Raw genomic sequence first — 61,767 nt, forward strand, 5'->3', positions numbered from 1 at the left:
ACAAACAATTACCTGATGTGATAATCTGCAAAAAGAAAGTGAATGCATTTACTATGAAGTTCCTAGTATGAGTGAAGTTATCAAATGAAAAATCAAGATGACACAGAGAAAGTGAAATATGTATAATACTGTTCATGCACTTCTAAGGCTCAAGCAACATACTATTCCAATGAAAATTCACAACTGTTTTCTTCCTTTATTTTAGTTGTTTAATTTTATATTGTTCCCTGCCTAATAAAACTCAATTGGCCCATACCTGTCACTTAAAAAATATGAATGGAGAGAGAGAAATCTCTCTTACTGGCTTCAGTCCATATGCATTCAATGACTACCTTAGACAGAACCAGGTCAGCTGGAAGGAACCACTGGAAAACACACCAACACCCTACTTAGTGTAAGTCTATTCAGATCCAAATGCTGAAGGCAGTGGCCAGTCAAGACTGGTTAGTCTCCTTAGGTGGAGATTCCACAACTTATACAGGCAACCTGTTGCAGTATTTAACCACTCAGGGCAAAGGTTTTCCCCTTGCACTGGGATGAGTTTCCAACGTTTCAGTGTTCAAACTTCTGGTTACAGGCTCTTGTCCTCCCACTGTGCTGCTCTGAGAAGAGTCTAGCTCTGTCTTCTCAACACTCTCTGTTGAGGGAGGCATTTAGTGCATTAGCCTTCTCTACTTAGGACAGAAAAAACACATCTCTCCTTGTACACCATTTTCTATAGCCCCCTAAACATCAAAATGGCTCTCTGATGCACTTCCTCCACTATGTCAGTATCTCTTCTGTGTTAGGGAGCCCAAAACTGGACACAGCACTAGAGATGTGGTCCCACAAGTGCTAGATAAAGGGAAAGAGCCACTATTTCTCTTCAGTTGTGGCTACCCTCCTCCTAGCACAGCCCATGATGCAGCTGCCCTTCTTTGCCAGAAGTGACCCTCCCAGACTACATGGCACAGAGGATATATCAGCAAAGAACGTTTATCAGAGATGAGAGGTGGCCAGAGTACACAGAAAGCAGTTCTATGGCAACTATTTCTGACTGGTGCAAACTAGAAAATAAAAATCCAGAAATCTGGGAAGCCAAAACCAGTTAGTTGCCTGCTGGCCTTGCATTTTCTTCTGAAATTTTGTTGGGAAACTTCTCTTTCCCTAAAGCTTCTGCTCATTGTAAACATGATGACCTCTAAAGTTAAAAAAAAAAAAAAAAAAAAAAAGGTCAAGATTTTAATTTTCTCTGTCAGTTGCAGCAAGTTCTCATGCAAATGCAACAACACTTGAAGCTCCAAAGTGCATGATTTAGAGTATATGTCCTTCTTACTCATTACCTGAAGCAAACAGATTTCTTCTCTAAAATACACAAAGCTTGTTAAAAATTTTGGCATACTAAGCCACACAATGATTTTTCTTTTCAATGTCATATGAAAAATGTTCCAAGCCAAAAACGTTTCTCTGTCGTCATGTGAGTCATCATAGCACTGACTTACATCCACATCTCCTGATGAGTCCTGAGTTTTGCTCTCAGCTGCACTGTTACAGAATGAAGCAGTCATAAAAAGACGAAAGTCACACTAACTGTACTTAGGTGATGCTGCTGAAAGTATACTAATGCTGAGTGCTTATGAAGATTTTTAAAGCAAAAAAAAAAAAAAAATTAGTGAGGCAATAGGAGAGGCGAATGCATTTTGAAACTGATCCATATGTACTTCATGTAATGCTAAGTTTTGTGAAACACTACACTAGGATGTACCATATGTCAAACTGCAGAACAGGCTCTGACACTACCAGTTTCATACAATTTAATAACAAGCATTTAAACTTCAACCATTTCTAGTGACTCAAATGACAAGATGCTTGAATATCAGACTGTCTCATCTGTTTTCCACAGCCTGCCATCTTAAGATGAGAGTTGCCATAATACTTTATATTTGTCTGCTGATTATTTTTCTTATTAAAACGTTAGCAGCAGGAGTCCCACTGCTCAGTCCCACTGTTGTGCTGAATGAGCAGTTTTCTTTTTAGCCTTAATTTTCAGGTTTCTAAAACATGCAATACCCAAAGCTACTTAGTATATTTCAAAGAGGCAGGAAGGAAGCAAGCAAGAAGAGAAGACCACTTCTTAGGAGGCTCAGGATTTTCTGGAATTGTTGGTTCTACAAAACTGAATTTGTACAAAACAAGGAAACTTGCTTATTTCCATCTAGTGGCAAAATTAAAAATAAAATAAAATAAAAATCTAATACTTGCAGTGATGGTCTGTAGGGACTATGAATAATTCCAATCATTTTATTTCAGGAATAGAAGGTTTTAAATAACAAACAAAAGTAACAAAACAATTTTTTTAAAAAACAAACAAATGTAGGAAATGCTCCTATTTATCTACACAATTTTTAACTGAAAGAGGAATGCCGTATTGAGGATATGTTCCTAATTAATCTAGACAGTTCTGGATCACAATTTTCTCTTGAAGCTTTGATGTCTATCAATTGCTGCTTAGAATGACAGGAGAAAGGTTGTTAGAGTTTACTAGTATTTATTCTTCTGTTTGTTTTTTTTTTTTAATCAAAGAATGAGAAGAAAACAAAAATATCAGCATAATATTTTTTGAGGGGGGAGGGGGAGAAATTTTAAAAACAACAAAACAAACCAAAAAAACCAACCCAAAGCCTAACACAGTTTATATGTTCTAGAATAAAAGTTGTCAGTAAAAATGGCAACAGTATGTAAAATGGAGACAAGTCATGGTTGTTTTGGGAAACTGTAAATTTGAATCCTTCACTTTGTGTGTTCCAAAACAGATGTTCAGCTGCTATAAATCAGCAAAACTCCCTGACCCTTAATTTCTTAACCACAGGAATATGCTGAGGATTTTTTCCACTGACTTTAGTTCAGCTAAGTAGTAATACTCTTGCTATTCTAAGAACTACTACACCCTCTATTGGGCAAAGAATTTTCATTCAAATACAGAAAATCAGTTAATTTAAATGATCCAAAGCAACCACTGGTTGCATTCTTCCAAAGGCTGAGCTTGAGTGTGTGATGCACACACACAGACTCTATACTAATAAGTTATATATAAATGTAATGATGCATAAAATCCTATGATTTATTTTGGTGTGATGATAACATTTTATACAGAGAAAGTAGGCATTTATCTTTTGATGAAGGAAAAGACCATCTTAACTCAATAATGAACCTCCTTCCCCTGAATTTTCTCATTTGATGGGCGCTTTTCTCAGTACTGCCCAGCATCTCCTCTGAACAAATCAGTGTTCCCAATATGGGTGCTCCTTTTGAATTTGACCTTTGCCTTCTTCCTTAAGTATTCTTATAATGCAATAAATATGTGATACTTTTTAAGGTTGCACTGCAGACACGTGGCACAGGCCCAAAGAACTCATAGTTTCTTGCACAGAGAGCATAATATGCAAGTAGATGAGATTTTCAGCTGCCTCTGTGAAAAGCGATGAATTTTCATCACCAATCAGAAGGACATCACATCATACAGGAAGAAATAAATTGTTGCAAGGATAAAAAAGCAGCAACATTTAGATTAATACTTAAGAGACAACTGGTTTAGGATGGAAAATTTATTAAAAAGGCAAGCATTATTAAAGAGAAGTATTGAAGGGGAGATGAGAACCAGTGTATCAAGCTTTTTAAAAAGAGGAGTTTGAAACAGAAAACTGTAAAATAAGAAAAATAATTTAGAGAGCAAGACTAAAATGGGCAAATGGTTTTGATTGCCACACCTAGAGAAGGAGGTGCCTATCCCTTTAGTACAGACCACTTTGAGTAGCTTTGTTTTCTTCTATAAGTTGTCTGCACCACCTCTTCATTCTGCAATTCTTCCAACATATCACCTGCTTGGAAACAAAACTTTCCAAGATAAAAAGTAAAGCTAGTCTAAACATGTTGATGGCATCTTCTGCTGGAAACAAGTCCTTTTAAAAGTCTGGAACTTTCCTGTTTAGTTTTGACTAAATAATGCATATTTAATTCTTTTAACATTTCAGTGCAATTAATATATTTCAATTCAGTGTTTTTTTTAAATATAAAATTCCCTCATATCAAATAACTTTTTAGTTTTAAATGCAAGTCACATTACTAAATTTGATTACTCTAAATACCTTTTATCTTTCCTTTTGTGCATTGTCACTGATAGGTAAACTCTGCAATTAACCAGGGGATACTGACTGCACAGCAGGTTATTAATCCACTGCATAATTGGGCTTTAAGCTTGCCTGAGCCACTTGTAACTAATAATATCAGAGATATAGTATTAGTATCACTGTGTTGGAACTTGACATCCTTAATTTAATTATACTAATAGTCTTATTAATTGCAGACTTTTTTCCTCTCCAATTAGATGCCAAAATGTAATTTATTTTTCTTTTTCTCCAAAAAAAATTGAAGTCTATAATCCAAACCATTTGCTGAGAGCTACACAGTGAGTGACCACCTATGGATAATGGATGTTTAAATTTACCTGTCCCTGTAGGATCATTTTATCTGAAAATAATAGAGAACCTCAAGATGCTCTGGGAGGGAAAAGATGACTCTTGTCTTTAAACAATATGAAAATGCCATGGTAACTTGCAAAAAAATGAATAAATGGCTTTTTCTGAAACAGTCCATTTTCTTCTTCCATGCACATATGAATTCTAAATGAAATGCAACACTGAGTAGAATGGTTAAGTCCTGTAATGGTTAAGTAGACTGTATTAGGAGTACAGGGATATTCACTCACTGGTGTTTCTGCAAATGATGGAGTTTCAGCTCCAGCAGTTTTAAACAGCTTACCTGAGACTAATCTATTGTCTATAGTGTCAAGACTATATATATATATAGTCTTGAGAAATAGTCTAGAGAAATAACTCTTTTTTACCTTGCTATTGAAGAAAGTTGTGATTCTCCAGAAACTCCTTCCCATTCCACAAAGATGTCAATCCCAAGGATTCATGTGCATAGGATAATCACTGGTTTGTTTAGTCTCATCAACAGATTCTGAGGCAAATACCTACTATGAAATCGCCCTTTTGCTATCTTCTATAATTTCAGGAGTCAGTAAAATACGAAATTTTTCCACCTAACACTAATTCTTCATTTCAAAAGAGAAAATAAGAAACATAAGAGCTTTCCATTTCTTAGACTAGGATTCTATCCTCTCAGAGAATCTGATCCTGACACATACAAAATAAAAGTTTTATTCTCTTCTCAAAGCAAAGAGGCCTAAGGAAATACAAAAGCGACCATGAAAGTGCCAGGGCCAGAGGATGTCCCTTCACACCTGAAGAATTTAAATGCTGGGTCCCAATTTTCCTCCCAGTCTTTCTCCTGGCAGAAAGCACCTTACTCTGCTGTAGATCAAGGACCTTTTCCTCAGCCAGACAAAACCCCATTTGGCCACCTCAGCTCATGATGGGTACACTGGGCACATAAGCATGAATGTCTCTTCCATATAGTGTCCCACTGTTTGACCTCAGCACAAAACAAGGATCAGCATCTCTTTCCACCACCACTTTGCCATCACTGCTACTACAATTACCTTTACCTCTTCACCAAGAATTAGTTGGAAGAACCAATGTCAGTCGTAATCCAAAACTTGTCTCTGCTACAAGGGACAGCATTTTGTAAGTTGGTGACATTCATCATTCCTCAGACATAAATGTGCACACAATGAAATTTTGAGCATGACTTCTGATATTAAAATTTCTTCTCAGAGATCACCCTGAGAGACAATAGCTATATAGCAGTTCCTGTTGCACTATAAACAAAGTCCAGATACATTCTCACCAGCCAGAAGTAGGCATCCAAACCCAAGAAGAAGAAAGCTAAACATTTTCATTATTTGGTTCAACAGCATTTTCTAGCCTACCAATGTTTCAACTTCTTTATAACATTTTGTTCTATACAGATTTAATTGATAGATTGATTTTTGTTTTGTTGGGTTGAGAGTGCAGAAGGATAGGGTGAAGTAATTAAAAGATGGGAGTAAATAGAAAAGTGAACCATAGAAAACTTTAATACTCATTTCTACCTTCTCAGAACCATTTAGTAATACAATAGCATTGCAATACCATTTGGATCTGTATGGACTAAGCAACCTGCCATTAATTAATGTATTTATTTTTCCTACCACCCAAGCCAGCTTTTTTAAAGAAAAGTAAGGCAGAACTATCTCAGTGTAGATGAACTCTACTGAGATTTGTCTGGCAAAAACCTACAATGTCTGTACCTTGTACTGCTGTCTGTCAACTGTTCACAGCAGTGAACCTATAAAGTCATAATTAATTCCAAAAGTTTCATAAAGAGATTTAATTCTTAAAATATATATTAAGCAAACCAAATGGGATTGCGCACTTAGAGACTATATGCTTATGTTACCTACTCCTTCTATCTAGGGGAGAACTGTTCTAAAATGTCACATACTGCAATCAACAGAATCAACCTAATGTAAGTGAGTTTGGATTAGAGATTAGAAGGGAGAGAATAGTATCTGCTATGTTTTCCTAGAACCCCAAACCCACCACACCAGCCTGCAGAGAGAATTAGCTGCATTGCTCAAAGAAAAAATAAAGATGTGCACTTTAAGTCACCAAACCAACCACATGATGGCAGTCCAGCATTACAAAAGGAGAAAAAAAAATTAGGAGAAACTATTTGAAAAAGTAGTTGAAAATATATGTGTATTATTCATAATATAACCAAACAATGCTGCAGAGCAGTAATTTTCATATTTTTCTGTTTGCACACCTCTAGATACTTTAAGGACATAAAGTCCCAAAATGCAGATAAATCTGCTGTTTACCTTCCATGAAGCCCAGACTTCATAGTACAGTTTTGACATCCCAGAGTCCACATAAAAAGGATTTAAATACCAGTTTCATAATTTTAGAAAATACTATTTTGATGCAGCAGTATGCAGATTTGTACTTTGTTCAGAGTTCTGACTTCTATCCACCCACACTTATTTCTGAAATCCAATGTAGCTGTCAATGTGCTGTTGTATGACTGAGCTTCTCCTAACCATCCTTTTTGGTTTCCTCCTCACTAAGTGAAACTCAACTACCTACATAAATTCACACCCAAAGCTTCCTGTCCAAATCTTTGGTAGGCATAGGCAACATACCATTATCTTATGAATGTCCAATACTTATAAGAAACTGATGACATCCAGATTCCCATTTGCTTGGATTCAGTGTTGTTTGCTATAGCTGATATACAGTTTAATTTTTACCATTTGTATTAGTGAGACTAATGATTTCAGCGATATTTCATGGTATTTCCAAAATAATTTCCCAATGCTTTTCCTACCCAGCATAACAGATTGTTCCAGTTGGCACATATCCCCAGAATTGCTCCCTTGTTCCTAGATGAATTAATTTTTATTTGTCTATATTGAATTCTGTGTGCTGTATGCCAACCAAATCAAGATGGGTCAAATCACTTAACATCTTGTGTCGCTCATTACTGTCTTTGCTTTTGCCAGTATTGTGAGTAACTCTAAAAATGTGTTTTCCCATATCACATTATACAGATCAGATTAGCAGAATCAGAGTTCACATCAGTTTATGGTGAGAGCATTTTTAAACAACACAAAGCTGCAAACCAGTCACAGCAACACAAAAATATTGCTACTGCACCAAAATGTGGCAATTTGTCATTCTAACTCAGATTGGAAATACAGATTTAGTTTTATATTGTGAGGTTACAGGAGACAGAAGCTGCTAGGTCACCTGCAGGTCTGTAATCACAGATTTGAAGCTGATAAGCATTCTTCTACTCCATGGTGACAAAGCAAATTTATTGCATCTGAATTTAGAGCGTATCAAATGGTGGAACCTCGTCTGGCTCACAGCTCTCCAGGTTGTGACTCAGCTTTTCCTCACATGTGGAAAAGTTTCATTGTGAAAACCTGTTTGTACCTATGAAATCAAAGGGCATGCACATTAACTTGCTCATTCACAATCACCACAGTCATAAAATCATTTAGGCTAGAAAAGACCTTCAATATGAAGTCCCACCTTTGACCATCACCTTGTAAACTAGGGCATGGCACTGAGTGACATATCCAGAGTTTTTTGAACAACTCTAGGGATGTCTCCACTTTCAGGTAGCTGTAGAGAGTGATAAGGCCCATCCTGAGCCTCCTCCAGGCTAAACAATCCCAGCTCCCTCAGCCACTCTTCATGACTCATTCTCTAAACCTTTTGCCAGCTTCATTGCCCTTTTGTGGAGACACACAGCATTTTTCTTGAAGTGATGACCCAGGACACCAGAGATAGAAGTGGGACAGGAGATTTTTCAGCCTTTTGGCACTTCTAGATGCTGACATGCAACTCCTCTGCCATACAGCAGTGTCCATCACATCATTGCAGGTTCAGCATCCTTGTTTTACAGTGCCCTCTTCCCTCTCTCTAATGAATTGGTTTTCAGATTGCACACTGGGTTTCCATGACAATATAAATTTTATTCCCTACAACAAGCCCAGGAACCTGAAGAGCTGGCCTAACACTTGCACTTCTTTCCTCTCCCTTGTAAAGCCTTCCTATTAATGGATATTCTGAAATTTGTTGAACTGACTTAAGACTTGCACCATGGCACCATTTTGATAATTACTTTTCTGAAATACTTCACATGTATACAGAACACATTTTAAAATAAATGTACTTTGGTATTTTCCTCCTGCTCATGCTATGCTTACAATTTCAAGTCTGGTATACCTTGTATTAAATGCAAATTACTACAACAAAATTTGCTTTTTGCTGCACTATTGATTCAAAAGACACAAAATGTAGCAATATGATGGCCTTTGTTATAGTATGTACAGAACTTGATTTTGTTGTCATGATGCCTTTAATTCTAATTAAATTCCTTATCATTGTTTGAAGTTCTTTCTTTATGCTAAAAATCAAAAAGTGTTCATTACAATTGCATTATTTATTCCCAGAATCGATTCTGTTAATCCATATTGAAGGAAATTGATGGGTTGTCAGTAATTAGTCAGAAAAATGCTTAACTGTGCATTTACTTGAGAATGTTTAAAAATCAGAAGTACAACCACCCCATCTTCTGATCAATTTGTGGTATCACATGTCAGAAAACTCAGAATCATGCTTGGTATTGGCTATTTTTATATTTAATTCAGAACAACTGCACATGTAACAGCCTCATTATGTGCTCAATCTTTGTAAAAGCACTAAGTGTATGATGAAAGTCAAGGAAATACTGGAGGGGGTGTAGTGATGGGCCACACAAATGATTAATGGACTGGAGCATCTCTCGTACAAGGAGGGACTGCTGGAACTGGGCCTTTTCAGGCTAGAGAAGATTGAAAGGGAATTTCATCAATGCATATAAATACCTCAAAGGTGGGCGCCAAGAGGGTGGTGCCAAGCTCTTTTCAGGGGTATGCAACAACAAGGTGAGGAGTAATGGCCATAAACTAAAACACAAAAAGTTCCACTTTGGAACCTTGGAGAGGCTGATCAGGAGATCATCGAAGGGGAGATTCAGATCTGATTATTAGACAAATCTTTTTCACAGTTACGGTGGTCAGGCACTGAACAGGCTGCCCAGGGAGGTGCTGCAGACACCGAAGTGTTTAAGATCATCTGGACCTGGCGCTTAGTGATGTGGTTTAGGGGCTACAGTGGCAGGGCTGGGTGATGGTTGGACTTGATGCTCGTAAAGGTTCCTTCCAACACAGATGATCCTATGATTTCATAATTCCATCTCCAGCACTCCCAACGCTACCGATACAGTAATTCTTTAAGAAAGTGGGCACAGCACCGCATCTCCATTTCGGCTGCACACGACAGGAAGGATCCCCAGCGCGAGCACACACCAGTCGGAGCGGGGGAACGCTCAGGCGCACAGGCTGACCCCCGGGCACAGCCCGCGGCCGCCTGCCAGAGCACTGCCCACCCCTCACGGCCGCGGAAGCAGCAGGGCCTGCTGGGGCAGCGGAAGGGCCCCGGCCCCGCCCGCCCGGCCCCGCCCCGCCCGCGCGGCCCCGCCCCTCCCGCCTGCGCAGGCGCCGCCGCAGCCACCGCAGCCGCCGCGCCCGCCCGGCGCCGGGGCCGCCGCCGCCCCGCCATGTCCGAGGCGGGCCAGGAGCTCGTCCACCTGGTGTGGGGCAAGAAGGCCGGGCCCCGCGGGCTGGCCGACACCATCTTCTGCCGCTGGGCGCAAGGTACCTGCGTGCGCCGTGCCCCGCCGGCCCTTCCCGCCCGCCGCCCGGCCCGCCCGCCGGGCACCCGCGGCTCCCCCGCCGCCCCCGGGTCCGCGCGCCTGAGGGAGGGCGCCGTGCCCTGGGCACCGCTCGCCGCCTGGGCCAGCGGGAAAATGAGGCGGCAGCTTCCCTTGCTAAATAATTATCTCGGTTTTTTGCAGCATGGTCGTGTTTAGCCACACATCTCCACAGGGACTTAAAATTTTGTAGAAAAGGGTCTGAATTTATTAAATATAACAGCAGTGTCTCGTCATGATTTTACATAGCTTGTAAAAACGAACATGAGTTGTGCTTTGGTTTTGGGGTTTTTTTGGTAAAGAATATGTGAGTCACCAATAGACTTAGCAAAAGCGGGGCCAGGCTTGGGACAGAGACGCACAGATTTGTTTTTTAAGCTGGTTATTTGGCTACGGGAGCAGGTACATGCCATTATTAGGACACGTGGAGAGATAAAGCAGCAGTAGCGCTGCAACTTGTGGTATTTGCAAAGTGTTGAAAGTTGCTTGAAACAGAATTTTCTTAGTGTTCTCTGTTCCTTGCCTTTTTTTTTTTTTTTTTTTTTTTTTTTTTTTGACAAAGGTGTTGTCATTTACATGGCTCAGTAGATTTGGGGACTGTATAACTGCTCCCTATTACTGGGCACCATGCATTACCAGACTCATATCTTTTCCCTTAGGTTTATCTGTCTTCAGATAATTCAGTGATAAATAAGGAAAATGCCAAATTCCCTCTAAGATCTAGAATTTAAGCAGGCACAGCAAAGCCATTGCTTTTCCTAAAAAAATTGGTTATTGAAATATAATTACTTTCTGAAATGTCTCTTTAAGTTTTGGTAATATGGTTTCAGTGCAAGGTGTGTGCCAAGTCAGAAAAGAAAAATTGGTGTTAAAAGGCTTAATTATTTCTTTAACTGGTAATGTTAGATTGCCACAGTTGAAGTTTTAAAGATAGTTTGTATGAGAAATTTCAGCAGTTTCAAAATTTATTGAAATTTGTGTTAAAATGCACTGTACTTGTGAATGAGTGAGAGCTTAATGGCAAAGATCTCTGGGGTTCTTGGTGGCTTCTGCAATGGAGCTGCTATTTCCCATCTGTCTTTAGGGAAAGTCCTGTTATTAGAATGTGTCGTGCTTCTGTTCTCTTCTCTGTATTCTTCTCAGTATAGTCAATTTTGTGTAGTGAAACCCCATGGCATTAAGTTACACTGTTTGGAGGTCTTGTGCTGACAATCAAAACAGTCAATTCCAGTCACTTACCTTGAGTAGCTGCATAATACTTTCACCCAGCTTTCAGTTTCTATTTTGTTGAAAAAAGTTCTGATTTATTTACTTGTGTTTACTTGCTGCAAAGGAGGCCCGTCAACACTGACTCATCAAAACTTAAAAGAAAAATAAACCAAACAAATATATCAAGCTTTATTATTTCCAAGGACTTGGAATTTTAAAAGATAGATCCTGTTCCTCATAAAAAGTGCTGAAAGCATCAAACAGCTAGTTTAGTGTTGGATTTTTTTTGTGTTTGTTGTATTTGTTTTGATTGTAGTGCCAGCACTGGCATTTATTTTGGATACTTGCTGAACGTTGTCTGTCCTTTCTCAAACCCTTTGGAAATTGGCAGCTATGATTTTCATTTGGAAAGAAAAGTAGGCAAGACTGATAGTTGTCAGTTTCTCAGTGAAGACAGCTCATTCCAGGAATCCTGGTACACACCAAAATCATTGACCACCATACTCATTTGAAGATGGGCTGATTTGCAAGCACTTTAGGGAACTGACCTGGCTCATATGGGTGTGCTGCTAGAAGTTAGTGGCAGTAATTCCCTCAAGTTTCTGCATTGGCAGCTTTAAATATATTGATTTTATTCTGGACTTAACGAGGGCATGGCAAAGTTGTTGTGAAAGTTTTAGTGTGGAGTTCTTTACCGGATTTTTTTCTTTATGATTGCAGCAGAATTTGCAGTTTGAACCTTGTGGATTCCATTTACCAGAATCCTCAGAACAGACACAGGAATGTAGTGCAGAGCTTCAGTTTGCTCTTCGATGTTTACTGGCATAGTTATGAGGACTTGGGAAGGAGCTGAGAAAATGACTGAACCATAAAGGAACATACCTATGTTAGGAGTAAATTTCTCCATTGATCCAAGGGACATATTTCATGCATAAAGCTGCTCTTCAGATCATCACCAAGGCATGAGGCATCATGTCTGTCCAGTATAAATGTCTGGCAGGCTTGTGTACAGGATCCTTTTCAGAATTACATAAGCTGTGTTCTCACTGGTCTTTGGAAAGAGAGATAGGGAATGGTCTTCTCAAACAAGTATTTAACTGCAATGGGAAGTACAATTTATGTGTATATGGATAACATACAGTGTAAAAAGGTCAGTTTTGTCTGGATTATTTTCCAGCTTCCAGTTGCCCAATTTAGTGGTAGCCTACTGGGTAGTTTGTATACATTCCTCAATCTCTTACAGGACTTCCTGTCTCTTTATCCACAGCCCATTCATTGAAGTTTGGTTGTGATATTGGTGTGGTAAATGTTTCCTCCTTTATGTGAGCAGGAAAATGTTTTTTGTTTGTTGGGGGTTTTTCTCTCCATGTAAAATTTCATAAGCTCCATTTTGCTTAAAGATACGCTTGGAGAACCCACAGCCACAAGCAGAATGTGTATCTTTCTATTCCCTGTGCTAGAGAAGGAATGAAACATTGTGTTGTAAACCTCATGCTTGGGTAATAATGTGTTATTCTAGTGTTTCTGCCAGGCAGTTCATGTATCCCAAAAGGGAAAAAGAAGTGCATTTCCACAGTGAGAGGTGGCTGAAGTCACTTGGTTTGTTCAGCTTGGAGGAGACTGAAGGGAGACCTCATTGTGGTCTTCAACATCCACAGGAGGGGAAGTAAAGGTGCAGGAGCTAATCTCTTCACTCTTGTGAGCAGTGACAGGACTTGAGAAAACAGTGTGAAGCTGAGTCAGAAGAGGCTTAGGTTTGGTGTAAGGAAAAAGTTTGAAAAAGCCAGAGGGTGATTGAGCATTGGGAACAGGCTCCCCAGGTATGTAGTCACAGCATCAAGCCTGACAGAGTTAAGGAGCCTTTGGATAATGCCCTCAGGCTCATGGTGTGACTTCTTGGGGTGCCATGTGCAGAGATAGGAGTTGGATTTGATGATCCTTGTTGGTCTCTTCCAACTCTACATATTCTGTGATTCTGGGGCAAAAAGTGAGTAGCGCAGCATCTTTAAAGCTAGGTTGGACCAGCAAGGGTTTTTCTAACCTGGTTAGTGTTGTATGCTCTTTGCTAATTTTCTTGTCTCTTTCATTCAGTTAGAATTGGGTTTTGTACAGAGTGAAAATACTGAAGAGACACAGATCCTTTGGGAAATGACAGTTATGTCTATGGTATTTTGGATGGAAAAAATATTTTTTAGAAATAGGCTAGTAATAAAAAGATGCAGGAAAGTGATGGAGTAGTCATAATAGAAGAATGAATGGGTTTTGTACTACTTTGGACCTTGATGTGGCATATTGGATGAAGAACCACAGTGGATCATACACTAATTGTGGCAACCTGTACGTAGAAGAACTAAGAATTAGATGCAAGAAAGAAGCATGGACCTTCATAAATACCAAATGAGGAAATAAGGAGGATAAAACTTTGTGTTCTGTGATTATAGTGGACAAAGAATATAAAAACAGATTTCTCAGTGTCATTACTTAAAATATTGGGGAATGCACTGGCTATCAGCAGCAATCTAGATCCATTCCCTCTCCTTGCCACATTGCCTCAAAAGTTAAAGCAGCAGAACAGCAGTGATGTTGAAAAAATTAGGTCAATACACCTTTAATAGAGTTATAGATGACATAGAAGATATATGGTAATGACATTATTTTATGTTTCTTGCAGGAAAAGGATGATAATTATATTCATGGATAAAAGGCAGACAGATTAATTTTTTAAAAATACTATTTTGGCTGCATTGCATCTTATTTCTTTTTGAAATTTTATCTTGAGTGAAAAGACCTGTATGATAGATACGAATGGTTAACAGAGAGAATAAGCAGAAGTTACTCTGGATTGGTGATGCTCATCTTGATAGCTTAAAGAGTGGTCAGACCATTCTTACCAATTATAAGGAAGGATTTATGAATGTTACAAATGCTGCCCAAAGTATGACTCTTGTGGAGAGTTTAAAAGGTAAGTAGATGTGGTAGGTTTTAGGCTGAGGTAAACTTGAGCCCAGATGGAGTTCGGAATACTGATTTCTGAAATTTTACCCAAGCTGAAAAAGAGCAAGACCATACTGCCTGAAACCCATTTTTTGCTTAACAGCTTTTAGAATCTTAGTATTTATTAAGCATTAAGCAGCACTTAAGTGATATGAAGTGTTTCCTCAGGTATTTTATATGTGTTTTACCTGTGGTTGTAGTCTGTGAAATTCTGTGTGATATCGACTTTACATTGTCTGTCTCAAATTTATATTCAATCTGGTGGATCATTCGATCTTTTTTGTTTTTAGGAAGCAGTTTTGAAAAACAGGGCAGGGTTAAGCTGAGACAGTTCATGCCTTCTCTAAGAAGCCTGAAGAATATGAAGCAAATTCAAGATTTCTTAAGTGTGGTTTAGTGATACCACATTCAAGTATGTTGTTTTTTTGCAGAAACAAATCATTAAAACAACTAAAAAAGCTCTCTTGTTGAAGTGTGCTTAGATGGCATGCAGTAATGCTTCAAAGCAGAGGAGGACTTACCTTTTAATATTCTAAGCCTGCACAAACCAATTCAGAAAGTTGAAAGGACTGATGATATTTCAGGGAAGTGAAGTGGCATTACTGCAAACTTTGGTTCAAGTATGAATTAATGGAGCTTCATTGCTACATCAGGTGATGCCAGATATAAGTACATTGGCTTGACATAGGCACCTAGGTTTTGGATATAAAATACATCTTTGTAATGCACATTTGCACATGTGGTTAAAAATAAACCTGGAGCCTTTAGTGAGATACAGTGGAAACCCCATGGCTACCCTGATCCTTTTTAAAACAAAAAATTCACATTGTGGTGGAACAACTACTATTCAGTGATGAAGTATGGAATACAAAACATGGAATTGTCCTATCTCTTGTTGCTTGGGATGATGTACTTGCCATGCTGTAGTGTGGAGGGTGCATTTCCTCAGTTCAAGTTCACATCTGGGGCTTAGAGATGCTTTTGTTATGGCAGCATGTAATCCTGCAGAATTGGGAAGAGGAGAAATTGTGGGAAAGTCAGACTGAACCTTCTGCTCAGACTTTCATTGTAAATCTGTGACAGGATGCATGTGTATCCCCTTTCTGCCTGCCCCCACTTGCTTGTGTTTGCTGGCTACTTGCTGACTACAGTTGCATGGTTTCTAGATGACAATGAACTAGAATGAGTTTGGCACAATCTTATCATTACTTAAAAGGATAGAGCAAGTGGTGTTTTGCACTAAGTTGCTGTGTGTCACCTTTGTCAAGGTAATTGCATGTGCATTTATCCATGAGAAATGAAAGCTATGAATCACCTTACCTTAAAGACAACTTTAAGGGCAAGGCAGTAATGAAACAATTTTGCTGTAATTGCTCCAGTATTTGCTTTATTATGTGACTGTAAGATAATTCTGAAATACAGATGCATTGAAGCTAGAGTGGGAAAATAGGTGATGTTGCATCTCAGTCACTGTAGTGTACCTTCTGTGAAAGAACACCATTAAGAGGTTTGATTCAGAGGTTGCAAGTGGATATTTAAGCTACTCAGCATATTTCAGTCTTAGTAGTATGCACTGATAGGTCAAAAATGAGATCAGTGGGAGGCATACTGTGCCATCCTTCAGGAATAGAAGTGTATTATATATGGTCAGTGAAGGTTCCAAGATGTATTTTTGTTATATTTATAGACAAAATAATACGCAAATTTTAATTTATTGGTAGAAACAAACTATCATAAAATAAAACCTATTATTTTAGAAATTCTTTTGCTTGAAGTCCTAGCTGTTGAATGTTAGTGGTCATGATTTAATTGCAAATATAAATAATTAATTTCTGTCCTTTCATCTGTACTCATGTACTTTTTTGCTTCAGATAGTTTAACCATATGCAGTTACATTATCAAGGAAACAAAAACCTAGTTTTACAAGGTGAATAAATCAGGTGTAATTTCTGTTAGGGAAGGAGTATACATATTTAGTTACATATTTCATTTTAAAAAATCCTTTTTAATTTGACAGGATTTGTCTTTAGTGACTCTGAATCAACTGCATTAGAACAATTTGAAGGTGGTCCTTGTGCAGTGATAGCACCTGTGCAGGTAAGATGCCTTTATTATAGGAATTGTTTAAAACCAGTGAGCCCAGAATTTGTTCTTTATATATTTGTAGCTAAAATAAAAAAATTGCAGATCAGTTGTATTTTGATTTCATAACTAAAATGTGAAGGAGGCAGAATCTTTGTAAAAAGGCAGGGATTGACATGGGCTGATTTTGAACTGTAATTTTTCAGAAGGGCATTTGTTTGAGGAAATGCAGCAGGCTGATCCAAGCAGAAATAACTTCAAAATCAGAAATACATTGTAAAGGGGAGGAGGAAAAGATCAGATATAAATTTAATCCTAATCCTTTCACATCTCTTGAATTCCCTGCTCCTAATGGTAATATCTGTGCCACGATGTCTGCTTTTTTTTTTTTTTTTGGTAATTCTGTATTAGAAATATTTTAAGTAGTTGATTTTTGCATCTTACAGGGTTTGCTGTGTACTAAAAGGGGAAAAAATATTATTACAAAGTAACTAGAAAACCCAAAACTCTGCTTCAGGAAGTTTCTTCTTTATTGTTCCTTCTCTGTAACTTAGAGCATGTATCTTTTTTTAATTGCAGCATTAGCATTGATGATAAAACAAAGCAGGGATATGGAGATGCATAGAATTTCTTTAACCTGGTCTGCAGGTTATTTGCAATGGTTAAAAGAGGTGGGCTTGTTAACTACCAAAGGGGTTTGTGTTAGTGACTAGAGATGTCTTGTGCTACTGATCAGTTATACTGAAAATATTTATGCTTCCATTCCTGCAGTCCTGTGAGTCTGGAGGTATATATGCTGATATGCACTTTTTTTATTTGAAGTGTTCTTGAGGTTCAAACTCGGTGGTGTTGAATGTACTTATGAGGCCACCTTTGCAGCTTGTTTGATGGGGAAAGGTCAGTAAACAGGGCAAGGTTAGAATCTTGTTCTGAATGGAAAGCAGCTTGAGACTCTTATAAAAACATGCAAAAATGCTTTGGTATAGAGGTTGTGACAAAATGTAAAAGGTGGTGTTGTCGTGTATTTGAACAGTATTTTATTCTTTTATAACAAAGGCATTCCTTTTGAAGAGGCTTTTTACCAGTGAAAAGTCTACTTGGAGAGTCTGTCCAGGTACTGAAACCGCTATTTTCCCCCTCATTATTTTTCCATTTTATTTATTTGTAAAGCATGTCTTTGTTAAAAAAATTTTTGAGTATTTCACACTTTTTTGTTTGTGTGCTTCCATACCATATGTGTACTACGTGCTTCAGAACTCCTATTTTTGATGTCTGTGCTGGTCCTTAATACTTCTGTGTTTTATAAATATTTAATTGAAATCCATTATTAAGAAAGGGAATGGGGTAAAAATCCTATAAAACCACATTTTTCTAAAGACAGCTTTATAATCTTTGGTCCAGTATAGTCAAAGAGCAATTAACATAAGTAATTACTGACATGAAAGTAATAATTATTTAGATAACATGTATTAAAAAAGATACTAGTAGCTATATATGACAATGGTTCTCAGCAATCAGACTCATGTACATTTCTGATCTTTCAGAAGAGGAGCAGAAGAACCTTCTCTGTCATACATTATGTGATATTTTGGAAATGGCTTGCTCTGATAATTCTGAGTCATACTGTCTGGCAACATGGATAAGAGGAAAAACAACCGAAGAAACCGCTAGTATTTCTGGAAGTCCTGCAGAATCTAGTCATCAAGAGGAGCAACCTTGTAAGATGTATTTCTATGCTGAATTACCCATCCCTTAGTGAAGTATTGCATGGTTTTTGAGGGACCACTGCCTTGGTATTTATTCACAGATGGGGGTTTTGCCTTTGTGATTCCATTAGCAAAAGACAGATTTTTGTCTGTTGTAATTAGAGGCATTGTTCCTTTTTCTTGAAAGCAATGTACTGTCTATCACTGGAATCCTAACATACATGTTTCTTTAGAATTCCAGTGATTTCCATAATCTTCAATTTTTCTTTGTAATTTACTGGGATATAATACATTCTTTAATTTGAAGCATCTATATGCTCCTTAACATTGGAAGGATACTTGTCATTTGTTGCTTTGGAAGAATTTTGTTAAAAATTCTCCAGTGCTTATTTATTCTAAAATATTCTGGATCCCTTATTATGGAGAAGTATTTTTTCCATTTTTCTGTGCCATACCAATCAGTTTAAATCACCTTCTAGTAAATTATCATAATTGTTTTTGTAGGTTAGAATTTTTCAGTTACCTGCTTTTTGCAAATGTCTTCATTCCTTCATTAGTTACTGACATCAGGGATCCAGGAGACATCATCTGTTGCACTGAGATGTGGCATCCAGTCCTATCTAACTACTGCAGAGTCAGTGACAAGGAAAGTTTGTCTGTGCACATATGATCAGGGAGTTGTATTTATTAATCTTTTAACAGGAGAGATCTAATGTGTTAAAAGATAAGCTGCTTTTTCTTTTAGTTTTTGTTTACAATGTGTCCCTTAAGAAGTATGAAAATCTCTTCACATGAGAACATGTTGCTTATAGAGGTGCTAACTTTTGATAGAAGGAATATGTTTGTTACTCATCAGTTTGTGGTATAACTACAAAATAAGAATTGTACAAATAAATTTATATGTGTGCAGTTAGTTATAGCAATTTGTAGTGCTGAAGCTCTTTGTTACAAGTCATCATCTGCTTCTAGCAAGTGCTCCCTGTGCTTTAGAAGGCTCAAACAATTATAATTAAAATTATATTTAATTGAAAAAACAGACTGTCAGTGCATAAGATTTCCAAGATGAGCATTTTTTAAAGTAATAAAAATATTACACATAAAGTTTTATCTACAACTTTTCTGTAAAAAAAAAAAAAAATCTTCGCAAGACAAGTCAGTTGTAACTCTGAAAATCCTCATTTTTTTCCTTTTTTGAGTTGTCTCTGAAGCTGTTGCCAATTATAGAAAGTTTGTTTTCTGGATAAAGTGAAACAGAGATTAGTTATCTACAGGGTCTTCCTGTCCTGTTTTTAAATGTATTGCTTGATTCCAAAGGCCTTTTAACTGTAGAAAATGTTCAACAGTTTTTTAAACACAAACTCAAGTTAATAATTACTCTCAACACTGACATTTATGAACTAATCCATTCTGTTACATAACTAGATTTTTTCATGTTTCTGTGCAAGTCTTCAGGTTCTGCCAGACTTGTCTTTAATAACATGGAATGTGCTTGAGGAAGCACAGGATACATTTACCATGTACAGCCTGCTTATGTCATGGGCAATGTTGATCTCTTTAGTTGTTTATATTCTGCATTCCCTGCTGGACACTGAATGCACCTCTCATATGTACAGTATTTGGCCTTCTGTGGGTAATACTATACACTTAACCATTTTAAGATATGTTAGGTTTGGGCTTTCTTCCCTGTCCCTGCTATTTACTTCTTAACCTGGTTGAGGGTGGGACAAGGTTGTTGAAGAGAAGATATTGTGAGTAATGTAGAGTTGTGTAACTGTTAGTGCAAATAAATACATTTATTTCTTACTTGGCTGCTATACTCAAAAATAGAAACTGTCATTGTCATAGTTGATAGCACTTAAGAGATGAGTTGGGTGAGCAGGGAGTATTACAGATACAGTTCCATATGGCAGGCTATTTGAGAGTTGAATATGGGGATATGTTTATAATAAAGCCATGAAATGTGCTTAAACACAGCATGATAGAGTATAATTTTAAAGAGTTTCTGAACAATTGTATTTCTCATACATCTCATGTTCTCTTGCTATTTGTTCTTTTTTGTTCCACTAAGCATGGTCTTTATTTAGCATTGTTTGGGTTATGTATAGCTCTACTTCTCTTTCGAATTTCTACTTATTTCCCTTTATTTCAAATAGTAATTATCTTAGCATTTCACTCTGTTCTTTAGTAACAGAATGAAAATGCCTGTCATCCTGCTGTGTGAACAAAAGGTGGATTCGAGCACACTTACTGAATGCAATAGCATTTTTCATCTGCTTTTGTGGTGTATAGCAGTCACTTGTTGGCCATGTGTTGGCTTTAGTAGTGCAAGTTCCCAGGTTCAAAGTTTGCTTTATATGAGTTAGTCCCTCTAACCTTCTGGTTACAAAAATGTGTGTGCTTCAAGCAAAGTTAGTTTTTGCAGCATTTTCTGCAATTTAGATTCATGGTTGCATATTTCATAAAAATGCCTTAAAAATACATTCTTTCAGGTCTAGTTTTACTCTTGGTAATCTAAGCAATTCCTTGTAGTTATTCAAATGACAAAAACTAAAGTTCTTAAGACTGCTGCTGATGTATTTCTTAAGTGGAAAATGGAAATATTCTGTTGCTTGAGAATCAGTTGTATTTGCATGTAAGGCAAATTAAGTGCATCTTTCAAAATACAATCAGAATGGGCATAAAATGCCTTTTCAGGAATTCTGAAATGCGATGGGGAGAATTGATCAGTAGTACTAGCCCTAATGGCTTCAAATCTTAAATGAATTGTATGCAGTCAATGATCAGGCATTGTTTAAATATTCAGCATCAAGTGGTATCTATCAGAAAGCAGAACTATCTGTTTTGTATGTTGCTCTACTAGCAAAAAGATAAAGAAAAGAAAGGTATAAAGCCTGTGTTGAACTTGGGAAGACACTAATGCTGTATTTTTTAATGTCCTGGATGCAATGCTAATTTGAAAGGCTTTTTATCCATTATTGAAAGAAAAGAATGAGAAGTTATTTAAAAGCAGAATGTGTAACACTGTGTAGAATAGTTCTACTTTTTTGTTTGTAATAAATAAGCATTGAAAGGAAAAAAAAGAATAAATTTCAGTAACAGAAGTGTATATTCAAAGAAAAAATACAGCTTACCTACACTGATAAAATAATCCAAATAATCATGCTTGCTTTTTCTAGGAAATAGTACTTCTTGTTGACTTTCAAAATTATATCTATAGTATGCATATGCTTGGTGACTTTGTGGCAGCCACATTTTATACAAAATCAACAGCTCAGTACGTGACAAGATATTTCCAAGACTACACACTCCAGTGGCTTTGTGCTTTTAGTAAATTAATTAGTCCAAATAGAAATGTTCTCACTAATTTGTATGGTGGAATCTTAATGTTGCAGTAAATTAGTTTATACTAATCAGTTAAATGTCAGGAGAGGATTAAAAATATAATTAGAGCTTGAAAGTATTCTAGCTTGCTGTGTGTATCTTGTGTCATTTTTTTGCCATGTGTAGTGCTGAAAAGTGTCTCTTGTGTATAGCTGCCTTGGCTGTCGAAGAGCTTGGCTTTGAGCGATTTCATGCATTAATTCAGTAAGTAATATGTTGGAACATTTAAAATGCAATATTTTGAATTTACACTAATATTCACAGGCCTGAAAGGGGTGTGCTGAGGAACTTTTTGTATGTTGCTCATCAGGTTAAACTTGGATTTCAGATTTTGTTTGGGGGGGTTTTGTGTTTTTTCTTTACATTTTAGCCATTTAAAATGGATTATTATTTTGAGCATAAGTGTTAGGCTTTAAAATAAAACTGGAGCAATGTAATGTGATAAATTGACCAGGTAGTTTATGCATTTCAAGTTTATGAGCACAGAGTTCTGTGACTCTGATCAAGATTTCTATTTAAGTTAAAAATGTTAATCCTCAATACTTATGTAATGTCATCAGTACTTTTTCCTGATTTGAGATATCATAAGGAACATTAAATAAAATGCTTCATATACAAGACTGATTTTTGTTTCATACTTCAAACACTGTTTTTTTTGGGGTGTTCTAAACCCAGAGCTCACAATTACAGTGAGTGTATATTCAAAGGTAACAGCCTTTTATTTTCACAGTGAACAGTTTGGTAAATATTATACAAATCAATCCCCAAAAAATAAATAAAGAGCAGCAGAATTCAAAAAACACCTGAGATGGAAAATGTTGCTAATTAGAACTGAAATAACCATAGCCCATTTTATCAGTAGCAATTATAGTTTATTTTTTAAACCCATTGTCATCTAAGTAAATAAGAAAGAGAAGAATATAGCATTTTTATAACCTTAGCTGATCAAAATGTTAATTTCCTGCACTTCCTCCTCCCCTCCTGCTCACCCCTTCCATCTTTGGACTTGTGGTACCAAGTTTTTATTGGTAATTGAATTTTTTCCTGCCATTCTCACTGGGAATGAATGCTCTGGCTTTTGCCTTTAGACATCAGATGGATTTCAGAGCTGGCTGTGCCTTGCATACCTTGTATGCCATGTCTACTCTACTGATCAAGAAAGGATGTTTATAAATCAAGTATTAGCCAGAGTAAATCCATCTATGGATATATTTTTGTAGATGTTTGTTTCTTTTTCAAACAAAGCTTACTAAAAGTGTGCAAGAAATAAGAAAGAAAATAATATACTTGTTTGTGTAAGATAAGCAAAGACTATGATCTAGTTTGAATTACTCAAACTAATGTTTGTGTTCTGAAATGTATTTAGCTTTAGTATTTTGTATTTAGCTTTACCCAGGAAATTGAATGTGTGTTGCTTCACTGGGATATTGGTGAATTTCTTCCTTTCATTGGTTTTGATTTCAGTTTTTTTCCTTTTTAAAGATATGATCAGATGATGTTCCCTTACCATCCAGGCAGTCACCATATTATGCAATAAGATAGTATCCCAAATCACTGCTGTTCAGTGTTTTGAACAATTTGCTTTTTCCAGAGCTAGTCTAACAAATATTTTATGAGAAATATGATAATTTCTTCAAAAGCCTGGAAGATAGTCTTACCTAGTTAAGTAGAAGGTTTATTTCTCTTATTGTTTATGGGCTGAATGTCTTTCAGAACACTGTATAATGCAAATGTTATTTTGGTGACATGCAGTCTATTTGCAATTTCAGTAACAGTGTTTTATAGAATTACAGTAGTGGTGCACCACATGTGTATCTTAGTGTTTGCGTATAAAAATATTTCATTTTTGCATTTTGCTCCAGAATTATTTATCATCTTCAGATGGCAGTTACAGTAACTCCAGAACAGCTGCTGTGTCATTCTGTATGTAACACCAGATCTGTTCTACTTTTACTTTGACATTTTCATGTTAGGTGTTAGTAATTCTCAGTTGTGCTTTGTGACGCTGTTCTAATGCTTCATCTAAATGCATCCTTCTTTTCTGTTGTTTGTTTGTTTGTTCTGTTGTTTTTTGTCTTTAGCAAACGAGCATTCAAAAGCTTCCCTGAACTAAAGGATGCAGTTTGGGATCAATATTCAGCATGGACAAACAGATTTGGAGTATTGCTCTTTCTGTATTCTGTAATACTGACAAAGGTTTGTGGGTTGCTTGATGTATTTTGTGGGTGGGTTTTATTTCTTTGTAGAAGGTGAACAATAAACTGATAAATTAAGTCCAGATAAATGGATGAAATGGAATCTTTATCTGTGTTGCAGTACAGTTCCAGGCTAAAAATTTGAAAGGCTTGGTCCTTTGGGTTTTTTTGGGTTTTGGTTTGTATTTTTCTCTTTTGACCTGGAAGACTTACCCATTTTAAAAACATCCATCCTTACAAGATGTTTGAAAACATCTTCCTTTGAAGACAAAGCAGCCTGTTAAGTTATCAGTTCATGTAAAAACATCAGCCTCACAATGTTTTACTGTTGCATTCTGCTGTTGTATAAATGTTGCAACTCATTTCTTAAGATAGCAAAAATGTTTGCAATTTTCCTGCAGGGTATTGAAAACATAAAAAATGAAATTGAAGATGCAACTGAGCCATTGATAGATCCTGTTTATGGTCATGGAAGGTAAGCTGCAAAATAGTTTACTACAACTTAAAATAGGTTTGTTGGCTAATATTTTATGTCTTGCATAACTGATAATTCTTTTAGGAAATTACTCGCATTAAAAGACAGACTCAGTTATAACTTTAAAATAACTAAAAAGCAACACTGAAAAGTGGGTCTTTTCTACTGCTAAATAATTTTAGTACATCAGTTCTGAGGTAATGCTTCTGTTCTTGTTGAATTTTTAGATTGATAATTTTCAAATTCAGGTCTATATTCTGTATCAAGTTTGTATTTGAAAGAATGGAGATGATAATTAGTGTTCCTGAATTAAAATGCACACTAGTTAATGGAAAATAGTTACAAAATGTCTGTTTGGGTCATCCAATAATTTTTTAATTTGTTACAGATAACCACATTTTTTTAAATAAATTGCATATCTCTTTTAATTTCTTATGTCTTACATAATTTCTTTCTGTTGTGTAGCCAAAGTTTGATTAATCTGTTGTTGACGGGGCATGCTGTTTCTAACGTGTGGGATGGAGACAGAGAATGTTCAGGAATGAGTAAGTTGATTCTAGTTTATGCTTGTATATATTTTTTACATACTGAGATGCTGACCTATAGATTTGGAATATATTCTGTTTCTGTTTTGATAGTCTCCTTGTTTACTGGCCTTTGTTTTAAGTGAACCTCAAATGAAAATAAAATACACTTGCACGAAATTGGTGATGGTAGTATTAGTGAATGCAGGATTGTCAGCTACAAGCTGAACATACAAGTTACCTGATGTTCTGGATGATGGAAGAGCGTGCCATCTCTGCAGTTTGGGAAGCCTGAAGTTAGGGCCACTATTCAGAACAGCCACATCACACTGGAGAAATGGGCTGGCAGCAATGTCCTGAGATGAATCCAAGTCCTACACCCAGGGTGAAATAAACCCATAGAACAGCACAGGGCAGCACTGACTGGGAAGAGCGTTGTAGAAAAGGACCCGAGGTCCCTGTGGGTTGCACTCAATCCCTGGTGTGTCCTTCTGGCAAAGAAGGGCAGCTGCATCATGGGCTGTGATAGGAGGACTGTAGTCAGCAGTTGGAAAGAAAGGGTGGTTTTTTCCCTCTGTCTGGCATTTTTGGGTTTGTGGGACAACCTCTGAAGTGATGTGTCCAGTTTTGGGCTCCCTAGTGCAGGAAAGACATTGACATAGTGGAGTGATTCAGTGGAGGCTCATGAGTAGAGGGCTTTTGGTTTTTCTGCACTTCTTTTTACATATAGAGATTATATGAAAATGGGAACAGTTTAAATTGTGGAAATGTTCACATCTTTTCTTCCACTGCTACAAAGTCCATCTCAGTTTCATAGCATGTTTCTTACAATGATTTTCCATCATCTCTAAGTCAGTACTGAAAATACTTGAAATGAAGTTCAAGACAGATCCATGCAAGAGCTGAATCAAAATGCTCTGGTTTGATGATGAACAAGCAATTAATCTCCTTTGAGACATCTTAGGCTTGCACTTGGTTATGATTTCATGCAGCCTATGCTTTCAGACTTATAGAATGTCATTTGGATACTCTGTCTTGCCTCTATTTGACATTGTTGTCATTTATCTCCCCTGTTTTTATTTGAAATTTGTTTCAATTAGCCTTCAGGGTTTTATCTGTATGTTCTCTTTAGTGTTTTTAATTTTCCCTTTTTTATTATGATCGATCAATCAATCTGAATTGTTTTAAGAACTTTCCTTTACATTAGGCTAAGTTGCTGTTCTGCAGTTTAATTTATTGGTTTTGAAAACTGTGAGTTCATTCCCTCATTTACCTTTCAGATTATCTTTCTGGTAGACTTTATCTCTTACTTATCCAAGTAAGTAATAGTAAGTATGTGAGTAACTGGACACAGTAACAGTAATAGTCAGCATTTAGGTTCTCAGTCAATTCTGCCCTAAAAACCTAGAACCAGCACTCCCATAGAGTGTCTCTTTTTGTGGAGAGTAGAGGAAGAGAAAATTATCTTCTTGAGGATCTGGTATTATGTGTCAGTTAGTTTTTCTATCCAGTCAAGTAAATGGACTTAACTATTGGGAGCCCTCCATTTTCTTAAAGCCTTTGGGTAATTACAGTCAGAACCTGCTTATTCACTGTCTTAAATCTATAATCATATCTGTTACCAAGTGATTTGTTGTAGTCTATAAAAAAGAAAGATAAAGAGCAGCCAGTACTTTCTCAACTTCTTAGGCAAGACTGAATTTTGGATACATTATCACATTTCCTATATATAGAAGTCCTTTTTGTCATCTTTTCTTCTTAAGAGTGTTTCTCTTGGATTTTGTTTCCCTTTCTGTGTAAAATCTTCAGTTTCTTCAATGTCAGTGCATATGAGCTTTTCATCTAGAAGGGTTGCAGGTGTCAAAATAACAAGGACTGAATACTGTATTATTGAGAAGTTATTTAAAGTCACTTTACCTATTTTTCAACTATTTAGATAAGCAGTTTTTAATTGATAAATAATTAAAATTATTTATTAAGCCATTTTAAAGGTTCTGCCAGTAATTTTTGCAGTAGTCAAAGAACAGACTGAATTGCAAACCTGAGGAATTACTATGTGTTTGCAGATTGTACTCAGAGCACTGACTCTCACAGTTGCATGTTTTCCAAATAGGGTGGAGTTACTAACTGGAATTGTTCTTGGCCACTGGTGGTAAAAATACCAATGAAATGATAGCTGTTCTTTGACTATCTACATGTTCTTATTTAGACCTTTCTTCTTATTCTGATCTCTTCTCTTGGCACAACTATCCACAGTGGGAAGATATGGGGAGGTAGTTGGGTTTTTTTACAGCTTTTTTAGGACTGTGGTTCCTCCGTGCCCTGTAGCGGTTCCCTGTGAGTGCAGCCGGAGCTGGAGCTGCTTTCCCCAGGCGGTGCCAGGGAATTGTGACACTGGTGTGGCCACTCGGTGGCGCTGTGCTGATGCGGATGGTGACAGAAATGTGTTCCGAAATTTGAGTCCTTTGCAAAAGTGCTTTTCCAAGCAAGAGAGAATAACTTTGTGTCAAGAGGCATAAATATTCATTTTCTTAGTTCATCTTTGATGTTATCAGATGTCTTCCAGTCATCTACTCTCTTTGTGGGGTGAGGATATTCACAGAATAAATTTTGATTTAGTACATCTAGCCTCCTTTTGTTTCTTCATAAGTCATCTGAGTCATTTTTGCTTTTATGTCTCTCCTCTTTTTTGGCTCATTCTGAAGGAGGCATGGGTAGATCAGTGACTGAAAGCTGAAGTTAACCTAGGAGCTTCCAGATACACAGGCTGTGTAGTTTGACTACTAACTGTTCAGAATATTCACACTGTGTAACTACTATTGTAGCCAGAATTCCAGCACTTTCTAGTTATCAATCAGAGTTCTCATCTAGTTATCTGTCAGGGAAACAAAGTACTTAATCATAGAGTTATTTTGAATAATTTTCTGAATAGTAAATATTATTGACATGTTTGTTGTTCTATACTCAGGTGTTGGCTCCCACATCTGAATCCCGTGTTTAGCTTTACATTGATTTTAGTTTTTGTTTTTTAAGAAATAGATGTGATGTGAAAAATTACTTCTCTAATGTACTGTGCTTACTTCTGCCCATTGATTCCATCATTGCATGTATTAATGTGCTTTTTCTGTATGTTAGCTGTTCCCTAGTGAGCAGGATTCTTCACTAGTTTTGTTTTTTTTTTAATTGGGCTATAGCTCTCTTTTGCCCAGATCAAAAAAAGGATGAATTGTGTCAATGTATGGCAAAATATAGCCACTCAGCTATATGCCAGTGAGATAATGGGGTTTTGCAAAGGATAATCTAGGCACCCCTGAATATTTTAATTCCAAGCAAGTTTGAAGACAATCTGTGAAAGTACAGCTTTCAGATCAAAGGCACTGCAAAGAGCCTTTTAATATGTATAGCTCACACTCTAAGGAAGGAGTTGTACTTCCAGACACAAAGGTAGTGAATAAACTCAAGTTTTTTGGGTTTTGATTTTTGGAATTGGATGTATGGGGACTTTTGCATAACAGAGAGGGAAAAATTAAACCATTACTATAATAACTGTCCTACACTGTTGCAAAATGCAGCAAGGTAAACTTGAAGTTGGTGAAGGGAGTATGGCAAGCCTGCAGAGGTGACTTGTGCAAATCCAGGAATCTTCTAAATTCAGAATGGTTTCTTTCACTTGTGGTCCTGAGGCTTTAGACCATTGATAAAGATGTCAGTTTTATGTTGTTGTACATAAATGATTGGTGTTAAAAATTAAAGTTGAGGCTAGTGTTTTAGAGGGAACTTTAAAATATAAAAATAAGTGCTCAATGAAAAAATGGAATTCTAGATATTCTTAAATTGGTCATAGTGTATGTTTCCAGTATGTGCTGCACTTGGTAGACAATGTTTGGGAATCTAGCAGAGCTGTTCTAAGCAGACAGTACTTGGAGCTCCTTAGATGATGTGTGTGAAAGCCCAGAGCTCCTTCTAAATATGTATAATTAGGAATTTTGAAGTACTTTCTCTTTCTTTATATTAAAGGACCTCAAGTAATGCTCTGTAAGTACTCTTCCAACATCAGTAGTACATAAATATTTCAGCAAGTCCTGACAGCTGTGTGTGTGTTTGAGAGCTTTAATTGGAAGTCAGTGTTGAAAATCAAGTTAGTTTTTCTGCTAACAAAACTATTATTTCCAAAATTGTGTTTTATTATTTAGAATGTGAAATGGTAAATATAAATATGGCCTAGGAACCCTAAGGAAAAAAAAAAAAAAAAAAAAAAAAGAGTGAGAGAGGAAGTAACATTCATTTATGCATATATGTGGGATTTTCTATTCTTCAAGACAGCTGTTTTTCTTAGATTTTTCTAATAATAATAGTGATGTAAGTTGCAAGTATTTGCTTTCTTACAAAATCCAGCAGGTTTTGAAAAGAGCTTATCAGCTGGAAGCTCTTTAAACCTTGGGTCTGGATCTTATTTTATAGATATATAGAAAAATCTTATTTATAGAGATCTTGTTTTATAGAGAGAGAAATGAATGACCCTTTTTGACTATATATTAATGATTTGCTGTTACTAAAACTGCATAATCTAAAATTGTTATTACTTGACCAATTTTGAAAGTAAGAAAAATGGCTTAAAATAGGATTTGCAAATTTTTCTTTAATAAATTGTGTTTTCTTTTGAACAGAACTTCTTGGCATACACAAGCAGGCAACAGTAGGCTTTTTGACATTGATGGAATCTCTGAGATATTGTAAGGTAAGCTGTTTTCTACATAATTTGAAAGATTTTTTTTTTATTAAGTTGTGGGCTTTTTTAACAATTTTTTAACAATTCCTGAAAGCTTTACTGTGTACTATTGAAGATCTTAAAGAACTTTCAAATAATGTCCAAATTCAATCTGAGACTAATACATTAAGACAAATACATGATAAAATTGTTAAATGTATTTTGCTGAATAAATGTTGTTGGATGCTATTTAAATTAGAATTTATTGCACCAATTGATTATTGCTAGTTAGAAGCTTACATTTTTACTAAAGTAACTCTAGTGAGTTTTGTAGATGGTTTTAAAACTGTGAAGTCCCAAAATGGTTTGCTGTTGTGTTGCAATTTTATCAATTTTTTTTTTTTGCTGTCACTGTCTTCCATTTGAAATAAATATTCGTAAGTAAAAATAATAAAACTGCTATTAATCAACTGTATTCTAATTATAATATTCAAAATTTAAAAGGTATTTTATGTATTTATCTCTGAATGTTTGAAAGTTGCTGATGTGCACCTTGGTCCATATTGTTCCTTCTTGTTACGACAGAATTTCTTGATTTCTGGTTTTTATTTGAGAAATTCTATGAATTACTGTTGTGATTTAACCCCAGCCAGCAACCAAGTCCCACACACCTGCTCACTAGCTCCCTCAAAGAGCAGAACCAGACAGAGAATTAGGTTCAAGCTGAAGAACTCATGGGTTGAGATAAAGGCAGTTTAACAGGGAAAACAAAAGCCACACACACAAGCAAAGCTAAACAAGAAATTGATTACAGCTTCTGATGGGCAGGCAGGCATTCAGCTATGTCCAGGAGAGCATGGGCCCATCAAGTATAACAGTAACTTGGGAAGACAAATGCCATCACTCCAAATGTCCCCCCATTCCTCCTCCTTCCCTCCCCTTCCATTTTATATCCTTTGGTCACTTCAGGTCACCTGTCCCAGCTGTGTCTCCTCCCAGCCTCTCTTGCACCCCATTTCCCTTACCAGCATGGCTGTAAAAAAGCAAAAAAGGCCTTGGCTCTGTGCAAGCTCTGCTTAGCAGTGACAAAAACATCTCTATATTATCAGCCCCATGTTCAGCACAATCCAAAACACATCCCTGTACCAGCTACTGTGAAGAAAATGAACTCTATTCCATTCCAAAGCAGCACATTCCACCCTTTGTTCCATACCATTCATGCCATGCTCAGGTCCCACATTATCCAATGCAACCTCTTTAACTACCACCGTCCTTCCCACCCCTTGATATAAAATATATATGTAATTCCTTTAGTCTGAATGTCCATACAATGTTCACAAAGGTGTCTTTTGAGTTCATTTAGTCCATGGTTTTGGGCTCTGTTCTGGTGGTCACTCGGGATGGGAGAAGTGGTGCTGTGTGGAGTCATTGGGCACCAAAGCCAGCTGAGCTCAGGTCACTGCTGCACTGCATCTCTTCTTGTAAGGCTTCTCCTCCATTGGTTCAGGTGGTTCCTGCCACAGTAATTCCTGTAACAGCAACTCAAATCATGGCTTACAACAAATTAAAGACATCCTTTACAACCTCTACCCGTGGTCCTTTTGGGTCAGGTTATTTGGTTTACTGGTGCAATGAACTCCTTTGCTGGTTCCCAGCCTGGCTGCAGCAAGGGACTCCTGCTGTAGTGCACCATTAGTACAGTCCTTAAGCTGGTCTTCCATGGGTGCAAGGAAATCTGTACTTCCCCTGTTCTAGTGTGGAGTCCAATCCCTCTTTGACCTTATCCAGCATCCCTTATGGGGTCACAGGTCCTGGCTGTTCTACAGAGTACTTTTGAAATAGCCTGAACACTCTTTCATTCCAGAACCTATTTGGTTGTTCTTTGCTTTCTTTTGAGTCTGTATTAAATTCCTTTACCTTATCTCAGTTAAAGACAATAATGTAGTTGGCAAAATGGTGGTGTATTGACTGCAGCTGGCTGTCCTGTCATTTATTAAATAAATGTCAATTCTGAATTAATTAATCTAAAACCAGCTAATAAATCAAGTGGACTTCTACATTTCGTTAGCATTTCATTATAGTATTGTTAAGCATAGTACTTGTCTTCAAGCTAAACACTTATATCATTTTGTTGAACATTTTACGTTGGTGGAGTCCCAACTGTTCTGAAAACTAACTAAATTTTCATTAACTTGATCACTAAATGACCTTTCTGGGTTTGCTTTGTATTTCTGATTTTGTTGTACCTTCTAGGTTGGTTCCTATTTGAAATCTCCAAAATTTCCCATTTGGATACTTGGCAGTGAAACGCATCTCACAGTCTTCTTTGCCAAGGTATGTTAGATGTGGTTTTGGTAACCTCAGGCAGATAAACACCACATTAATTCAAAGTGCAGATCTTGCTACAATGTGTGTTTTATGTGGCTTTGATGTAAAAACATAGTCACTAAAACTTTTAATTAAGCCTTTCCTTGAAGGCAGAGTTGTTCCCACACTTCAACAATATCTCTTGACTTGTAGTGTGAAGTTTTTTGGGTTTACCTTAATTTATTGGACTGGGGATAGTTTATACTTTGGAACACTGTGCTTGGCATTAGTACTGTCTTAAATTTCAATAGTGCAAGAGAGATTTATGTAGTAGTTTCATCTCCCTGGCAGTACTTTCACAATTTTTAATCTATAGTTGGCTATAGATGCCAGGACTGCTACAATAATTCTTTATATATATTCTGTCAGATATCTGCTGTAGCTTATGAAACATAAAATGTGTTTGGGAGAACTCTGTTTAAAATCTTAGACCAGATTTTCCAAGGAGACAATTTCTGTTTCTTTAGTTGAAGATTGTAGATTGTTTTCCTTAAGTTTTATTTTTATAGAACACTTGTTTCTGATTAAAAATTTTATTGAAACTTTTAATGGTACCTACTGTATCTTTATTGGTACTTATTAGAAGTTAACTTCCCTGTACCTAATATCCTTAAAAGTTAATTAAAACTTTAATTGTAAATCTTGAAAATAAATACTAGAACATATGACAAAGATAAAGCTGTAAATTCTCAAACTCTTTGAATTTCCATAAGTAAAACTTTTGCCTAATCTTTAGAAAGACAACACAAATGCCTAGATTTTTCTTATTAAAAAACAAACCTCCACAATATATTGAAAGTTTGTGTAGCAGTATTTTTTAATATTTAAATTTTTTTTTTAAATCCTTGGAATTAATTAGCCAGTTTTACACATTGAATTTTTTTGCAAATTTTTAATCCCTAATGTCAGAAATATTCTTTCTTCCTTACTCCATGGAATAGAAAAGTCCATATTTGCCTTTGAAATTTTTTTTTCTGCATTACTCTCTCCCCAGTCTTTCCTAGTAAAACTTTATTTCAATTTTGAAACTTTATCCCCAGTTTTTCTGAATGATACCATCAAAGTCAGTACTTTGTTGTGTGGACAGCAGTGTGATACCAATAGGTATAAACACTCTGTTATTCCAGTCCAGTGTTCCTGTCACAATGTTATCACAGCTAATGTTTAGTGTCCACAGAGACCATTTCCAGACAGAAATTACTTTTAATGCTCTTTCTTTTAGGATGCCAAAGACTGTTTTCTGTGTTTAGAGTAACTGGTTATCAGTATTGCATACCTCTGGTTGGTTCTGCTTTCATCACTAAACTCCACTTAGACTGTGTAAAGTTTGAGCTTGTGATTATTAAAAAGCAGAATAAAGAATTGACATGGTCTTGGCAAAGAATTTCCTAGATTCTTTTTTTTTTTTTTTTTTGTTATTATTAAGCAAAGCAGGAGCTGAAGGTGTGTAAAAGCTCTTGGTTCTTGAATTTCCATGTCCAACCTCACCCTTTCTATAGTAGCAGTAGGTGAGCATTTCAGGTGAAACAGAAATATCAGCTACAGTGGAAAGTATGTTGTCAAACCGTTACTATATCAATGGAACCTACATGTCAAAAACTATGGGAAGAAATTTGAATTCATTGCCAATGGTTAATCAGCAAGATGTTAAAGTAGTGTGTGTAGATGGTGTTTGATACTAAGGATGTAGCTTCTAGTTTGATGGTAACTTTGATTACATGAGAAATGTTCAGAATGGAAAGAGAAAAATGAACTGTGGAGCCAAAACCCAGTGCAGATTACATTTAAAAACCCCCCAGGTTTTAATTCTTTCAAGCTGCATATATTTTAAAGGAACATAAGGCCTTGTTTTTAAAGAGCATAATGTTAGGCAATTATTAAGCAGAACAGTAGTCAGTTTTGTCATTAGCTGAGTAATTTGGTCTAGAAAACCAGAAACAGCAATCTTCCTAGGCTACTGTTGCTATAGAAAACTAGCATGGGAAAACTATGGAACAGAACAGAATTTTCATTTTCTTGAGCATGGAGATTTAACAAGCAAAAGTTTTTACTCAAATTCTGCATAGTGCTCTACTTAAAGAGAGCTGGCTGCTGTTCTTTAATACTTAGATGTTTGACTCAGATTTTTTATATTAGATTAATGATAAACATTTTTCTCATATCAATGGAATGAACGATAAACCACTGCACTCTATCTCAGAATATTTTGATTTAAATATTGTAGACTTCTATTGCTATCTGCCAGAATACATTTGTATTACTCTGAGCGTAGACCATTCTTATAGCTGTGGTTGTCAGAAATGTTTTATTTTGTAAAGTAAATCTGTTCATAGCTGTCATTCTAAAACTGTATATTTTCCATGGTTTTAATGAGCAAAATGGAGCACAACATTTTTGGCTGAAGGTCAGTCACATTTATGGCTTAAAGTGAAAATTAATTAACTAAAGTGGGTAATTTGGCTTAAGCTCTCTTGTAAATGCTGCTGCATGAGGTAGCTGTAAACAGAGACAGTCAATTCTAGTTTTAAGACAAGTCTACAGTGGGTCAGCAGTTTCTCCTGTTACTGAAAGAGTAATTTTTCTTCTGCCTGCATGGTCTTCATCTCCACATCTTGACTGTTGAAGCATTTCTGTACGTACCCAGTGAGTTATCAACCTCGTTTTAGTACAGAGATTTGGAAGTAGAAATCATAAATAATTTCTTCACTGAAATAGCAGTTTCGATTGAAGCACATTTTACTGAAGACAGTATCAGTAGTTTTTTTGTCTGGGACTTAACCAACTTGTCATCAGCCACATAATTATTTGTAGTTAGATCTTTTGGAAAGAAAATGGAATCTGGAAATACATGAAATGAGGGTCATGTCTTCCATAAATTCATTTCTATAGTAGACTGCTTTGGGCAAAAGTACTATGACTTGTTCTGCAGGTGGGTAAATGTTGAAGTCAGAAAGCACATGTGAACATCTGTATTACTTAAGTAGTTCTTCAAAACTCTGATATGTGTGTCATAATAGAGTCAGAAAAACTCTGTGAATCATTGCAGGTGGGTCCCTAGCAAAGAACTATAAGTAGTACCATCATATTATTTTTCTTTTCTTCACAACAGTTGTGGTACAGAGTCAGAAAGCTGCTTAACTGCTTAATGCTCAGCAGTCCAAATTTAACGTTTTCTGAAAATAAGTGTGGCTATTACTCTTAGTGGTCATGGACTGTGCATTTGCAACAAAGTAAATTTCGCCTGAAAAAATGGGCATGTGGATTATTCATAGGCTTCTAAATTTAAGCAGCCATCATTTCTGCCTCTCCCTGCTCACCCTTCCTTTCAGTGAATATGGAAACTTCCAAATGTCCAACAAAAGCAAAGGAATCTTTCATCTGACACACTGAGTTTCTCTGTGTGCTCTGTCAGACTCTGCAAAAGCAATTATGTGGTATTGTAAATATCCTCTAAAAATCAGCTTTATCACTACAGTCTTTTTGTGGTTTTTTTTTTTTTTTTCCTCTTTCATTGTGTGCATGAGAGAGAGTAGGAAGTGGAACAGCTCTAAGGCTGTGATGTTCTGGATTAAATGTTGTACAGGCACTTCTTAATTATTTTTATGATACACATAGGAAGTTATGACAAGCTGAGACAATTCAGAACTTCTAGGAATGTCAGTGTGGTAAGACACTGTATAAAAGAGTACCAACAAGTTCAAATGTTATGCATAATATAACAAAAAAGTGTTCCAGTGCAAACAATAGCAAGAACAATAGGAGGTTAATATGTGCTTTCTAAATACTGATGACATGCAAATCCACATTGTGTTGAAGTTTGAATTCACAGATTCATTGAAAGTGAAAAGTGTGCAATAAATGTCTGTCTGGTGACTTCTGTGATTGAAACTGTCTGTGGGGACACTTCAGTGTAGGTCTTTAAAAAATTTCCTTAGTTTGTTTCTAGGTCTTTATTCACAGAGGCCTCAACAGAATTGGCTATCCATTCTCAGTTACAGCATTGTGGCATTTCTAGGCTTGAAGAGTCAGATAAGCAGAGAAAACACCTGTCTGACAAATCCGAATTAGTTACAAATTACTGCTTTTGAAGGAAAATGTCCTGTCTTGGTCTCCTGGAACCACATTGGTTTTGGATTACATTTTTTTATTTCTCTGACTTTGATCACTGTAACCTGTTCTACCCATTCTTAGGGCCTTTCTTCTGCATCCTTGATAGCATTGTCTCTCAGAAGAATGAACATTCACTTCTCTTCCTAAACAATCTTTTTCATCAGAGTTCAACTGAGGGGCACCTCAGCAAACACTGACACTGCTATAGGAGAGCCTAAATGTGGGTCAGTGGTGTTTACCAGGGCTGGGCCGAGGGGGAGTGTTAGTTGGTACAGCATTTAAGCTCAGAACACCAACAGAGATTGTCAGTAATGTGAAAGGAAACAAGGTGCATGTGTAAAAATTCATTATTAGTATGCATTAACAACTTTGGTTTCTACAACAATAACTTATGTGTATCCTTTAACTTAAGAAGACTTATACTTTGGAAGGGTGGTGAAAAATATTGATGCACTTCCTTTTTTTTGCTTTTCCAACCAGTAAATGCTTGTAATCATATTTTGAAAAAGTATGTTTTCATCACAGAAGAAATTAAAAATCACATTTTGAAGATTCCACTTCAGGAAATGGTTACACAGCATGTAACAGGTGTGAAACCTTCTTCTGTTATTTGTAGGTCCACTCTGATTTTAATTGTAGATTAATTAGTTCCTATTACAGATGTGTGGTCCTTTTTGTGAACAGCTGTGTCTGAGCAGTTTGCTTATTTTTTGTTTGGAAGATTTTCTGTGGGAGAACTTGCATTCATGTCAGTGATTTTCAAACCAGCATTTATCAAGTAACTTTTAGATTTTGTCTTAGTTTTTCATTCTAGCAAAAGAGATGTGATGCAATAATGTGTGGTGGCATGTTTATTTCAAATGAAATCAGTTCATTGCATCAATTTACCCTGAGTCTTGGTGGCTTTATCTTCCCTAAAGATAAAAAATCTTGCATTTGCAATTTTCAAATGAAGTATTGTCATTTATTAAGTCTCTGGGGTTTTGGGGTGGTTTTTTTTGGCAGAGTTTTTTGGGGTTTGTTTTGGATTTGGTTTTTTTTATTTAATTAGAAATGTGGTTTTGGTTTTCAGGAGAAACTTTGAGAAATGTGGGTTTGGATTTCATGAGAAACTTTAGCCAGCATACAGTATTTAGCTTTGCTCAGGAGAAATATTTATTTCATTTTATTTTCCTTTTTGCCATGTTGTTTGAATGAGCAGCCAGCTTTGATAGCTGCTAGGAAATATCAGATCTCCCTGTCTGCCCATAATTTTGATGGTCTCTAGTTAAACTTTTCTAAAAAAAAATTTAAATGCTCTAGAAGGGAAAGCCTCTCTGAGTTGCTATAATTTCTGAAAAGAATTTATCCTGAAATGTTACACATTTTGATACTATTCTGTGCTCAGGTTGATGAGAGAATGCCTTTGTACTGACTCTGGGTGTGCTGTTTCCACACCTAGATAAAATCTTGTACAATGAGGGATGGGGAACAGCAGTTTCTATTGAAACTTTCCAGAAACTTTTAGATATAAAAATTGAAAATAAAAGACTTTCACTTGTTGCATGAGATGCTCTTTAAAATGAAGGAAGGATGAGAGACTAAAGGATAGAAAACCAGTGCAATAAGATAAACTTTTCTAGATCCACAAATCGAAAATGAAGGAATTTCCCACAAACTGTTAAGCTCTCAACTTAGTATATTTTAGCAGCACTTCTGAATCAGAAAACTTACCAACAAAATGTGTCTAAGTAATGACCATGAATATCACATTAAGCATTTTTAGGAAGAATGTCTCCTTAATCATTTCAAGTCTATTTTAAATAGAGTTAGGAAGAAAAGTGATTCTTGAGGTCATCCATCAATTTACTTTCCAAACTTCCTAGTTCCCTTCAAAGCATGTACTCTGTTTACTTTCTGCTTCTTGAGGTTGCATTTCAGTTGTTTAAGAAACAAACTTTTTTCTGATTTTTAAAAATTAGCGGTAAGTTATGGGAACATATTTGAGACTAATGGGTAGCGATTTCCTTGAGCCAGCATTTTGCCAATAACTTGATGGATACGTTGTCTCTGAACCTCAGCTAGCTCTGTGTTTAGTGGAAAGCTTGTGGTGAAAGTGTGAAGCACCTGTTGTGAAAAATGCACTGAGCAGTATGGAAATGGTGGATCACTTCCTGCCTGTTTCCTTCCTGCTTTCCTGAGGAGTACATTTTCCTTTTCCTCCAATTAGCATGTATGACTTTAACATATAAACTGAAGTTGGGGACTGGAAGGTAATAAATTGGATCCTACCTCATTGGAAAAGTTCTAGAAATAATTGCAGCCTCCTGTCTCTGGAAGGAGGGGGCTATGAGCAACATTTAGTTCTCATGTACATTGGCATACCAAGGGAAAGACTGATTTTTTTTTTTAAAGAAACACATTCTAGTTGTGACATTCTTCTTTGTAGCATATGCAGAGTGGTTTGCAAGTTGTAAATACATCAAATAAATTTCTAAATGCAATTTTATGATTTATAAGTCACTCTATCAAATTCTCAAAGTATAGGTACTGGACAGAAGCGAAAGCTGAGAACTTGTATCATTCTGTACCCATTTTAAGTGTGAAACTGATGTTGGTTCCAGTTATGTTTGATACGACAGCAAATACATTGGGCCTGAGTCATCACATAATGGGTAAATAATTCTGGCTTTGAAATTTGGGTTAATAGATACACTGTCTCATTGTTAAAATGCAAATAATAGGGTTTTTAATAGTATTGATGTATTTAAAAATTAAATTGTTATTTAATGAATTGTTGCGTTAAAAATGATATTTGTATTTCCAAATCAAGTGAAAAGCAAAATATTGGTGGATTTTTCTTCCATCATTTGCTTCTTCCACCCCCTAGCCTTTCCACATACAACTGCCACTTAATTCTGCCACAATTATTTAATTTTCAGCTATTTTAAGCAGCAAAGTACTGTTTATGCTGTTGCTCAGATAGCAATGCAATAGGATACAGCCAACCGTTGACAACTCACCTGAAGTTTATTTAAACATGCCTTTTTGTAATATACCAGGCTTTTGTGTATGGTGTTATTTTTTTTCCTCCTGGTCACCAAGCATATCTACCTCACACGATGCACAGCCATTTACCACTGGATTCTGCATTTGGCATGTGTTATGTTTGCAGCTTTTGCAGTCTGCTGGTAGTGTTATGAAATCAGGTATTGTTTATAAATGTTGCATAATTGATTCACAAGCACCTTCCTTCTGCTGGTCATTATGATAGAATATTATATGGCACAACCTGGAATTCTTCCAGTACCTGATAGTTTCCAACCTGTGAATGAGTTAAGGGTTAGCTCACAGTAGACATTGGCCTGAAAAGTGAAACTCTTTTTCATAAGCCTTTTTCTCATTTCTATATTTAAACTCTGGCTTTTTAGTATTCAAAATTATTTTAAATTTTATTTTCTTGCATGTATTTGGATATACTACTGTCATTTTATTTGAACCACTGTGGACAGTGGAGCAAGTATTAGTACACCCTAAGCAATTTGCAGTTCATTCAGTATTTGTGAGTAAATGGAGAGGAGAAGCATAAACTTCTTGATTCTCTCAAAGATCTTCTGAAGTCTTAACCCAAAAGCTATGCTTTAATAGATTTAGTACATTTTTGTTTCCTGATGATTTACAGGTACACACACAGTTAAGTAGACGACATTAGCTTTCTTAATAGTTAATCTGGCATCAAGTGAAGAATTGAAAGAAGGGTGTTAGTTAAAATTAGAAGAACACTTCTTTCCAGAAATTTTATAAATGCAGTGCTGTGCTCCAGGGTCCACACCAGGGTTTGGCACAATGTTGTATTTGTGGCAGAGATAAGGCAAGATAAAAGGTGCTATTTGTCATAAGATGCAACATGGAGAGGGGAAAAAAGACGAGTTAAATTTCCTTTTTTTTTTTTTTCTCCCAACAGCTGCATATATGTGTGATTGTCAAAGGTTATAAACCAGAGCAAATCAGTAAATAAACCAATATAGGGTAGCAAATAGTATATTCATAATGAGGGGTTATCTTCATGGAATTGTTCCAGAAATGGTATTTTGAAAGAGAAATTCTGAGTCATTTCCACACAAAAATTTTTATAAGAGCCCTAAAAGCTAAACCACTGTCTTCCAATATATGGCATTTAATATGCTTATAGTAACACAATGAAGAGAACACAAATAAAATGCACAACTTCTCCACATATTCCATGTACCTTTACATGAGGCAAGAGGTAGAAGTCATAAATCTTGTTAGTGCCAGGCCCACACCACCCATTCTTTGCTTTACAAAGCACCTTCCCTTTTACTTTATCTTTTAATTGTAGCCTACTAACTGCGTATTCTTAATACCAGATAATGATACCAGGAATACTAAGACTTAGAATTGGGATTGTAGTATTCACCATGTGACAGAATGATAGTTCCAGCCTGTCGTGTGTTCTGTTGGAGAAAATGAATCTCTATGAATGGTTGCTAATCCTTGCTCCCTTGTTATAAATACTTGATCTGGATGGAATCCGAGGAGTCATTCTTCCCCTTACAATTTTTCTTCCTGAGAAAATGTCCTGAAGTCATTAATGTATTACAGAACTTAGGAAACAGAGAGTTTTAAATACAGTTAATGAATCCCTGTTAAAGATATTTTTAAGTTAAGTGCTCCTGGGCAAAACAACAGGGAAATTATTTTGTAGGCATTTGTCTCTTTGCATGTTTTTTTCTCCAAAATATCTGAAGACCAGATGTTCTTTCTGAGTAGGGCATCATGTATCCTTGGAAGTGGAGGCTTGCATATTTTTTTATTCTCTGTTCAGCCTGTTTTATTCCCATGTTCCCAAACCCTACTGGGAGAGATGCAGGAACTTGAAGCAGTAAATGTGACTTACAATATGCCAACATATGCTTCAGTTATAAGAATGTGTTTTAAAAATGGTAACTGTTTTAGTTCTGTTCTGAAACTTTGTGCCAAGTTCTGCTTTTTGCAAAACTTACACAGTGCTTAATAAACCTGTGACATGATAGACTGAACTTGTGTAGAGAATCTCTGTCAGGAGACTTTGGGTCATTTTATAAATGGCAGGAACCTGGTTGAATTCAGTTTGGGTTGTAACTGTTTTTTGATGCACAAAACCTTAACGTGTGACAGCTGTGGAATCCCCAGGAACATAGGGTGAATCCATATATAGCATCAGATTTAATCCAAGTACAGTCACAAACATGTTTAGCAACCAGTTTCTAACCACTTTTGAAAAAGCATTGAAAAATAAGTTTTTCATCCCTTTATTTACTCCTTTCTTACTGGTAGCAGTTTTATTGCATACAAAACAAAAACAACATCTTTGACCTCTTGGTAAGGCAGCTCTACTTCAGGTAAGGATATGTGAATGAATGAGTTGAAAGTCTAAATGCAGAAGGATACAAATACAGAGAAAAGGAAGGGAAAGGGATTGCCTGTGGAGGAGGGGCCTTTGATCTCCTTGCAAAGGTGGAGCACATTTAGTGGTATTTTAGATATTGCCTTCATTTTCTATCTTTCTCCTCTTACATAAGAAGTTACATGTGATTAGCTAGGTGAATAACATATTCTTTTGTTTCTTAAACTGTAGCAGTCTCATTTCAATATTTATGTACATTGTTTCCAGCATTGTTTTGTTTTACGTAAGAAGCTTATGAAATCTGTTTTTTGTGTGTGTTACAGGAGTTCAGTGCCATTTTCCTCTACCAGTTGATAGTTTAGGGTATCTTACATATGTACTTTAAAAATAACTGTTACAGGGGGTGCCAGGGTTGTCAGAGACTATGGTATGAAAATATTGAAGCAGTGCAGGTATATTTAGAGAAGAAATTCAGTCATTGCCTATATGTAGTTAAGAAAGGTCATGCAGTTGGAGTGAGATGGGCTTTACTGTATAATATGGTTTTAATGAAAAAAAATCACATTTTGTATTAATGAAAAAATAAGACATACTGTTTTTTATAAAAGCTAATTGCACTGTTGTGCTACTGTCAGAATTAGCTGCTTGAAATAATATACTTAAAATATGAACATAAAAGGCAATACTGTTTTCATAATATATGAAATTGTGATGTTTGTGAATATTTAGTATTTTCTCTGCACGTGTTACAACATATGCACATAAAGTTTTCCTGAAATACTACTTACTGATACTAAATAATAATGGATCACATGCCATTATAAATATACTTTATTTCTTTATTGCATCACAGAGCTTGTACATTTCACATGAAAAGCCATAAAATATTACTGTTCAGTTAATGAACGAGGCTAAGAATTGTCCTTTAGAAAGATTTGGCCTATTTGAGTTATAAAATAATTGATCCAGTCTATTTTCCAAAACATTTTGTCATTCTGCATTGAAGCAGGCCAGAGGGTTTTCATCATCCCAAGAGAGAATTATATGGTTTAAGTGGGAAACTGAATACTGTAAGCTGGTTTCCAACATTAAGTGCAGCTTTCAGTATTGTGAGAACTGTATTCAGGAAGATTTAAATTTCTGCAGTACATCTTCACTGGTTTTAAACTTTGCTATCAAATGTTCTTGGTGTACATGTTCATTTCCCACCTCCTTTATTGTAATTCCCAAATATAATTAGTATCTTAATACTCATGGTTGTGTTGTATAGCAATCAGCTCATATCTATAGGCTGAAATAGTATTAGATGTAGAAATAGTATTTAATACTAGATACTAATTTTTTAATATAGAAAAAGGGTATCATAATAATAGAAGCTAAAGTTCATCTTGAGTGAATTATATTGTGGGGGTTTTTAAGTCATAAAGCATGGAATTTGTCCACTTCTAGCTTTATTACTCTTAGGAAAAAAGTTTCATGTTTGTATAGCATTGCATTCTGTCTTCCAAAAAAAAAAAAAGCTATGTGAATATAATTTGAAAAGCTTTCAGATTAAGCTTGTGACTGGAGAGTAGTATGTAATTTAGTTATTAGGTAAGAATTCCAGTAAACTCAAATTTGCTGACTCTTGGTCTATAATTCCAGTAATACATTTCTACTTTCAAAACAAAGACCTTTTTTGTGTTGATAAGCAAAACAAGCTAGCAAATGAATAAGAAAAATACTATATAGCTAATCTTTATTGGTTTACAGTAATCTCTTGTAATCTGTCCACGAAAGGAAGGAACATGTTGAAGAAACTCTAATTTTTTAATGACTTGCCAAGTGAATTGTTGCCTTCTTGTGATGTTTTAAACTAAACCACCAACATCTGTCGCAGTGTAACTGTTAAACAGGTATTTGCTGTACTTTTGAGTTTCTTTTATTTTTAAAAACTGCAACACTGTGGCTTTTGTTGGCTGTCTTATTAAACCAACCTCTCCCAAAGGAATGGTGGATATGTTGTTTCTATAACTTACTTGACTGTATGTTAAAAGCTCTGCTTTTCAGATGAATAGGCTGACAGGGTCCTCAGATTTCTTGTTCTATGGTTTGTGTTAGCTTTTCTTCCACAGCCTCACCCCACCCTTGGATCAAGTAGGCTCTCTTTTCTGTCTGGCAGCGTGGGTGAAGATGAAAAAGAATTCCAAATAGTCCATATGTAGCTTTTCATTCTTCCTTATTGAGAACTTTCTTCTTTCTTTAGCAAGGTACTGCAGGTACTGTAGAGTAAATGCAGTCGTTTTACTTTTGCAAGGCAGTGTACAGCTAGAGCCAGTTTGCTTCCTTTTAACCACCTTGTTGCAACAAATTGTTTGTTGTGAATATTCCTCCTCCACTACCACTGCTATCTCTTGATGAGCACTTTCAGATAAACTCTTGTCTTTTCCTGTTCTAAACTACAAGGCCTGTATTTTATTTTCTGACCCCTGATTAGAACTCTGCTACTTTGGGGGTGGCATTCTTCCTTTTGTGTCTTTTTCCTCTCTTCTTACTCCAGAAAAATGTTTTCTTTCAGTGTTCTGTGTATCCTAGAGAGACTCATAGCCCCTCTCCAGGGCTTAGGAGGATACAGAAGTGGAAATAGGTGTGGCTGCAGAGCTCTTGTATATTGGCAGAACTTTCCTTCAGTTTTTCCATATACATCACTCAAATGGGAAAAACCTTATACTCCCTTAGTATTCTTTGGGTATGTTCCTGTTGTTTGGCATTTTTTAATGCCTTCTCTCGTGGAAGATAGTATGCTGCAGAGTAATGGCACATTCCATTGGTCAGCACAAGAAAATAATGGTAAGCAGTCAGTGCAGGACACTGCCATTGCTGCAACAACCAAGAGCACTTCCCCCTGCAAACTGCTGCTGTGGATGATGTCCCTGAACACAAATGGAAGTCTTCATTGGCCATCCTTCTGTTCAGAGCCAGACCCATAGTCTTTGAAACTAAATTTATGTCAAACAACATCAAATAGTTTAGGACTGCCTTTGCAGGCAATTGCTCTAGTACTTGACTGGCTTTATTGCCATGGCATAATTCTCTAACTGTCCCTTTCCAGACAGACCTTTCACAATAGTATGCCTAGATTGATGGTAGAGGCTGTGTTGGTGTTTTTAGAACCAGTAACTTCATACCACAGTGGTCTCAATACTTCCTCAATAAGGCCTAAGAGGAAAAAAGATCTGTGACTTTTCCATAATTGCTCAGTTCTTTGTATAATGGTAATAATGACTTCCTATTTTAGATCTTAAGGATTCTCTTTTTCTTGATTTGATAAAGAGCTCCTAGGAAAACCTACAGAAAAAGCTGTTATTTAATTTCAAGCAATGCCCAAGTTCTATTGAGCCTTCATCTTAATGAGAGTCAGCAACTGGTTCTTTTATCTCACTCTAAGACTTTGAACCTATTTTTGCTACTGTAGTGGTGAAAGCTTTCCTGCTTTTCAATTTATACCAGTCAGTGTTAAATTTTACTTTTTGGTTCACTGCCTAGCCAGTCCCTACAAGTAAAACTATTTGATACCTTTAGGACACAAATTTGGATGCGTGGTGGTACATATGGCACTTCTGCTCCTTGCCCCCAAATAAAGCTGCATTCATATAATTCTATTCTCTTACTTAAGTGATTTGTTATATCTCAGGCTGTAAAGAGCATTCAGTTCTGGCTTTGGTAGGAGGATCCCTTTACCTTTTGAAGAAGAACATTCTCTGTGTGCTCCAGAGTGCATACAATGGATGTGAAGACTCATTGCAAATGAATGATTACAGCCACAGGAGTGCCTGAAGTTGGACATTCTGATTTCAGAGCACTATCCAATTTAAAATGCATTCTGGTTGTGTGTGTGTGTCCAAATTAAAATTATACAGTTACATAGTATATCCATAGGATTGTGTGAAGTATTCAGAAGATAATCTCCAAAGGAATCTTGCTGACACATAAAATCAAACCTGTTTTTGAACCAGTTCCTCACTGAGATGCTCTGCCTGGCGTCCAGTTTCAACAGTCAGTTGGGAGACTCCTGTTTCCTCTGTGAAATTGAAATTGGGCAATGGGTTCAGAAGTCAGCTAGAGAGATGGAGAATTTCAGAGATGCCATCAACTTTGTTTTCTTAGGAAGCCATTTTGGAAAAGTTGATGCCTTGGAAGCCACTGATTATAGCATTGAAAAATACACACTTCTCTGTAATACAAGACTGGATTAAATAAACTTAGTTCTCCAGATGCGATTAAGTTACAGCAGATTTAAAAGTTGATAAACAAACAGTGTTTCTATATTGTTTTTAGGTGAATTTATAAGAAGAAAGTTAGTATTACAATATGTAATTCTTCCACATGTCCATCAATAGTGATAGTGTAAAACCATAAAGCAGTTCATATGCAAGCAGATTTCATTTTTCAGGGCAATGGATCTTTCAGGGTGTGATTTTTGTAAAAATTTATAGCCAGGATTTCAGTGGGGCTTAGCCATTATGTTCTGCTTTGGATTTGTAGAATGAAAAGTTTGGGAATGTTTTCATTAAACCTTATGAAGAATATTTTTGCCTCTAAGGCTAAACATGGAATCTTAAAATAACTGGTACTACTGATGAGAATAACTTTTCAAAGTAATATAAAATGACTTGTTTGTGTATCATGAGAGCCAATGAGTGAAACATGATTTTTGGGACATGTTGTACTTAGTATTGGAAATAATTATTGTAATTAACTGTTTATGAGATTCCCTTATATGGAACTTTCACTGCATGGGTTACATCAAAATACAATTCATAAGGCTGGGGTGGGGAATCTATTTTGGCACATATGGTGAAACATCAGTTTGGGCAGCTGAAATATGTTTTTGTTAGATGTTTATCACATTTTCAGCTTTATTGCATGAAGGAGCTATGGTATTTTTTTCCCCCAGATACAAATATGTGGCCTAATTGAACCTTTAAAGTTATCTGCATAGTGGAAATGGATTACATAAGTTAAGAGGTTGTATGGGATTTGTATGTAAAGGTTCTTGCATTTTAAACTTTTTATACAACAATCTCAGTGAAAAGTTAGAATTACTTTACAGGTAATAGAAGTTGGGTTTTTGGTCATTTCTCTAAGGCAGACTTGTCTAAGTTTCCATCTGAAGTTACTTGCTTAGAGCATCAGTAAATCATATTTTGTGAATAAAAAATATTAATATGTAACAATATGGAGGCTTTACCATATTTGAAAGTTCCTTTGATAGAGAGAGAATTTTCAGTAGGACTAATGCATTTAGTGACTTCATCTCTAAGGTCTTCCCATATATATATACATGAACTGAAAAACTAAGGACCTGGAAAATTAAAATGATAACAGAAATACACACTATTTACAATTGGACTGTAAAAATTGTTAGGAGTTGCAGAAGACTTGCTTTAAAGAATCTGTTTTGCATCTCATGAAACTGTGGAAAGTACTAGATTAACAAGGTAGTTTGTGGGTAGGGAGGACAGCACAAATGATAGCCTTTATTCTTGGATTACGTTAAGATTGTATGGAAGGAACTGCGTACTCATAAACCAGAGTAGAACTGTTTAGTTTACATTGGAAATTTTGTGTCTGTGCCATTGGAAGTTACTTTGGATTATATCCTTCCATACCTTTGGAAATTCTAAGAGTTCTCCCTTGTTACACAGGCTTTCTGAGCTGCTGATTTGTTAATAAGAAGCTATCACTAAAATATCCCTTCTTCAGGGTTAAATCCTGAATATTGAAATCACTAATCTTCTTCTTAATAAGCTCTATATGCTATGGCACTGATTTTAAACTAAGAAATATTTGCACTTGTTTATTGTAATATACTGTGATAATGAAATCTATTCCTGTTCTAGGATGCTTTGTATTCCAAATTATTGAAGAGTTTGTCATTTATTACAAAATTTGGTAGTGTGTGTATGTGCCTTATATAATAACATGTTACCCATTATGATAGGGTATGTGCTCAACAACTGCACAACTTCATACATTATTTGGCATCATGAAACTGTGTTGAGCAGTATAGTTTTCTTATATGAATGTATTTTTAAAGGATTTTAGAACATACATAAACATGAAGGTACCAAAATACTGGTTTTCTGTAAATGTTCTAGTTATAATTAATTTATAAAATAAGTGGAAAAGTTTTCATTAAACAGTGGGTTTGTTTCTATTAAGTCATATTTATGGATTTTTAAAATTACATTATTGTGATACTGAATTAATATAAAAATCTAGCACTTGTATTTCCAGTACATAAAGCAAGCAATTTTCAAGTTGTTCTCATCAGGAGAGATTAGCAAGGCAAAGAGACTCCTCCCAAATCAGTTTCTTCTTCGTGCTTTTCCACTTGGAGCTCTTGAGTACAAATTATTGGAATTGCAGTTTCCAATTAGCTTTTGTGTCACAACATCCACACAAAAAGAATTGCATAAAATTAGTCTAGAAGTTTGTGGAATAATCTTTAGTAAATTTCTTGATTGTTTTGTCACTATCAGCAAAATTTCCAAATTGCTTTAACTTTTCTTCCGTTGTATTGAAATTTTCATTAATTTAGGTTCCAACTAGGTATAGTATTGCTAAATATTTTCATAGTAATCTGTATCTGAAGTAAGAATATTTTGTAAGTTTTCTTTGTGCATTTTTTCCCACCCCATAGGACATGGCCCTTGTTGCTCCTGAAGCACCTTCAGAACAAGCAAGAAGAGTTTTCCAAACATATGACCCTGAGGGTAAGGGCTGTACTTCGTCCTGAAATGATATTTTTTCTATAGAAATGTGCTCATTAAGAGAGGAATGAAATGCCTAGTCCTTAAGAAATGTTTAGTACAGAAGTCAGTCTGAGTGACATTGAATGAACACCCTGGTCTACTGGAAGGTCTCCCTGCCCACAGCAGGCAGGTTGAAATGAGGTGATATTTAAGGTTCCTTCTAACCCAAAACCATTCCATAACTCTATGACAAAATTATCTGAGAATTCTGCAGTAAGGGAAGTTCTGCAATAGGAAGTAGAGTTTTTAAGAGAGACCTTTTTTAACCTTATATTCTTTGTAATTAACATAAATAAAATTTTTTTCTCCTATATTACATTTTCATAAAAGAACTGATCTGATATGATTCTTTCTTCATGAGATCTTGTTCTTGAATGTATGCAGCATACACAGAAAATTTTCTTATGTTTTGGAAAACAGGATGTCTAGCATTCAGGTACTATTTTAACTGATCAGAAGGGGAAACTGGTACAGTTATTATGCCCAGGTACCTAGTGGAGAACTCTATACAAAGATGGAATTCTTAGCAAGTATTAAGCTTCTAAGTGTATGAGTGATAAATCGAGTTTCTGTATGACAATCTTTTTTTTTTTTTTTTTTTTTAAGTGTGAGAGTTGCATTTGAAAACTCCTTTCCTTCTAGAACTCCACCATTTGTTTGCAAACTGTACAGAAAAAATCATGTTGTATTTGTATTTTTGAGTACGGTTTGTTATCCTGGAAAGCATTTTGTTTCTTTTCCTCACAAGAAACTGTTACTTCTTCAGATAATGGGTTTATACCTGACACACTGCTAGAAGATGTAATGAAGGCTCTGGACCTTGTTTCAGATCCTGAATAGTAAGTATAGTAAAATTTAAATACTGCAGAAGTACCAATTAATGACATTAATTAATTATCACTTAAGACTTTTTTGTTCTTGATTCACCGCATATGTTTTATAATTTCAGGTTGGTTTTGGTTTGGGGTTCTTTCCCTAGTTTGGATTTTTTTCCTAGTTTACTTTGAAATGTGAAGCTTTAAATTAAAGGGGAGGAATTAAAATTAAGATGTCTGTAACTTTGGTAGTGATAACTAGAAGCAAAAAAAGTCCCTCAAACCTACTGTATTACTATATATTGAGGAAATAGTCAGGATTATATTTCTATATAATAATGATTGTGAAATGGTGCAACAGACAAGCTGAACAGTCATGGTATTCAGAGGCAGGTTTGAATTGCCACTGCATCTTTCTGCAGAGTTGGAAGCTGAAACTGCTTCAGTTACAGTTTTGTTTCCACTGGCACTCAGGACCTAGTAGTGTTTATATTTACTATTTATTATCAGAAATAACACATTGATTCCTAGGGTTGAATTAAAATGTTTTAGCTCTAATATGGACAGACAAGACTAATATTAGTGACAACAGTTAAAAACTTATCGTGTTTTTTCGACTAAATGCTTAACCCAGAAAGGAGAGCCAAGCACTTGTTCTTTTTTACTGCTCCAAAAGTTGTTTCTGCTCTCTTGTAAACTTTTGGTTTAGTTTAGTTAGGTCAAAACTGGAATGACTGTGGAGACTGCGAGTTCACTTACCATGGCCATCTAAAATGTGATTGAGCCCGTTTTCTGTCATTTCAAATGTTTATAGTGTAATGAAGTTTACTGAGTTCTTCTCTGGAAGATAGGAGTGAAAATTGAAATAAAGAGATACTCAAACCAAAAGAAAGTACAGGACAAAAGGCTCATGTTCATTTTGTGACAGTATGTGGTGAAATCTGAAAAAGACTTTTTTTTTTTAAAAGAAGGGAAAGAAAAAAAGCCATCATTTAATGAGTCTGAGAAGATTTCTCTTGCCTTTTTCTTCTGCTGTCTCAGTAAATCTGCAAAAATCCTCTTTCTTCATTCAGTGGTTTTTCCATTTGGCTCTTTGTCTTTTGGGGCATTTGTGGCACAGCCCTGCCCTATTTTATTGTGCATAGCACATAAAATAGAAATTGATGTATGAAGAGCCATTCAGAAGACCTGCTGTATTGAAAAGCCATGATCAAGCCATGGAATATGCAGCTTTAAATCATCTCTTAAATAAATATATTACCTAATACTGTTATCTTTAGAACCTACTCTCTTTGGATTCTAGATGTTCTGTCTTTTTTGTGTGGGACCCTAAGAATAAATAATGTATTTCAAACTCCATACAGGTTTTTTTGCTTGTTGTTTGTTTGTTCATAAGGAAAACTAAAGGCCTTGCCTCCAAATGTACTATTTTAATTTGTGATTATCTAATCCAAGGCTTTATGTTTCTCAGAATCTCAGAATGTATAAAGATCAGACATGATTAGAATTTTAGAACTGTAAAGGGGCAAACAGTGTAGAGCAGAAATGAATTAGCAAGGTGACTTAGTACTGAATGCCATTGCATGTGTTTTTAGTAAAATTTCCCAGTCTTTTAGTAAATGTATCTGAGAAATCACCTATCTCATTTGTTTTACTGTTTTTAAAAACAACCTGATGCCATTTAAGGTACCAACTGGAACACACCTATTAATGTAGGCTTAGCTTGCTTAAGACATTTTATACTCTGTCTGTTTGACCAGTAGTGGAGGCTTTTGTCTGCCCACACTTCTCAGCCATAACAATACAAAGGCCATCACCCCAACACTCAAAGCCTCTTCAGTTCAGGTGCCAGGCTTTGCACTGAGCAGACTGAAACACAAGCACACACATAGTTCTGCTGTGGTACCAGTAACACAGAAAGCTGTTAATGACTTGCTGAAGGAGAAGACTTCAGTTGAAACATAGCACAATCCAAGTTCATTAGTTCTACCCTCTTGCTTAACTGAATTTTGTACCTTCGCCATATTTAAAAACTTCTGTGGTGCTTAAGTTCTTGTATTTCTTCAGTGAGTATATACTTTGCTTTAATTTTATTGCATAATTTTAGGTGCATTTTTAAAATTGTCTGTTTTGGTTCTGTTTGCAAACACAATGTTTTTGCAACTCTATTGCAGCAGCATTTCAAGAATTTGGGCAGGTTTCAAACAGACGCTGAAATAGCCAAAATTTTGTACTTTTGAGAGCAGTGAGAACGAGAAATAGAAGGATTGAAGTCCAGTATGTTGCAAATCCTCAGTCGTGATTTCATTTGAGTAGTGAATTTTTTAAAAGATAATAAATTAGCATAGTTTATAGGATACCACATATAGTGTTGTGTATTTTAAAATTCTTCTTCCAAGGATCTTAACAATGCCACTTTCTTCAGATTTGCGTAAGAATCCAGATAATTTACTACTAGTTCTATGTTAGGACCAAGAAAGGAAGTTACTTAAAAATGAAGAGACATAAGTAGCTAAAAGGACAAAATGTTTCTGTGCAACAATAAAAAAGACCTTGGAAACAACACCCTCTGCCCACAGCCCCCAACAAAAGGGACCTAGGGGTGGTTAAATGCTAAGTAGTAAAAGAGGCATCTATGAGAAAGATGCATCTAAGGTTGTGTCTTCTGAAAGGAAAACATAGTGTATATATCTAAAAAAAGGGAAGAATCTGGATTTATGGAATGTTAAATGTAAATACAATATAAAATAGAGTTAAAATCTGTAGACTAATTAAAAAAGTTATAAAACAAAAACTAATAGAATTCTTCTGAGCCCATCAGCACAAGAGGCTTGCAAGAGGTTTGTAGTACTAACAGACAATTCCCAATGTTTTTAAAACATTCAAAGTCAATTAGAAAAGTGCAGTGAGTTCTTCATATTCACCAGAGAAGGTTATAGGGAGCAGTTCTCCTCATCACTGGAGAAGATTATAGTTAAGCCTTTTAATGGGTGGTGAGAGTGACTAAGATTCTTAAGTGTCAAAAGAAGTAAAAAAAGCCTAACTCCTGAAGAAACAACAGAATGACATTTCTGGACTATTTAACTTACCACAGTGAACTGCACTGTTACCACAGTATAGTATGAGGAAAGGTGGCAAAGAAAAAGAAAAGGATTTGAAGGCCAGTCTAGGGAAAATTCACATGAAAATATTTCATGTGTAAGCATGGAATTGGAAGGAGCATTTTTTGTATATAAAGAATTGATCAAAGACTAAAAATGTCACTTTTTCTTAATGGAGGAAGATAATTAGAGGAATTTTACAAGAATTTCTATCAAGTCTATGAATTTTGTTACTTTATCAGCAAGGATTTGACAGTAGGGATTTGTATGATTGTTGCTGGTACAAATGGGTTAAAAAAAGGAATGTGCTAAAGGAAGGTGTTAAAAAAGGGAAGGTGTTAAAAAAAGGAATGTGTAACGCAGCAGAAATTTACTAGAAGATACAGGAACAGAGAAGTGTCAATAAAGTAAATGTAGATTGGTTGCTCAGGATAAAGCAAAGCTGTTTTCAAATACACATTGTTAGTCTGTGAGCTAGATATTTCTGGTCAGGAAACAGATCTCTAGATTTAAGCTCAGTGATTGACTTATGGAGAGGGATTTATAGGAGTTATGTCATTGTATAAATGACTGATTGTTCACTCCATCTTGGAAGAAGAATGTTGTAGAAAGGTATCAGAAAGGCATCAAGGCTAATTAAAGATACAGAATGCCATTAGTGCAAGGAGAAGCTAGGTTAGGACTATTTGACCTGAAAAATATAGACAACAATTGACACAGTAAATAGGGAATGACTGTTAATTGCTTCACACGAAAAAATGAGGTGTCATCAAACTGAAGCAGGTGACAGGTTCAAAACAGAAGACACTTATTCCCAGAATCCATAGTTTAATTTGAATTTTTTGAGTGGAGTTTATTAAGAGCCAGAAATATAGATGGGTTCAAAGCCAATTAGGCACATTCATGGAAAGAAAAATATATATCTTTGTGTTTTAGATACTGCCTGTCACTGAAGATGTCTGAGCAGCAGACTGCTGGAAATGGGGAGGGTAAACTAAGGATGTGTGTTTGCCCTGTTGTTCTCTATCCTAACATCCACTACTGACCTGTGTCAGGAACAGGATGCTGGGCAAGACGCTCTGTTGGTTTGACCCAATGAGGACATTCTTGTGTACGGTACAACTTGTAACTCAAGCAGAGGGCTAGGTAGATGCAAATAGATACAATCTGCTGCCTGTAGAAATACATTGCTTAAATAGATACATAGTCTTATAATTCACCTTTGTTTGCAGTGACCTGAAATTAGACCGTAGTCATGCAGTAAGGCTTCCAGATTAGTATTGTTAGTATTTCCATTGTTTGTTGGTTCTGGCTTCTCTGATACCGAGTACGTGATGTAAATAAGAAATGTATCTGTTAAATTTAATTTTATTTCAGCTTACTTAGAAAATCTTGGAAGGTTTTCAAATCTCAGTTTAAAAACAGGTTGTTTGGCAGTGATAGAGCTATATTTGAAAGATGACTGGTTTTTGTATCTTTAACGAATGCTTACAAGACAGCAAAATGCCTTTTGGGCTGTAAACCTGGTTTTAGATTATATGGGTTTCAAATTATTTTACCAAATATGGTGGTCCTTCAGAATTATCACTTATTTAATTTAAAATAACAGATTACTTTTATTTAAAAATAACCATGTTTTGGCAACTTGCATGCCATTCTGGTGCAGTTGTCACTTACGATTAAAAATAGAATAGTATTGCTATACTTGGCAGTCAGTACTGTGGTAGCACAGCATAACTTAGTCATGCAAGAATAAAAGTGTCTTACTCATACTTTTATATTCAATGTTTTTATCTAGTGTAAACCTCATGAAGACCAAATTAGACCCAGAAGGGCTGGGCATCATACTACTGGGTCCCTTTCTGCAAGAATTTTTCCCTGAGCAGGTAATCAATATAGCTTTATTGCTGCAGAGCATTGTCTATTCTGTTTGGCTTTGAGATTTGTTAAAAACTTTCATGAATATCACAAGAGTAATTTTTAATAATTATTGCTTTCATTCAACTCAGCTGATCAGCAGATAACTTCTGTATTCCACCACAAATGGTAGACTTCTGTTTTCTATAACATATCCATGTTTTTGTCGACTTTACACTGGAAGGAAACTCTATTGTTCTAAATTTAACTTCAGGAAATATGTAATCATTTTGCATATGACATTGATTTGTTTCCTTACTCAGAAAGTTTATCTGAGTTTGGTTTTTCTGAGAATAAATGACCATACTGGTTTTAGCAATATTAAAAATGTTGCTTGCAAATGGGAAAAGGTTGCAAACATAGTTAGAATTATTTTTATGTTAATTTCTTGATCACATAAAATTTTTGACAGTTCAACAAAAAAGTCGTTATAGACTTAGGTATGACTTATGTGGAAGTTAGGGTATTGGAAATTTTTTTTCAAACTGTTTGTTCCACGTATTCTTTAAGACTGCACCACTACTGAGAGGCAGATGTTAACCTAGCTCTGCTGTCCCTTGGCCTTGGATCACATTCTCCTGCTCTCACACTGCCTCCCTGCTACCAGGAGCCTCTTTAAACATTTGTGGTAAACCAGAATATGAACTCTCTCTTGCATGTGTTTGGGGGCTTGTTCCATGGCCATGCACATGCTTGTATTGGCAAAAGAGAGCAGTTTTACCTGGGGATGGAAGGATAGGCAGGTGGAAGCAGGAGAAGGGCTGAGAGGAGTACTTCTTTAAATGCTTTTTAGCTTATTGTGTCACTGAAACTGCGTGGCTTAATTTTTGCAATCAAGTAAATGTGAAACTGATGGGTTTAAGTGCCTTCAGCAAGATTCTTTTTGTTAGGATTGCCAAGCACCGGGTATAGCAATTCTGATCAGTCAGAGGACACTAAAATTGCACTGCCAAAGATGATGAAAACTGAATATATCATTCAGAGGCTTTCATCATCTGGAGGAAAGTGAAAGAAGAATTAGTGTTCATTTTCTCTGGTCTTTTAGAATTGCATCCACAGTGTATTTTTGCCAGCTGTTTCTTCCTTTCATTTCTTCATACAGAAGTGGAAGTGTATGTACAGTTGAATATAATTTATTTCTTACAGTTATATTGCATTTGCAAATCTGGAAGACTCCAATGCTTCATTTTAGGACCCAGATGCTTAGGTTGAAGTTCAGAATACCAAAGAACATCCTCCATAGTTCGCTGTCCCTAACCTTTCTGGTACCATGGGCCATAGGGAGGTGGAGGAGAAAAGACCATTGTATGGAGCTGCTGCGTGTCTTGCCTGTCATAAGGGCATAATTGACTGAAGAAGGGAAGCTGGAGAGCAAAGCATAGTGCAATCATGGGCAGAACCCTGCCTTGAGCACCTTGGTAGAGAATTCTACCTCCTGTAAAGTTGGAGCCCCCAAGTCAGTACCTGTCTGTCAAGTGCTAATTCCCTGCTACATGTGATTCCCTACCACTCAGTTTTTCCTGTCCTGTTAAACCTTCACTGGTTACAGTAAAAAACATGGAAACGGTTGCTGCCTTATGGGTCCTATTTCAGCAATCAGCATATTTTGGACTAGAACCTGCCAGTATCCATTTTTTCCATCTGTCTGCACTCTGTTCAGGTAGTCCTTACTCACACTGACACCTTGCTCACTGAATTTTTTTCCTTCTGAAAAGTACAATTCTGCAGAAATTAAGAACTAATTTCTTCCTTTCAAATATTGTAAGGAAATAGCAGATACCAGTGATAGTTGGAATTGTTGCTGTTAAATATTTGAACAAATAGCTAGAGCTCAGGAGATCCAGATTTGATTATTTTGCTGAGAGTATTTAAACCCCTATTCTTACTCTCCCAGAAAGTACTCAACTCCACCTCAAAAGCAGGAAGGTATCTCAGCATTCTTTCTGAAAACTGTTGGCTTAGAAAGCAATTATTCAAAGCTATTCAGCCTGATGCCTTACTACTTAAGGCAGTCACCTTGAGAGGGGGATTCCTGAATCCCCTGTTACCTCTTTTTTTTGTTTTTCTTTTTTTTTTTCTTTTGGAAAAAAAACCTGCACAAATTCTTGACTTCCATGGGACAGAGACTGGGAAACAGGATTTTTTTTCCCTTCTGGGTGAGCATAACTTCCTCAGGGAAATGAATATGTCCTCTTTCCTTCCTAGGAAGATTTAATTTTATTTGTTTCTGTGAAGCAACTTCTATAAGCAGAGTTACTTCTCATCTTCCTTTTCACCTCCCTCCCTCCACTGAATAGCCTGGATGGCTGTGAGAGACCCATAGAGAGATAGAGTTTGTGAATCATTCAAGAGCAGAAAAATGAATGAGGGTTTTTGTAATCTGATTGATGTACTGTAAGCTGAGCAGATTTATTCTCGTTCCAGCCTTTACTTCCATGTGCTCAAAAAAGAGATAGGCTTTTGTTTGGAGCCTAGTCTGTGGGCATAAAAGAGCTGATACTACACCTGATTTGTGTTTTGTGGTTCAGTGAAATCCAAAGCTTTCAGTCCTCTTAGGTCTACAGCATTTAAGCACCTGGAATGGTAAAGATCACCAAGAGCCAATACTTTGCTGTTGGACCTCGGCAGAAGTGGTGTCTTCAAAATTACTTTACTCAGACAGATGTGGGAGTATATTAGCTTTTCAGCTTTCAGATAGAGGGCTAATGAAAAACCTTGTGACATCCAACCTTCTGTAAATAAACATGCATGTGAGTGCTGCATAAGGTGTCTGACATTAAAAATTAGGATGGCTTCCCATGGTCAGTAGTTGTAGTTCAAAGTGTCCAGATGAACACAGAAAATCATGACTTGCTCTTTGGGGCATTACTCATTAATTTACTGACATTTGTTTTTTTTTTTATTTGTGGTGAGAAAGGTAAAATGAAGATTTTGTCACCTAAAAGAAATGATACTTTTTTATAGTTTTCTTTAGTCTTCCTGGTTGAATGCATCTGTCTAGTTGTAAAGAGAAGAGAATCAAGACACAATGGATGCCACATTAAATTAACTGTCTTCTTTCTATTAGGACTCCAGGGTTTCAGAGTCATTCACTGTTTACCATTACAATGGACTGAAGCAATCTAATTATAATGAAAAGGTAAGATTTACAGTTAAGCCCGAATAACAGTCACTAAGCAAAACTGAATATAGCTACAGGCAAAATATTCTAACAGACTTTTTACAAAGCTATTATTTTGATAATTTTCTTCCAAAATTTTGTATTTGGAATTGGAAGCTTCTTTGTGCTCCTAATGGTATTTGAGCAATCTATATTAGATTGCTTTCAAAGATCATGCCTTTGAAACTCTGCATTTTGAAAAGAGCACTTGTCACACCTACCTGTCATAAGGGGGGTCTGAACTGTGAGGGACAGTGAAGATGTAACATACACAAAGTGCAACTTCTAGAAGTAACTCCATATCTAAATCAGGTTGTTTAGAATTTTTTGTGAAATTTTTAGTAGTCCAGGCTTTCATCAAAAAAATCAGTATGTTTTGAGCCATTTACTGAGGAAACAAAGATGACATGTTTCAATTTTAGCATTCTTGAAGAAAGGAGTATACCAGACACAATATGACTGCTTCCAAGTTCCTGAAGAAAATTTAGAGTAAAGGATTTTAAGGCATTAAGGGACATATGGAGCAAGAATGACTTAAATAAGACTTCTTCCAAAAAATATACCTCCTCAGTCTTTGGAATAGCTTGTAGTTAAGTCCTTAAAATTACCCCTGTGAAATCTCCAGCAGATCCATATCCCAAAATGTAAGCAGAAGCATTCAAAGATTAGGGTTTTTTAATTTCATACTTCCATTTTATTAAAAAAAACTATGTAAAACTTGACAGATTTGATGTGTATCATAACAAATCCTCTCCTGACCATCTCATCTTTCAGTTCTGATCAGGCTGACAGAGTTGGGTTTACTTTGGCAGGTCATGTACGTAGAAGGCACAGCGGTTGTCATGGGCTTTGAAGAGCCAATGCTGCAGACAGATGACACTCCTGTGAAGCGCTGCTTGCAGACCAAGTGGCCGTACATAGAGCTGCTCTGGAGCACAGATCGATCCCCGTCCCTGAACTGACCTGCTGTCCCTGGGCAGCACCGCCCGCCGGCTCCTCCAGCGCCGACGCCCAGTTGGAGTTGGCTTGGGCAGTGGCTCACTTTGACTGTGTGGAGTTATACACTGGTATCATTGAGGAATTGTAAATAATGATTACAAACACTTTTTCAGTGTTAATTGGAATATTTAATTTTTTAATCAGATTGATTTCTATTATAATAGTTTGTCTTTTTTGGCCACTGTAGTACTGTTAATGTGAGTTATCCTAAAAAAAAAAAAAGCCTACTTACAAAGTCTTACCATTTTTTTGCCATCTCATGAAGATTTGAAAAATTCTAATACTGCAGAATCTGCATATTAGATGTCAGATCTTTAAAACATGAAACATACTCAGCTTTCTCAGAATCATATAGGCATGTTTTATTATTTAAATTCTATTAGCTTACATTACAGTACCATAATGTGTGGACTAGACTGGCCTTTGCACTGGATATGTTTTAATGAGTTTAAATTTTCTGCAGTTTTTCCTAAAATCTGATTTTACCTAAAGAGCTTGCACAATGTGACATACATATGATACGTTTTTAGGAATAAGTATAATTCTTAAATACTCTTTCTTGGCAGTTGTATATTACTGTGGCTTAGTTATTGGGCATGTTAAAAGTGAACAGAAAATCTGAGGGAAAATAGATATATTAATATTTATTTGAATTTGTATAAAAGAAATGTAAAAACAGCAGAAATAATTTCTTGTTCTATAATCTTTAAACTATTCAAAACTTACAATATTGCCAAATACCTCTTCTTAATTTGTCCAAACAGCAGTGTAAGCCAGCATTACTATATGTGTTAAGTGCATGAGAACATCTGTTATTACATTATTATATTCCTTTATTTATTATCAACTTCTTAGCCCTAAAATAAAATCTTTTCCTTGAATCATATATTATTTAAAGTTTGGTTTACTTGGACTTGTTTGGTGGTTCTCTGAGATACTGAAAAGGGATCACAGATTAAGAAATGTCAGCTTTTAAGTTGAATGCATCTTGAGGGAGAAAAAGCCCATACCAAAAGGTAATTTCGTAACTTCCAGAATTACTATGACCATTCCTTATTGTAGACTGACAGCAGAGTATCTTAGTATTAAGAGACTATTTTTGTAGATTTCTTTTTCTGAAAAATAATAATTCCTTTGCAGATAACAGTGATTTGAAAAGATTCCTTAATTTGTCTTAGGACTCACTTTACTTGGAACACAAGTATTCTGTCTTGCAGTGTGGGCTTGACATGAAAAACTTGTGCAACAGTGGTATTACTGCTGAAAAATCTAGATAAATTAAGAGAATCTACTTGTCAAGTGTGGAACTTTTTGAAAAATACTCAAGCCTAATAGGTATTTGTTTTAGCTGGTTTTACAGATTTAAGATAGATGTCTTTACACTTCCACTGACCTTGGAAGGGCAAAATTCACTTTTCTTGCTCTTCCTCTTGAATTCTGGTGTCTGTCCTTGGCTTGTACTAGAGTATCTCACACCAGATCTTGCACTGAATCATAGCTTGAATCCATTAGAATATGTATCTTTTTTCTAGCCCACTCTCATAAAATTGATGTTCTATCTCACAGGGAAAAAAAAAAAAATAGAAGCCCAGCTCATGTGAGATCTGTCTTTAAGCATTAGTCTGGATTAGAACTTCTGCTGTACTCTACAGACATTAGCTGATGATGGTGTGATATAAGAACCCTCATTCCTGTGTCTTTTTTCTTTCATATTGCCTAGTTGTTAGAGGCCTGGACTCTGGTTTACTTCACTTATTTTTGGATTACAGAGGCTAACTAACAGTGCTTTATGGCATTTAGGCAGCTCATCTGAGAGTCTCAGCCAAGTGAACTTTTCTGGCCTTTCTTCTGTGATGAGCAAGATAGGAGACATTCTGCCTTTATGGAAATTCTCTTTTTGTCCCTTAAAAGAATGTGGTTATTTAGATGGCAGACTTAAAATATGCAGGACATTAATGTTTGCTACATTTCATTTTCTTTCATTGAAAAATGTCTAGAAACCTATATACAGGTTGTTCTCTAAGTGCTGCCTGTGTTTGTAAGTGTATATTACAGTTTGCAAACTGAAGCCTAGCCAATAAAATCAGAGTACTCTATGGAATTAAATACATGCTGTAAATAACCAGAGCAAATTGATAATGCTAACTGTAAGAAAGATTGTGAGCTAAATATGCAATTAAATGACATTTTGATTAATACTCTAGGAGTTTTTACGTATTGCAGAGTTGTTGAATTTTAATTGCCAAGGAAAGGTCAGTATCTTCTGGGAGGCAACTACTGTCCTAGCTGACAACATGGTGCAGTTGGCAGGACGTTGGACAGCTGGTCTGGAAAACTGGCTTTTCCTTCCCATGTCTCCAAACCCTTTGAGACAGAAAATTGTTGACATGCACGTTGGTGTCTTTTTGCTCTAAATTCACTTTCATAAGAAAGAGGTGGGTGGAAAGGGTCCTGGGGTCAACTGCTGGATAAATAGTAAAAGAAATTATTCCCACTTCAATGTATACTGAGGTTCACAGTCAGACAGCTCCAAATAAGTTATCTAAGTAAATAATGGAAAGACTACTTCTAGTGCTTCCTATTAGCCCAGGTGAGTTATACTTGAAGGCTGAAAGCTAACAAATACATATTTGCTTTGTTGAAGTCTGAACTGTTAAAGGCAAGCAGCCAGTACAAAGCCAAATATAAATATCCTTGTCAGAATCCCTACAAAGGGTCCTTTAAAACAGTGAATCACTTAAGTGTATGCTGGGCGTTTTGGTTTTTGGATACCTTTGTTGAAGTTTTGTTCCTTCAGACAGCTACAATTTATACTTACCTGGTTCTGTCTGCTTTCTCTTATCTCTTCAGTTCTTGTGTGAATGAGTTTAGGTCAGAGAAGCCCAATATGGGCCTTGATGGAGCAGGCAAGTGTGGAGTCAAAATCCATTGGGGAAGAGGAGTGGATCTGCACATCGGTTCCCAGGCAGAAACAAGAACCTCCCTTAGTGCAATGCACTAATTTGCTGTCCAGCTAGATGAGTGTCTGCAGTCAGGCTTGGACAGCTTCTCTGGATGCTCCTGCTTGCAAGCAAGGCTGCTCAGCACCAAATATCCAGCATGTTCCAGAGAGCACCTTCAGCTTCCCAGAGCTGTGCCAGCCCCGTGCTGCAGCTCTGCTGCTGGGGATAGCCAGAGGTGCAGGGGGAGCAGTGCATCCACAGTTTCCTCTGTGGCATTCCATCCTTTGGGATCTCACACACAAAGTCTCTGCTTTCACCAGCATGGTGGATTGGCTCATTAGACTGCTGTATATTGATTTCATGTGATTGAACTAGTTAGTACTTATAACTAATGAAAAATCAGTATTTCCAGGAGATCTCTTGGAACTGATTTTTCTGTAGACTGTATGCTTTGATTGAGCAGATTAAATCATCTATCAATCTAAAATTAGCTTTAACTTTTTTTGTGTAGGAATTAATTCTGCTAAGATTTTTTTAACTTACACAGTGTTCACAAAGGTTCAAAGAGGAATGCTGAGCATCTTTTGTCAGCATGTCATCCTGGACTCAGATCCCACAAACTCACTCTCTTTGTAATGCATGGTCATGTCC

General features: G+C 36.2%; 1 protein-coding gene across 1 annotated transcript; it reads left to right on the plus strand.

Annotated features, from left to right (window-relative positions):
* The first annotated feature begins 10,011 nt into the window (after positions 1 to 10,011).
* MINDY3 (MINDY lysine 48 deubiquitinase 3) lies at positions 10,012 to 59,060 on the plus strand. The gene is made up of 15 exons (XM_079301316.1): positions 10,012 to 10,192; positions 16,469 to 16,548; positions 17,590 to 17,647; positions 18,078 to 18,251; positions 21,773 to 21,824; positions 23,702 to 23,816; positions 24,217 to 24,290; positions 24,756 to 24,835; positions 29,482 to 29,552; positions 31,776 to 31,856; positions 48,071 to 48,143; positions 48,949 to 49,021; positions 53,897 to 53,984; positions 57,083 to 57,154; positions 57,988 to 59,060. The coding sequence occupies exons 1-15, from the start codon at positions 10,096 to 10,098 to the stop codon at positions 58,135 to 58,137; spliced, it is 1,338 nt and encodes a 445-aa protein (XP_079157442.1). The 5' UTR covers positions 10,012 to 10,095; the 3' UTR covers positions 58,138 to 59,060.
* The last annotated feature ends 2,707 nt before the right edge of the window (positions 59,061 to 61,767 follow it).

The sequence above is a fragment of the Erithacus rubecula genome (assembly GCF_903797595.1).
Source record: "Erithacus rubecula genome assembly, chromosome: 3".
Taxonomy (NCBI): Eukaryota; Metazoa; Chordata; class Aves; order Passeriformes; family Muscicapidae; genus Erithacus; species Erithacus rubecula.

Bases quoted from the DNA above. Each gene is read 5' to 3' on its own strand.
- MINDY3 (XM_079301316.1), top strand. From the start codon at position 10,096: ATGTCCGAGGCGGGCCAGGAGCTCGTCCACCTGGTGTGGGGCAAGAAG. The intron at 29,553-31,775 runs GTAAGCTGTTTT...TGTACCTTCTAG, and splicing joins AATCTCTGAGATATTGTAAG to GTTGGTTCCTATTTGAAATC. The intron at 31,857-48,070 runs GTATGTTAGATG...CCCACCCCATAG, and splicing joins TCACAGTCTTCTTTGCCAAG to GACATGGCCCTTGTTGCTCC.